This window comes from Andrena cerasifolii, chromosome 4 (assembly GCF_050908995.1).
Source record: "Andrena cerasifolii isolate SP2316 chromosome 4, iyAndCera1_principal, whole genome shotgun sequence".
NCBI lineage: Eukaryota > Metazoa > Arthropoda > Insecta > Hymenoptera > Andrenidae > Andrena > Andrena cerasifolii.
The window spans coordinates 7,016-67,963 of record NC_135121.1 but is presented as its reverse complement, the minus strand read 5'-3'; the positions used below and the strand labels follow the sequence as shown (position 1 = coordinate 67,963).

Here is a 60,948-nt window from a genome sequence, read left to right as displayed (position 1 = left end):
CTGTGCCGAAGTTTCCTGCGTATTATTTGGAACTTTAGACGTTCTAGATCTAGAGTCTATGATCTTTTCACGATTTCTGTTATTGTTATATATTCTCTTACGGCATTGTTCAATAGTATGACCTTTGATTTTACAATATCTACATTCTATTTGCGATGCTGGTCGCGGTACTGAATTACGTTGTTGATTTATTCGTCTACATTCCTGAATAGTATGTCCCACTCGTCAGCAATGATTACAGAATTTTGGCTGCCAGGATATTTGCGATATTTGTTTCTCGGGGAGTTGACTACTACAATTCATTGTCGTATGACCATAACCAAAGCAGTTAGTACATCGCACAGAGTATGAGAGACCTTCCGCGAATCTGTTTCTCATTAAATTTTCTTGATTTTCAGCCTCGGCTTTGATCGCGGCGCTAATAGTACTATCCAACTCGGCGAAATCAACCGTTCGCATTCTCGCGTAAACCTCCGGTCTCAATCCCGTCAAAAATGTCCGAATAGCATTTATTTCCGCAGTTTGATTATACTGCGCGACATTCTGGGGAACTTCCGTTTCATTACACGTTTTTATTTGTTGGAGGATTTCTGAGACACGACTACTGTAATCGACAGTTGCTTCGTTCGGCAGCTGAGCGACCCTGGACAAATCTCCGTATAATTGAATCGACGAATACAGTGGGGCAAAGCGAGAATTTAGTATTCTAATTAATTCATCTATGGTGTTGTAATCACCATTCAAAACAACTCGTGAGGCTTGGCCATATAATTTATTCTTAATAATCTGTACTAATCCATACTCGGCGTTTGGTGCGACCATATTTTTCGCGTTTTTGCAACATTTTGTGTATTGGTACATTGAAATATTTCGTCCATCGAATGCCGGAACCGTATCTGCGGCATCTCTAATTCTAATCTGCGGGTGACGCATATTTTCCTGGTCTAAATGCAGGTTTTGCAGTTCGGCTGCCACCTCGTTTATAAGATCACGTTCAGCCATGATTGATCTTACTTCGCAATTGTCAAAGAAGAAAAATTCTCGTTCTTCGCTATAGGAGGGTTACTCCCTTGCCACAAAATTCGCGATTTTGCAAATCTACTATCCCACAGCTGCCACCAAAAATTGTTACCTGTAACGGTTTCGAGCGTGATGTAACGCTTCTTACAGGATTTCAGGATTAGTTCGAGTGGCGTGCGACAAAGAATTAAAATTCAAGAACAAGAATTTAACTTAATAGTGTTTATTCAGGAAAACACTTCTGAATTATACAAACAAACATAAATTGACTCTTTATAATTTTAAAGGAATTATAATAATTAAATAGGTTGCGACTCTCGGTCGGTACAAAGAAATAAAGTTGATCGTCTTGGGTTGCGACTCTCGGTCGGTACAAAAGAACGCCCGCTTGATCGATCAATTTGATATATATATAACTTAAATGTCTAATAATAACGTCTTAGTCGATAGAATGAATTGGATTATGAATAGTGACTCTCGGTCAATATAGAAGGATAACAGGTTTATGTAATAGTTTAGGATTTAGGAATTGAATATGTTAAGTTGAGGTACGTTTTAAATTGTTCTCCGTTTCATCAGGGGCAGGTTTGCCACCTGGAGTGATCTCAGTCCCACGTTGCTCAGGAGTAATGTACAAACCTGAGAATAAGAATTAATAACTTTGCTTCAACTAACTAAGGGGCCTACAAGGCGGCTTCCACGGCCTGAACGTCTCGCCAAACTTAGCGACTATGGCTTTAGTTGGGACGCTCGACAGAACCGAGGGGCCTACAAAGCGGCTTCCAAAGTTGGAGCATTAATTTATGTTGGGATCAGCTATAAGCTTTAAATGATCCTTTTACATTGAATAATTGACTGTTTGAAATAGAATTCTTGACTGGCATTGAATGAGCCGAATAGAATAGAATGAATTCTCTCTGGGCTATCGGGCCCGTATTTATACATGTTCTGGATTTTGGGAGCGCACCAATAGGAATGGAGTTCGACTATAACGCGTCAATCATTCTCGACTCGCTCGATCTGTTCTCCAGCCGGTCTACAAATCGACTGGTTAGTGCGCAGGCGCGCGTGGAACGCCCGATTCTCCCACTCATTGCTATGCATATTTTTCTGCTTCGATCCTTACTCTCGCCGATCCGCCGATTGACTGAGGATCGCGCATGCGTTCGATTCTCCCACTCTTCATCACTCGATTCTCTCTTTCATCGCACTCGCGTCTCGCGATACTCTGAGCTAATTTTAATATTAATACTAAACACACCTTATAAAAGTAGGATTAATAAGAATATAATAAAAATATAAGTATTTAAGTACTTATTAATTGGTTTTATTAATGTGAAAAAGAAAGGCGCAGTTTTGTAGGTTTGTTACACAACTCCAAACATCCGAAGGGCAAGAAACGTTTCGCAGCCATATGGGTCCGCTGGGGCAAAAATACATGAGTGCAATCCTAAGTGGTGATATGGATACGACCATAGATTATGTGTACGGTGTACACTTTGGTGGTAGTGGAATGATACTGGGGGATAAGGATTTCGATATGGGCAAGGATGATAATATAATCATAGACGGTGTAAGATACGGAGGAACGCCCGGTCTGTACGAACTGATTTTCAAGAGAATTCCCGATGATGATATATACACAGATGCTGATAAACAAAAATACAAATGTATACTGCTGATGACGAATGCTCACAGACGTGGCCATAGCGCACAAAATCCCATATTGGGTAACAAGAGATACAAGTACAAACATGTAATTGCGCCACTACTACCCCGTGTATTGACCAGTAAAGCGGGGAAAGGTCTAACGGTACCGCGAGTCATGGTGGTAAACGATAACAAGATCGATTGTGTGCACTGGGATGATCCCAGCGAGCTGGTGGATCGATTCCGTTTGCTGGAAGCGTCGCGTCAGGCAGGTAACAACTCGCACGACAACGAAATTCTATCGATTACCGAGGAACTCCGTGACGCAGGCCTCATTATAAATTAAACTGCGCGCTGGTAATGTGCTCTGTATACATCGAGATGCCGACCAACAAATTTGGGGTATCGTTGGAGCAGAGTGGAACAGCTAGAATGAACTATTACAAATGGAACGGCATGCTTCGAAATTATATGCGTGATAACGCTCTTTGCGTGACCGATGCCGACTTTGATGCAAAATCACGCAAGATACGACGCGTAGCTCAGCCGGTGGTCGACACAGATGCCGTCAATAAACTATACGTGGAAAAGAGCATTAAACTTTTGAGATAGCAGCAGGAAGAATTAGAGATGAAGCTGGTCGCGTTTCAGAGAGATATGCTGACGTTGCAAAACAGCGTTCAAAAGATATCGCAAGCATTGAATCCTATCCCGCAGCAACAATGCGAAGGAGAATCATGCGAGACGGTTGAACTTGTCCAGAATTTCCTTGGGGCGGTGGAGAGCACATAATGCACGTACACGATAATTATCGCATCATTCGTGGCAAAGATACATCTGCGATCGGACATGCAGCCATTATCGAAATCCATGAGTGAAGAAAACCATGGCCACAAGAAGCGACAACTTGTGGAGGAATTGCACGCTCCAGCTCGAAGACATTTCCCGCGGAGACGCGTCATAGTGCATGGATACGACGATCTGTGGCAAGCTGACATTTTAGAAATGCGTCCGTACTCGCGACACCACTACATACTCACCGTCATCGATGTGCTCAGCAAGTATGCATGGGCGGTACCGCTCAAGACTAAAAGTGGCGCTGAGGTGACTAAAGCGTTTGCAAGGATATTTAGAGATCGATATCCGAAAAATTTGCAAACCGATCAAGGAAAAGCTGATTTCGGGAATTTTCGTGATTCTCGACCTTATTCTGCGATCTTTAAACGTTTGTACCTCGGAGCAACGTTAACCGATTTTGATGAAATTTTAGGCACGTATACAACTTACTGCAATCTACAAACGGTTTTTTTTTTAATTTTCATTATAAGCTCACAAAAAAAAGTTTAAAAATCGACCTTTACTATTCTTTTCGCTATTCCAACCAAATACATTTTTTTTTCAAAACGACGAAACGCGTCAGGTAGCAAATTAATCCTACTAGCTTCTCAAAAAAAACTCAAGTTGTTTGGACCAATTCTAAAAAAGTTATGCGATTTTAAAAAGAGTCCGAATATTAATGCGAGCCACTGTACATGCGTGAACAATTTTATTTTACATAATTCCACTATTTATAAGAACGAGTTAATAAATATAATAATTTCTATACATGTGCAAAGAATTTTATTTTTAAGCAATAATTCCGCTATTTATAAGAAGGAGTTAATAAATACAATAATTTTTATTTTACGATGGTATTCTATAATGTCCCCAGGGCACCGTGTCAGTTGAATCGAGTACGATATACCGCTTGTCGTCGTATGGACTCAGAGCGATTTTGCATTCCGAAATGGTGTACACTTTATGCAATTTAGACCGTATGCATGATTGTCTGCGAACCATTTCGATCTCCTTTCGCAAACACTGCGCGTAGTCGTCGAAAGTTATCGTTCTGGCTATGACGTTGGTCTTGACGCCTTTCGCCTTTTTCGTATCTTTTTTGCCATCTACGCGGAGTGCATACATTTTCGCTCTAAGACCTACGAATTCGGTCATTATCATCCCATTATTTTCGTCCTTCATCAGCCCCGGAACCTTCTTATTTAAGCGCGGCGTATCATGTGTATTGTCGATAGAATAATCGCTTGTATCAAATCTATCGATATTGTGTTTCATGGTCTCGTAGATATCATCGCATTGAATGTGATAGATGAGGCATCAGTGTCTGTATATAATATTTTACATTTTTGACCATGCAGTGGAGACATGTACTTGTGGTGAAATTTGTACAAACAAATTTTTTATATGTCCAGAATGCACATACCCACGTATATTGGTTTGCTGAATTTCACCTCGAGTTTTCGCATTTCAACGGCGACTAAATTTTCAGAAAAAACACTTCTGCTGTGGAAATTTGGTTTCGCGATCATTGCCTCCGCACCATATCGCCCATCCCAGTGTGTTAAAAGTTTTACATCTACGTGATTTCGCATATTTTCCATAGTTTTGCCAAATACCGCGTTGTTCATCAATTTGTACAAATTTTTTTTCAAAGTCGTTTGTCGTGGTTGTTCTAAACCGTGTATTGAGTTCGAAGTAATCGCGGAGCCAGGGAGATTGAGCGAATTGAAGCACGCGGTGTATCTTTGTAATACGAAGACCGTGATGCGTGCACTGCTGCAGGTCGCGGTAATGGATAACGTAACGCTGCTTATCATATAATGTTGCGAGTAGCTCGTCCTCTCTGCTGACAGGTGGTTTGGCACGCGTTGGGCAGAACGGTAGATCGGCGTGAGCGTCGTACAGACGTTGCGGGTATTCCAGATCTATCTCGAGAATATATCCCGTGGGCGAATCGACAGCGATCGAAGACACGTCAAAATTTTCGACATCTTCGACCCATTGAAATTTGGCGTATGGTAAGGGTTGGCACATTGCCCATCCGTACAAATTGTTCACGTCAAAGTACATCAAGTACGATGACCGTTCCGATGCGTCGTAAGATGGCGTGTACTTGTTATTGGCTTGTGCGTATCTTCCTGTAACGTCCCACGCGGAATCCAAACCGATAATTACCGACCGCCGGTAAAGTAAACCGATCTCCATTATCGCGAAATCGTCCTACGTTACCATACAAAATTATTCTATACATGAATTATAATTAATTAATGATTCAAACGAATACTAAAGAAACAAATGTTATAGAGATGTTAGGAATAATTTAATGTAAATACTGACAAAAACGCAAGATAAAATATAATGTATTAAGCGAGTAAAAAGCAAAATAATACATAAGCGACTCACTGCGCATGCGCCAGCCATCAAATTTCGGGTATAAAAGGAGGCGCACGATGCGCAGCGCGAGCATTCCAGGGCATTTAAGGTTACGATTCGAATACGCTCTCTCAACTGACGAATACTTAAACCTAGAGGCAGCTTAAGTTTCAACCAGTGAGATTCAGCTCGCCCCGGAGACGGTAGCGGCGGATCTCCAGTGTATAAAAGTTACTGGTGCTCCTTTTTGGTCTTTGTATGTTGAAGTTATAGAACCTCGCTTTCATAAAGGCAACGAGCTCGCCCCGGAGACGGTAGCGGCCGATGTTCTTGGTAAAAGCAAGGCCTCGAAGAGCATAAAATAAAAACTCTGTCAGAAGAAACGAGCTCGCCCCGGAGACGGTAGCGGCCGTTCTTACTACAGACATTGCCAAGAGTCATCGAGCTCGCTCCGGAAACGGTAGCGGCCGAACTCTGCAATATATACATATACTTTAATAAATATTCACGTAACATTAATTAGCATAAATATAAAAAACTATAGAAAACCCAAAAACAGAATATATAATCGTAGACTGTAAGCAATATTAGAATAAGTATTGTCAAATAAAGTCATTGTTAAGTTTTTAAGTCGTGGATTTTAATCCTTAGTTGTAATAACGAACTCCCACCTATCCTATACTCGAGGGGACGCCGCTCTCCTCTCGAGGACATACTAGCTTCAGTTGTTTTCGGACAGCCGAACGTTACATTCCGGAACATTGGCTTAAACCGCCACTTATACCGCGTTCGATAAACATGACCATATCAACGTCTGTGAGCAATTCGAACGTAATTTTGGTATGTTTTAGCATGGCATCCCATGTAAAGCCAGGTAAAGTATAATAATGCGCGGAATCTAATCCGTAACTCTTGATACAAGTTTCGCGAAAATTTTCAAAAATATCTGCCAATAACAAGACATCTGTTTTCAAATACAAGTCGCTGTATTCACCCAAGGTTCTAATCCCGAAACGCTGCCAGACAGTCTCGGCGTGCGCGTAATCGCTCTCGGATACAGTCTCACCCGTTAACGAACTCTAGAATGATTCGCGCGGTGGTAAGCATGGATCCTGCAGCTTGTTCGTGCAATCAAGATATTCATACGGAAATACACCCTTTCGCGTCAATAAATTGAAATCTTCGATGGATAATGTTTCAAATTGAGATCGTAAATTTTTTAATTTATCTGCGCTAAGAAAAGATGCTAATTTGTCGAGACTGGTATTTAGAAATTTGTACGAATCGATGAATCGCAATTTAATACAATTTCGCGAGTCTGATTCTTCAGCCGTATCTTCGACATTTTTCGTGAATGAAATATATTTTTCTTTATTTATGGGCAATACATCAACGCTGCCTTCGAAAGCGGTAGCTATTTCCTCGATAATAAAATGCAAATCATAGCCGGATAAATTATGGAAAACTATTGGGATGTAAAAGGAATTTTTATAATTTAAATTGCACTTCGAATGTGCGGGGCCTCTAAACCGTCCGGATAGATGGCAATGATTACGCACTCGTTTATCATCAGCCTCGAATGGCTTTTCACAAATGTGGCAATGCTTCGCGCTGTGAAATGCCCTCCACTGGTCCTTCGTCAACTTTTCCATGGGAACATTATTGGCCAGGGATGGGTTTAGCAAAATCCGCAAATTTTTTCAGCTCTTTCACGAACCAAGAAACGCAATCCATATCGCGATGATATCGATATGCTGATAACGATGCATCGTACGAGCAATGCATATAATAGCCAATACTATGCACCTTATGTTTCTGGTACGTGCACAATTTGTGCTCCCCAGCATCCTTCTGGACATCCTCCGTTTTCTCTAGGATGCACTCTAGATCGGCGTACACCACGAAGGGGAGTCGTTCCTTACTGCCGTGGCCATCGAAACTGAGCAAATTGTTGTCCTGGCTGGGCAGCAGAATGGTGCAGTCGTCCATCTCTCGGCAATCCACTGTGTGGGCCTCCAACTTCTCACCGGATCCAAAGTAGCGCAGGCACCTATAAAATCAAATTTTTATTTAATTTTTTTCATGGGGACATTTCAATATTTCATAATTTTATATATGCACCGATCACAGATGAATTTCTTTGCCTTCTTCTTGCTCAGCTGTGTGCTCACCAGCCGGGACAAGTTCTTGATCCATACTAAGTGCCCTACATCGCCGTGCTCTTGATTTGGCGTGTAGAGCAGGTTGACGTGTCGATCCCTCTTTTGGCTGGTGAGATGCAGTGGAAATATTGTCATCCCTTTTTCGGTCTTCTTCTTCTCCTCGAAGCTATAGACGTTGATGGAAATGCTGTTCAACCCTTCAAACTTTACAATTTGCTTCGTGGACATTGGAAACTCACTGCCCTGGAGATTTAGCACCAATGTATAATGTGGATATGAACTTGGCCGATGAGGGTTTCTTTCGGCGGGATGGAGAGCTGCGACCACTGCCCATGCGAAACAGGCGTTATCATCGGATCGCACGCTAATTGTCGCTTTCTTCATCAATATTTGGAATAGGATTGTACTTATTCACGTTGACGATCAAATTGAGGATTTGTGATAGTGCCCATCCGCTGTCGCGTTCCTGGAACTCTTCCAACGAAGCCAGGGTGGGTTCGATGACACATCGTTGGTACCACTCCTGTAGATTGGATGTACCGAAGAGTTCGCAGTTTCGAGTATTGATGCTTTTACAAGCATGCTTGTCCCCCGCCACAAATTCGCCGTTGAACACAGTATTCACTTTGAGGTTCTAATGTTTCCTCAAAGCGCCTCGTACATGTTCCAACACAATGGTCGCCGCATCCTGGAGGAAGTTGCGCGGCTCTATATAATTCGAATTTAGCACGGCACCGGTTAATACGCGGCTATCGAAAGCAGTGCCTATTTTGCGCCACAAAAGTCCTGTGCTTGAATGCCCGGCACCTTCATGCACAAAACGTCCGTGCAACGAATATTTTAGTCTTTCGAGCTGCGCGATTCGAGCAACCAGCGATTGCTCAACACCGATCGATAATCGAGGACGTTTCACTCGGCTGTGTTCTTCCAACGATTCGATACACACGTTGCACCGTTCTTCCCACGCGAGGTATTCTTCCTGTGAAATCAATCGCGCAGATTGATCCAACAATTGACATTCTACTTGCGCGAATTCTTCCATGGCTGTAATGTTTTTTCCACGCAACATGTTGCAGCGATTTGAGACTTTGTGCAGTTTAGTGCGCATATTTTATACCTACACCACGATTAGCTATCTCTGTTTATCTCTTTCTGCGTGTCTCCTTCCTTCAATAGATTGCACGTAAAAAGCCGATCCTTTCCGATATCATCCGAGACAGTTTCTGCTGACACTGCATAATTCTTTCCATGATTCTCACGTACGACGTTTCCAAAAGTATCATATTACATTCGCATCGCAAAAATGACGTCATCTCGCGCAGCTGCTTTATCCTTGAGGGTGGGTTCAAATTACACGTGATCGCGCGATACGCTGCGACGCACAGTGTGGTATATGCCCCGAAAATGCGGTCAAAATTCAATTTTAAAAATTCTACATAAATTGTAAAACTTTTGTTTCTTTAGTTAGTTGAATATCTGAGGAACAATCTATAAATATTCGTTTTCGCATTCATGTATCCATAAAGTACTGTGATTTGTCGGACGTTTAGGATTCTGATAACACGCTTTCCTTTCTCAACAAATTCACCTATTAGTAATTTGGAACTTATTTACATAAATTAAATAAATTTTTGTTTTATAGAAGTTTTTCTAGCTAAGTGTATGGTATACTTTTAAGTAAATTTTACTTATGTACCATATATATTTTTGTAGTTATTAGTATTTGAAGATAATGAACGATTCAGTAATTTTATTTATGATTCTAAGACTTTGTTAATGATTTCGAGTGAGTCCCGGTGTTCATTTTAGTGTCATTGTGTTCTATGAAGCTTTATGATTAAGATACAAGGAAAATTGATTCCTACTTCGTCCAACTCCGTGTTTTACAGTTGATCTACGAAAAAGTGGTCATTGAAAATAGCAGCATTTCTCACATACCTGCATGTTCGCATTCGCTATATCTCCGTAAAGTAAGTATATAGTATGCTGTAGATCAGCGATGCTCAGAAATTGACTAATGATTAAACAATAATATTATATAATTGGACGGAATAGACTTGAACAGTCCCACTTACACCTCTGATTAACAAACAATTTCTTATTAAACGATTTTTATTCAACTTCAATTCTCTGTTTGTTTGCATGTATATTTGTTTAGTTCAAATCTATAAACTCAATTTTAACCCACTTCCAACTATCCAATAGACTTGAAACTTTGCATGCATACGTAGTTTGGATGACAATACAAAATGAAGTTATTTAATTTTAGTGATCAAGAATACATATATATGAGAATGTACCTTTTAATAGGAAACCCTGTATTTTTATTAATTTTCATCGGAACATGCATCACAAAGTTCTTCGCCTGAGAATACTTCCTGTTCATCTGATGTCGTTCCTTCTTCTTCTTCTTCATATTCTTCTTCCTCTTCTTCCTCCTCCTCATCATCATCATCATCATCTTCTTCTTCTGATACTTGTTCTTCTACAATTGATGTAGGTTCAGAAGGTAGAATTAATTTGCAATGTCTCGCTTAAAAAGGGGTTTGATTTTTTCTTCGTAGTCGGTCTTATACTGGATATCAGAGGATCGGAAGTAATTAAAAGTCTATTCAGTACGTCTATATTACATGCTTTTCTAGAATACTTTCGTGCACGATCTTCTCTATAACGACGAAAGTGTTTGTTTCTTGCCTCGGCTGCTTCTTCTGACAGTCTTCCAATGGGTAAAATAGCATTTTCAATAATTAATGGTGCGTGGATTAGTAACTTGTGCATGGTAGGTGACATAGGGTACCATGAGTATAGTTTAACATATAGCTTTGCAGTATCCATAGTAAATGTTTCAAATTTATTTAAATCTATTTTGTAACCGCTTGACACAGTTTCTAATATGACTCTAAGTCTATATATTAGTTCTACATCAACCCCAGTAATGGTAGATGATAATTGATGGTTTAAGAAAAATCTGCGACTGGTATTTCCATCATTTGTATTGCCGAAACCAGCTTTTGGTACGTCAACAGTAATTCCTATTTGAGCTTTAAACTCCTCCTTGTATGACTTTCTTTCTTTCCGCGACTAAACGTTTTTCTTCTTTTGATCTTATTTGCCATTTCCGAATGTGTAATTTATAAGATAAATGTAGCAAATTTTCGAATATTTTTATTCTGGCATGTAGAATCGACAAACCAAACTTTAATGCAGCTACATTAATTTCACCTGTCTTCGACAAATCGTTGAATGCTGTAGAGGTCAATCCGCATAGGTAACATCTCATGGTAGATGATGTGTTTGTTACCGCGTTGCATATCTTCCCATCTATCATCGTGAACAAAAAAATGTGCTTAACAGTTATAGGTCTATTTCCATTAATTTTTGTTTCTCTTAGTTGGTCTATTTGGCCTTCTATATAACTTATTTCGTCATTTATTACATCGGTATCTTCTTTTATAAACCTTATTCTGATTGGTCTACACAATACCTTGGAGATGATGGTGTCGGATTATCCCAAATGATTTTTGAATTTTCTGAAGAAATTAATCGTAGGGGAAGGAATGAGCTTTGAAATATGTGACTGTCAGAATCAGAAATGTTTTTAAATTGTTGTTTATATTGTGCTTGTTTGGATCCATCACAACCCCATTTATTAATTAATTGTAATTTACTGATCTCATTTTCTTGTAAATTATGTAACCCTTCTTGCAAATATAACAGTAACCGAACAGCTGTGTGATATAGTAATTCTTGCAGCTTTATTTCTGCAGAAGTGTCAGTTATGACGAATGCTTCTTGAACAGGATAGCAAACTTTCTTAGCCTTCTGTAATACAGAATACGATGGAAAAAGTTTTTTATCCATTGTACGGACAATTTCATATTCTTGCCTGGATAAATTTGCTTGTGCAAATATAAATAGGGCTTTCAAAATCGAGAGTTGTCTTGTTTCTTCTTGTTGATTTGTGGAAAAAAGTTGCCTGCACTTTTTTGCATATGATTGGCATTTTGTGACTTCCTGCAGTACTATGGTAGCGTCCACTTGACCAGAAGACCTTAGCTTTGCCTGTGCGGCAAATGTTAATTCCTCGGTGCTAATCATTTCCCGTATATCTTCTGTTTTTCTTCTTTTGCTTCGCTCAGATAATTCGGTAAAAGACTTAGGTACACGTCCAGCCTAGGATGTTGTTGTGGGTATTTCAAATGTTCCTTGAAGCCAGTTTAAATTCTGTTTTTCGAAAAGATCCTTCCTATATTTTGCAGAAACCCATCTACGTTTGAATTCTGATTTAAGATGAGAAATACTGTGTTTAAACGCTACACGCCCTTCTTCTGAATATCTGTTGCGATTTATTAAATAATTTTCAAGATACTCCAGGTTTTCAGTAATTTTTTCGCCTTTACACCCCTGCATAATATTAAATAATTGTTTTCGCGTCTTAACTTTTATCCCAGAGGATTCTCCAGTATCCGATGACATTTTACTACCTATATGGACATATATAGTCCTCAACTTACATCTGAATACTGAAAAAGAATATACTGAATGCGAAAACTAGTTCTGCTAACAAATCATGTTTCTACTTACCAAATATAGGTGAAGTGAAGTAGAATATGAAACAAAATGGAACTTAAAAAATATACTGCACCAATTAACTTAAGTAAATACTAAATATACACTAAAAACACAGTATGAACTAAAATAAGGAAACAATACACACATAAAATTTAAATAATATATAGGAATTTTTTAAAGACACTTGGATAACTCTCACTGCACACGATACTCTTTGACCGAATGGTTCCAACTGAATTCAATCAGAAAGAAGAAACGTAGTCGAACGCTAATCTCCTGTGTAACATAAACATCTCGCGAGTCCGTAATCTAAACAGTCCCTTCGATGGGACTCGTATTACAGAGCCTCAGCATCCGCGAAAGAACGAGTGAGTGAAAAATGCATGCTTTTCACCGTGGCTATATATTTAAGACACAGCATTCTTTGTAATAAGATTATACTTTTCGATAGTATACATAAAAATTACAATAAATATTGTTTGCACTCCGTAGCACTTGACAAACATCAAGAAACTTTTACAGTTTGGCACATTCCTCTTTAAGGGCGGATTTTACCCCCTGAATACCGATTTCGATAAAATCGATTCAATGAGTCGAAAAGTAGAAAGTTTCAACTTTAAAATGGTTTTTATTTCATCAACTTTGGATGAATTTTAACAAAGTTATGGGAGTATGAAGACTTTAAAATAGCCATGTCCGGGTTTTGGGGCCAAATACCCCACTGTGCGACGTGAAGATTGAAAAACACTTTGAAAAAATTTTAGCTTTAGAATAAATGTACTTGTACCACTATATAGTGCTGTCTCTTTCCCTCCCCGAATTTAGCTTTAAAATAACTGTGATTGTACCACTAAGTAATGCTCTCTCTTTCCCCATACCCCCGTCCCCCGAATACGTGGTATGTAAAACGCCGACCTTTCCCGACATCATCCGACACCATCCGATACAATTTCTCATAAAAATAAATTATTATACGCTGACGTTTGGCAACGGCTCATGGTTTGTGTGTGTGTGTGTGTGTGTGTGTGTGTGTGTGTGTGTCACATATGTGACGCTCCGTTGGTTTCGGTATATGTACCATTCGGGAAAGACTAATGCCAGGGAGCTGGAGTTTGGGGTAGTTGGTTAGGCGGCTGACCAGTAACGCGGAGGTCTTGGCTTCGAGCCCCGTCGCCCCGAGTTTCTGTTTTTCGTTATACAGGGTGTCCCACTAAGGAGTGGACAGCGCGATATCTCTTAAAGTATTGTCGATAAAAATATAAAAAAATAGGGAATTGCATGGTTCGAGGGGGCCCATTTATTAGCGCGAACGAATTTTGTTTTCGATTATTATTTTAAAAGATACGATGGTCAAGTTCGGTTTTTCAAATGGAACTATTTTTTTTGAAGACCTGAGTTGATAGTGCGTTCCAAGACAAATTCAATAAGCTTTAATGTATACACTTTATTTCCACTGGTTTTTAAGATATTGCGCTTGCAAAATTACTGATTTTCACTGGAAGAAAACCCTCTTGAATGGCAAAAACCGGGGGCGGTCTTACTGGCGCCACGGGTGGCACTGCCTGTTGAAATGGATACTTACCTGCCAAAGGTCTACGCCAGAAATGGCAGGCCCAAAGGCTGGACAATTCTTTTCCGTCAGAAATGCTAGTTAGGTAGGTACATCTGCGGTGTCGAGAAGCGCATCGTTACTTTTATTTCGCACTTGCTTCTACGCTCGGATGGCCGGTTCTTTTGGGAGGGATGCAAGTTGGATTGGTTCTGATACAATCTGCTCCCTATGGTTGAAATTTAGTCTAGCAACTTTCACTCCTCCTAACCTAACCAATCCAACTTACATCCCTCCCAAAAGAACGGCCATCCGAGCGTAGAAGCAAGTGCGAAATAAAAGTAACGATGCGCTTCTCGATACCGCAGATGTACCTACCTAAGTAGCATTTCTGAGGGAAAAGAATTGTCCAGCTTTTGGGCCTGCGAACCCTGTCGTAGACCTTTGGCAGGTAGGTATCAGTTTCAACAGGCAATGCCACCCGTAGCGCCAGTAAGACCGACCCCGGTCCTTCCTATTCCAGAGGGTTTTTCTTCCAGTGAAAATCAGTAATTTTGCAAGCGCAATATCTTAAAAACCAGTGGAAATAAAGTGTATACATTAAAGCTTATTGAATTTGTCTTGGAACGCACTATCAACTCAGGTGTTCACAAAAAATAGTTCCATTTGAAAAACCGAACTTGACCATCGTATCTTTTAAAATAATAATCGGAAACAAAATTCGTTCGCGCTAATAAATGGGCCCCCTCGAACCATGCAATTCCCTATTTTTTTTATATTTTTATCGACAATACTTTAAGAGATATCGCGCTGTCCACTCCTTAGTGGGACACCCTGTATATTAATATCTTAAAATTGATATTTCCCTCCTTACCGACTTCACCCGCGGGTTTCCCCCTCCACGCACTTTGGTATCGGTTCGATATCGATTCGGTGTCGATTGATTTGATATCAGTTCTCACGCTATACCCCCCACCACTCCGCCATCTCTATGACGCCATCCGCCGCCGCCGCCGCCGCCGCCGCCGCCGCCGCCGCCGCCGCCGCCGCCGCCGCCGCCGCCGCCGCCGCCGCCGCCTGCCGCCGGCAAAAAACAAATTTTGAAAAATTTCAAACTCAAATTTGATTTCGAGGTCGGGGGGAAATGCTTATCATGAACTTGAAACTCAAATTTGAATTAAAATCCCCATTGTTGTACTACTGACAAATATTATTAATAAGGAAAAATTTTAAAATGATAAAACGATTTGAACAAAATTAGGAAAACTTTAATGAACACAATAAACGAAGTTCAACGCTACAAATTAGTATTTCATAAGATTTACTATAGCACGTCCGTGCACTTTCGCTCTCGGGGTTCAAGTGGCTTTCAAAGGCAAACGCTTGTACATCTTTTGTTCTTTACAAGATGTCCTTAAAATCTAAAAGCCAATAAAATATTTATTAATTAAATTCTCATTGGTCGATCTATTTCCTTCACAGTTATTGATTTATAGAATCAAGCGTTTTACAACATTGCGCTGGCATTACACACCTAGGAGAAGGGAGGAAGGTGAAGTTCATTTTTCAAACAACCGTTTCTAGGTGAGTATTGATTAATTTATAATCTTGAAGTCCTCTTATTACAAGGATATCTAACTATTTTCGGACCCCTCAGCCTCGTGCTAACTTCACTTTGTCTCCCTTTCCTATCACATTCGTGTGATTCATTCCGAACTTCGCGCTCCTAAAGCTTATACTACACGCCGCTAGACGGGAGTCGCAACACTTCTGTCCTTATACAAAAGGTGTTTTCGAATGGGAACACCTTTCCAATTATACATTTATGTTAAATCGAGCCTGCGCCCCTTATATAAGATGTTTGTATCGCTAAACTAGCATTAACTTTTAATATGACAAACTATGTACAATAATTACTTATATGTACATAACATCTCTCGGTGAAGCATTCCTGAGCCTCCCCTCCTCGCTCTCCCTACAGTAGCCAAGCTACTCGGTCCACCTGGTTTCCCGCGAAGATTGCGGTTCGTCGAAGGATGCTACAGGTTGCCTACTTGTCACAATTGATTACATTGAGTTACAAGTTTGTCTCCGTAACATAACATTTACATTTCGAAATTACAAGATTCTGATTCGTGAACAAATACAGCAACCTAACTTAGCACATACTGTACATGCAAATGACAGAGTGGTGTTAAAAATGATACGACAAGGTAGACTATGCAGAATCTAATCCTAGGCATGCTAATTTCAACTTGTTCATATGAACTATCTTTGTTTTGTCAACTCCTATGGCTATTTCCGCGTTTAAGTCGTCAAATATCCTAACAATTTTGTAAGGTCCCAACCAGCTAGAATCAAATTTAGAAGTTTTTGGTTCTTTATATATATACAGGGTGTCCCACTAAAGAGTGGACAGCGCGATATCTCTTAAAGTATTGTCGATAAAAATATAAAAAAAATAGGGAATTGCATGGTTCGAGGTGGCCCATTTATTAGCGCGAACGAATTTTGCTTTCGATTATTATTTTAAAAGATACGATGGTCAAGTTCGGTTTTTCAAATGGAACTATTTTTTTTTAACACCTGAGTTGATAGTGCGTTCCAAGACAAATTCAATAAGCTTTAATGTATACACTTTATTTCCACTGGTTTTTAAGATATTGCGCTTGCAAATTTACTGATTTTCACTGCAAGAAACCCCTCTGGAATGGCAAAAACCGGGGGCGGTCTTACTGGCACCACAGGTGGCACTGCCTGTTGAAATGGATACTTACCTGCCAAAGGTCTACGCCAGAAATGGCAGGCCCAAAGGCTGGACAATTCTTTTCCGTCAGAAATGCTACTTAGGTAGGTACATCTGCGGTATCGAGAAGCGCATCGTTACTTTTATTTCGCACTTGCTTCTACGCTCGGATGGCCGGTTCTTTTGGGAGGGATGCAAGTTGGATTGGTTAGCTTAGGAGGAGTGAAAGTTGCTAGACTAAATTTCAACCATAGGGAGCAGATTGTATCAGAACCAATCGGATTTGCATCCTTCACAAAAGAACCGGCCATCCGAGCGTAGAAGCAAGTGCGAAATAAAAGTAACGATGCGCTTCTCGATACCGCAGATGTACCTACCTAAGTAGCATTTCTGACGGAAAAGAATTGTCCAGCCTTTGGGCCTGCCATTTCTGGCGTAGACCTTTGGCAGGTAAGTATCCATTTCAACAGGCAGTGCCACCCGTGGCGCCAGTCAGACCGCCCCCGGTTTTTGCCATTCCAGAGGGGTTTCTTGCAGTGAAAATCAGTAAATTTGCAAGCGCAATATCTTAAAAACCACTGGAAATAAAGTGTATACATTAAAGCTTATTGAATTTGTCTTGGAACGCACTATCAACTCAGGTGTTCAAAAAAAAATAGTTCCATTTGAAAAACCGAACTTGACCATCGTATCTTTTAAAATAATAATCGAAAACAAAATTCGTTCGCGCTAATAAATGGGCCCCCTCGAACCATGCAATTCTCTATTTTTTTTATATTTTTATCGACAATACTTTAAGAGATATCGCGCTGTCCACTCCTTAGTGGGACACCCTGTATATATATATATATGGGTGTGCCAAAAATGTCGGAGTTCCTTGAAAGGGGTGACTCAGGGGGTGATTTGAAACAACTTTTTCCTTAGCGAAAATATTGTCCGAAAACTCGCGACCAATCAGAGCGCGCGCCTTCCGCCCGAGTTTCCGTTGTAGCGTTGGCTACGCGGTAGGCGGCTGCACTTGTACTACGAAGGTACGAACAAGCAAGTCGGCATGCATCGAAGGAAACCGCGTTACACAGTTTTTTTTTTAAAGCAGAATTTTAAATAATAATTATTTGAAGTGAGAGGACAAGAAATACGCAAATTTCGTTTTCAAATAAGGCATAAACGAAAAGGTAATGTAAGAAAAAATGTACGACAAGTGATCATAACTCATTATTGAGGTAAAAATCCGTAGTTTAATCACGGCCAACATAACTAAATTTAAACAATAATAATAGGTGTATGAATAAATTCTTTCAGACTGGATTTACATAATCGGTATAAAGCAACCGAATTTCTATCGCAGTGATATTCGTAAGCTACCAGAAAAATGGCAAAAGGTAATTAACAATAATGGAAATTATTTCGATGATTGAGTTGTTTTTATTTTATTTTTTTTAAATCAAACTGTTATTGAACCCTAAAATCGTACAGAATTTATTTCTACACCTAATAATCACTAATAAATTAAATAACACTCACCCCTATGGGCATTCCTTTCCTTCCTTTCCTTCCTTTACGGAAACCTGTGTCACTAAGTAGGTCACTGTGCCGATCCTGGTCATCGGTGGACGAAAAGATTTATGGTAGGGTTGCGCCCACTGCTCAGCTGATCGCAGGTATAACACCACCCGAAGGTAAGGATCGCAACGTCAAGTGCATCCGGGTTAATGTACCGAATATTCACTTCACTGCACGGCCACTAACACTGATCACTTATTTTACTTTTCATGGAACGTGTTGTTCCTACGTTATAAAATTGGTGGCCCTGAAAGGGGCCGATTACTGTTAGTTGTGCAGTTGCTCGATGTAACCACCCTCAGCGTCTATGCACGCCTTGCGGCATCATTGACTCCGTTGAGAATAATCTTGATGCCAAACGCCGAATCGTACCCTCGCTGGGGGTTTAGATGAGCGGGTATTCCCGTGCAAACGCTCGCACAGTAGGACTTGCTTCCCCGTTGTTCCGGGCGTACACCCAGAACATCGCGTAACATTCTTGAGCGGAGAACATTTCTGGGACGAAATTGCTAGCTGACTGACAGGATTTTTTCCAAACAACTTCCTCTACCCCCAAGTAGTTTCTCTCGTTCCATTATGGGTTAACTCCCACCAGAACAAGAGGCTGTAGGTAAAAAGAAGCCAGCACATTTTCGAAACACACGTGCTTTGCAGAAGGGCAACGAACGACCCATCCTACACTTTCACAAAAGTCCGCGCTCCGTCCTTTTACTGCCAATGTACCCGTTGCTTCGAGATAGTCAGCAGACACCACGTGTTTCGGTTCGAAAGGGCCCGAAGACAAGAGAAACAGAAAGTCTTCGAGTTGCTATAAAGAAGAAAAGGCATACCATTCCTGTTTCCGTTTTCCAATACCCTGAGTTCACGTCAGCTACGAGGCGGAACCAGCTAAGCCATAAATTACCCAAAACAAATCGTTCTCTACCGCCGACTCGCAGGACAATACGGCCATAAACCGCGACCCTGGCGAAATGGTTTGGCCGACCAGCCTGATTAATTTTAAATACGTCTCGCGGAGAGACACAGGAAGAAAGGGGGTAACTTACTGACTACGCGTAGTCCCACCTGCTTCGTCCTTCCTTCCAATTAAAGGCAGGACCCTTATCTCTCGAGTATAAGCACGCGCTCGCATTTCAAAACAAAAGCACGCGTCCGATTGGTCCTAATCTAACCAATCTGCCCTGCATCCCTCTGAAGCAGCCACTGTCTTGAAGAGGCCCTCTTCACAGCAATATCTCCTCCCCGAAGCCCACCTTCTCTGGCACGGAATACGTCGACGTGTGCTTTTGTTTTCAAATTCAAGCGCGTGTTTATACTGGTGGGCCTTGGGGAGGAGACATGGCTGAGAAGAAGGCCTCTTCAAAACAGTGGCCGTTTAGGTGAGATGCAGGGCAGATTGGTTAGGTTCCGACCAATCGGAATTCATGCCCACCTTTTCTCGCACGGAATACATCAACGCGTGCTTTTGTTTTGTAATTCTAGCGCGTGCTTGTACTCGAGAGATAAGGGATCTGTCTTTAATTTGAAGGAATCACGAAGCAGGCGGGACTACGCGCAGTAAACGAGTTACCCCCTTTCTTCCTGTATCTCTCCGCGAGGTGTATTGATGTTGGATATTACTTTTTAATTGCTAGTTCACAAAAATTAATCAGGCTGATGGGCCAAAGCATTTCGCCAGGGTCGCGGTTTATGATTGTATTGTCTTGCGAGTCGGCGGAAGAGAACGATTTGTTTTGGGTAATTTATGGCTTAGCTTCCGCCTCGTAGCTGACGTGAACTCAGGGTATTGGAAAACGGAAACTCCCTCATGGTAGGCCTTTTCTTCTTTATAGCAACTCGAAGACTTTCTGTTTCTTTTGTCTTCGGGCCCTTTCGAACCGAAACACGTGGTGTCTGCTGTCTATCTCGAAGCAACAGGTACATTGGCAGTAAGAGGACGGAGCGCGGACTTATGTGAAAGTGTAGGACGGGTCGTTCGTTGCACTTCTGCAAAGCACGTGTGTTTCGAAAATGTGCTGGCTTCTTTTTACCTACAGCCTCTTGTTCTGGTGGGAGTTAACCCATAATGGAACGAGAGAAACTACTTGGGGGTAGAGGAAGTTGTTTGGAAAAAATCCTGTCAGTCAGCTAGCAATCTCGTCCCAGAAATGTTCTCCGCTCAAGAATGTTACGCGATGTTCTGGGTGTACGCCCGGAACAACGGGGAAGCAAGTCCTGCTGTGCGAGCGTTTGCACGGGAATGCCCGCACATCTAAACCCCCAGCGAGGGTACGATTCGGCGTTTGGCATCAAGATTATTCTCAACGGAGTCAATGATGCCGCAAGGCGTGCATAGACGCTGAGGGTGGTTACATCGAGCAACTGCACAACTAACAGTAATCGGCCCCTTTCAGGGCCACCAATTTTATAACGTAGGAACAACACGTTCCATGAAAAGTAAAATAAGTGAATAGTGTTAGTGGCCGTGCAGTGAAGTGAATATTCGGTACATTAACCCGGACGCACTTGACGTTGCGATCCTTACCTTCGGGTGGTGTCGTATACCTGCGATCAGCTGAGCACTGAGCGCAACCCTACCATAAATATTTTCGTCCACCGATGACCAGGATCGACACAGTGACCTACATAGTGACACAGGTTTCCGAAAAGGAAGGAAAGGAATGCCCGAAGGGGTGAGTGTTATTTAATTTATTAGTGATTATTATGTGTAGAAATAAATTCTGTTCGATTTTAGGGTTTAATAACAGTTTGATTTAAAAAATATGAAAACAACTCAATCATCGAAATAATTTCCATTATTGTTAATTACCTTTTGCCATTTTTCTGGTAGCTTACGAATATCACTGCGATAGAAATTCGGTTGCTTTATACCGATTATGTAAATCCAGTCTGAAAGAATTTATTCATACACCTATTATTATTGTTTAAATTTAGTTATGTTGGCCGCGATTAAACTACGGATTTTTACCTCAATAATGAGTTATGATCACTTGTCGTACATTTTTTGTTACATTACCTTTTCGTTTATGCCTTATTTGAAAACGAAATTTGCGTATTTCTTGTCCTCTCAAGTAATTATTATTTAAAATTCTGCTTTAAAAAAAAAACTGTGTAACGCGGTTTCCTTCGATGCATGCCGACTTGCTTGTTCGTACCTTCGTAGTACAAGCGCAGCCGCCTACCGCGTAGCCAACCCTACAACGGGAGCTCGGGCGGAAGGCGCGCGCTCTGATTGGTCGGGGGTTTTTGTTAATATCTCGTTAACGAAGCTTCGGACAATATTTTCGCTAAGGAAAAAGTTGTTTCAAATCACCCCCTAAGTCACCCCTTTCAAGGAACTCCGACATTTTTGGGACACCCTGTATATATATACAGGGTGTCCCACTAAGGAGTGGACAGCGCGATATCTCTTAAAGTATTGTCGATAAAAATATAAAAAAAATAGGGAATTGCATGGTTCGAGGGGGCCCATTTATTAGCGCGAACGAATTTTGTTTTCGATTATTATTTTAAAAGATACGATGGTCAAGTTCGGTTTTTCAAATGGAACTATTTTTTTTGAAGACCTGAGTTGATAGTGCGTTCCAAGACAAATTCAATAAGCTTTAATGTATACACTTTATTTCCACTGGTTTTTAAGATATTGCGCTTGCAAATTTACTGATTTTCACTGCAAGAAACCCCTCTGGAATGGCAAAAACCGGTGGCGGTCTTACTGGCACCACGGGTGGCACTGCCTGTTGAAATGGATACTTACCTGCCAAAGGTCTACGCCAGAAATGGCAGGCCCAAAGGCTGGACAATTCTTTTCTTTTGACACAATCTGCTCCCTATGGTTGAAATTTAGTCTAGCAACTTTCACTCCTCCTAACCTAACCAATCCAACTTGCATCCCTCCCAAAAGAACCGGCCATCCGAGCGTAGAAGCAAGTGCGAAATAAAAGTAAAGATGCGCTTCTCGATACCGCAGATGTACCTACCTAAGTAGCATTTCTGACGGAAAAGAATTGTCCAGCCTTTGGGCCTGCCATTTCTGGCGTAGACCTTTGGCAGGTAAGTATCCATTTCAACAGGCAGTGCCACCCGTGGGGCCAGTAAGACCGCCCCCGGTTTTTCCCATTCCAGAGGGGTTTCTTGTAGTGAAAATCAGTAATTTTGCAAGCGCAATATCTTAAAAACCAGTGGAAATAAAGTGTATACATTAAAGCTTATTGAATTTGTCTTGGAACGCACTATCAACTCAGGTCTTCAAAAAAAATAGTTCCATTTGAAAAACCGAACTTGACCATCGTATCTTTTAAAATAATAATCGAAAACAAAATTCGTTCGCGCTAATAAATGGGCCCCCTCGAACCATGTAATTCCCTATTTTTTTTATATTTTTATCGACAATACTTTAAGAGATATCGCGCTGTCCACTCCTTAGTGGGACACCCTGTATATATATATATATATATATATATATATATATATATATATATATATATCGTCGCCTACAGAGAATTTACAGGAATTAATTCTTTTATCGTAATCTAATTTGCTTCTCTGTTTCGCCCTTTCTAGGTTTGCTGCTGCTATAGCTTGGGTAGTGCTTATTTTTGAAAATAATTCATCCAAATGGTCAACAAAGGTTCGCGGAATTATTTGGTTCATGAACTCTGTGGGAATAATCGCCTTTACCCCAAACACCAGCTCATGCGGGGTGAAACCAGTAGCTTCATGGGCAGACGTATTGTAAGAAAACATGTCAAAACGAATCCAATCATCCCAATCGGTCCTAGTACAGTGATGTTTCAGATAATCCGTAAATACGCGATGTGCCCGTTCAAGAGATCCCAGTGATTGTGGGTGAAGCGCAGTTGAGGTAATTCTTTGTATTTTAAATATTTTACAAAAGGTTTTCATAATGTTGCTAACGAAATTACTCCCCTGATCGGTTTGAATTGTTCTAGGGCACCCAAATCTACTGATAAATTGTTCAGCCAGAGCCATGGCCACAGATACAGAGTCAATATTAAGAAGCGGAATTGCATCGGAATATTTGATGAGATTGTCTTGAAGAGTTAACAGATACTGATTTCCTCTCTTTGTCATTAGTAAAGGCCCTACGATGTCCATCTGTACTTTTTCGAACGCTCTTTTAGGAGTGTCGGTTATTCTCATGGGTTGTCTGTTTTTTGCGGGAAGGATTTTATTCCTTTGACAACTTGGGCATGAACGGACGAAATTACTTATTTCCTTGTCTCATGTGTGGCCAGTAAAAATCATCCCTCATTCTATTAAAAAGCTTACGGACACCTTGATGACCCCCAATGACGGATTCATGAAATTCTTTAATAATAAGAGGCCTCCTAGATGGAAGGGGAATTATAACTTCAACCGTGCAAACGGTAATTGTATATTCAACACTGTTTAATTATTCTTTTAAAAGGTATTCAATCTAGTCCCAACCAATAGGCTCGATATTATTGTCGTATTTGGAAATGCTAATTGTCTTGACATTCAAGGTATCTGTTGCGTATATTATATTTATTAAGAACAGGATAAAGCAAATTGTAATCTTAATTATAATATCTTGTACAGAATATCAGACGCCATGTATATCACACAAAGGAAAAACTGAGACTGGTACATAACGAAAGTGACCATTGACTCTGGAAATAAAAGATGTGACATAACCTAACAGAACGGAAATAAAACGAAACTGGCGCCACCTGGTATACTCAATGTTACTGACCATAAACTAAAATTACTAGATGACGAACAAAGCTATTTACAACACTCCCACTCTTTGTTCATTTACATCGAATATTGATACTGACCTTCGATTTGAACAAAACATATCTCGTGGCAAAGCCTTTGTCAAGAAATCCGCCAACTGTCTTTCAGAAGATACATACTGCACAGATATACTTTGATTCTCGACACATTCTCGAATATAATGAAACTTAATGTCTATATGCTTAGTTAACTTGTGGTGATCAGAGTTTTTCACCAAACGAATTGCACTTTGGTTGTCCACAAAGAGCTTAGTGGGCTCATCAGAGATCACTTGAAGCTCAGTCAACATCATTCTCAGCCACATTGTTTCCTGGGCTGCTGATGAAGCTGCAATGTATTCTGCTTCTGTTGTGGATCTGCTTACGCATCCTTGACAGTGCGATGATCAGGTAACCGACGCTCCAGCCAGGACACTGATATATCCCGTTGTAGATTTCCGAGTTTCTTCATCTCCAGCAAAATCAGCATCCGAGTATACCAAAAGTTCATTATATTTGCCTTGATAGCAAATACCGTAGCTCCTAGTTCCTGCGATGTATCGCATAATTCTCTTCACTGCTGTCCAGTGCGCCTCAGATGGATCATTCAGAAACCTGCTCACTTGACCCACTGCAAAAGAGATGTCTGGCCGCGTTACAATGGCAAGAAATATCAAACTTCCCACAGCCTCTCTGTATGGTACACCCGAAGTCGTCTTAAGACTTTTATCTTGACTTGCATTCTGCAACTGTGTATTTGGATCTGCTGGCGTTGCCTGTGGATTGCAATCTTGCATGTTAAATTTGGCCAGAACTCGTTCAATATACCCCTGCTGAGCAAGAAACATTCTTTTATTTTGTCTATCTCGTTTAATTTCTATCCCAACAAAACAGTTTGAATGATCTATCTTGATCTCAAACTGCGAACCGAGTTCCTGTATTAGAAGTGCTAATGTATCAGAACATGTACTCATCAGCATACCATCATCCACACACAGCGCCAGCCAAATCTCCACTCCATTAAGTATTCCTCGATACACGCATTTGTCTGTATGTAATGGTTTTAAATTGAATAGATTCAGGAACTTACAGAATTTCTGACTCCAACATCGTGGAGACTGCTTGAGTCCATACAGACTTTTTCTCAGCCTGCAAACCATTTCTGGATCGTCGCTTTGGAAACCCTCTGGCTGCTTCATATAGATCTCCGTCAGATCACCGTAAAGAAATGCAGTCTTTATGTCAAACTGCAGAATTTCCATATCGTAGATTGTTGCAAGTGCCAGAAGAACTCTAATTGAATCGTACCGAATTACTGGAGAAAACGTTTCCGTATAGTCAATTCCTGCTTTTTGTGAATATCCCTTAGCGCATAATCGTGCCTTGAAACGTTCAATTTTCCCATCTGGTCTTCTTTTAATCTTGTAGACCCACTTGCAATCTACAGTTTTCCGATCCGGAGGTGCAGGTGTCAATGTCCAAGTTCCATGTTTGTTTAACGAGTTTATTTCCTCCTTCATAGCATCACTCCATTCCCTGGCATTCTGACCAGTAACTGCTTCCTGATACGTTTGAGGTTCATTATATATTGCTGCACATGCAATGTCAATAGCTACCTGACATGCATCAAATCGGTTTGGTGCCTTAAGAGTTTTCCTGTCACGAAGTGTAGGACCTTTCTTCGCTGACTGCTGCGATGTATTTTCTTCCCCGACTTGTTGTTCATTGCTCCCCTGTTGATCTTCATCTGGTGGATTGTTTTCCTGTACATCTTCCATTGATGGATAAATCACGCATTCTGGATCGCTGACTATCGCTCCTGAGGTATTCCCCTCGTTAAACACTACATCTCGGGCTACTTTGACTTTTCTTGTATTCGTATTATACAGTCTATAATTCGTGCTGTATCCGTCGTAGCCAATGAAGATGACTTTTTCAGCTTTCCCGTCGAATTTAGTACGAGCAATCTTGGGTATGTGGACATAAGCCTCCGCTCCAAATTTCCTCATGTGCATGAGAGTCACTTTCTTGCCAAGAAACTTTTCAAATGGAGTCATGTTATCGTTTTTCTTGCTTGGTCGTCTGTTCAGTATGTAGACACTTGTGTTTACTGCTTCTGCCCATAAAATCTCCGGAAGATTTGCATCGATGAGCATAGTCCGTGCACATTCCACAATTGATCGATTTTCACGTTCGATCCGACCATTCTGCTCTGCACAATATGGTGCCGTCCTTTCTGCAATTATTCCAGTCTTCTTAAAATGTTCAGCAAACTGCTCATTAATATATTCACGTCCATTGTCGCTTCTGAATGCTTTTATCCTGTTACCCGTTTGTCTCTCAATTACCCTCTGAAACTGTAGAAATGTTTCAAATGTATCGCTTTTAGACTTAATGAAATACACAAACCGATACGAAGTACATTCATCTTTGAATAACAAGAAATAGTTTGTACCACCGAGCGAAGTAACTGGCATCTTCCCACAGACATCTGAGTGTATAATTTCTCCAGATTTACAAACGCGTGCACTCAAAGTGGTATGGAATGGCAATCGATGCATCTTACCAGACTGACAAGATTCGCAAAACAGATTATCGATACTTGTTGATTTTATTCCTGGTATTAAACCTTGATTGGCCATTTCTTTAAAACTATTTATACCTGGATGACCCAATCTATCATGCCATAGCTTCACTGTTGCTTCTGTCACTGTATTTGCCTGCTCGACATTTTTTCCTTAAACAGCATCTTATAGCACTGGTTAGCCATTTTTATGCCCGTAGCAATAACCTTTTGGTTCCGTACCTCAATTCTACTGTCATCGAATGTAACCTTGAATTGTCTACTCGTAACAGCTCCCACTGAAAAAAGGTTTTTCTTTAATTTTGGTACATATAGAGTATTTTCCAATGTCCGAGGCTCCCACTGTCCATTAACGAGTGCCAGAACTTTTACTGTGCCAATGCCTTCTGCTTTTACAAACGAGTTATCTCCTATCTGAACAACATTAGACGAGCCATCTATTGACCGAAGTTCTGTAAACATCTCCTTACGAAAAGTCATATGTTTTGACGCTGCACTGTCCGCAAGCCACGCATTCTCACATCCAGTGACTTAAATGTTTTTAAATTCGGCACTCAAAGCAACATCCTTTAAAATGTCCTTCGAGATGTCGTCCTGATCATCCTTTTTTGTTTTGTTCGCTTTCAATTTGTAGCAGTTACGCTTCATGTGGCCAGCCTTTTTGCAATAAAAACACACGACACTCGACTTGCTAGTCGACTTTTCTTGATCAGCGCTTTTTTCCACCTTTAGGAGTTCGAGGGCTTGTATTTTTCTTCTTCACGTTTAACGTTGCAAATGCCGCTTCGATATCTTCATCCTGGGTAAGCCGCTTCTCTTCCTTGAGGAGACGAGAGGTTAGGTTTTCAAAAGTCTGTTTCGTTTCGTCGTACGAATCCCATGCGTTTATGAACGCACCATAACTGTTCGGTAAGCTTTCGAGTGTTTTTGCAATTTTATCCATGTCGGTAACACGCTCACCTACATCTGCTAGTGCCAAGGCCATCGACTCAATTTTACTAATATGCTGAGCGATACTCTCGTTTGATTGCATTTTATAACTAAAAAACTGCTGCTTGAGCGTTACCTTATTTACCGAACTGCGCTGTTCATGCACACACTTGAGACGATTCCACATCTGCGCTGCTGTATCGCATGCGACGACAGTTTGTAATTGACTGTATTCCAAGCCCGTAGAGATGAACAACATGCCCTTTGAATTACTTTCATCCCATGCCTTCCTTTTTTCTACTTCAGTCACTGCCGGCCGAACCATGCTACCGTCGACAACGTCCAGAATTTTCTCTGCACGTAGTATAATTTCCATTTGGAATTTCCATACCTGGAAATTACTTCCGTCGAACTTTTGTATGTGAAAATTCTTCACTCTTTCCATCCTCCCTGAGAGTATCCTTTATGCTCTTCTCACTTAAGAATCCGAGCTCTCACAAAGAGAATAATCGAGTCTCTGAAAAATGGCGTCTTCCGTGCGACAGACCCTTTTTATTTCCGTACTGACCGCACGAGCGTTTCACTGTTCTTTTTCAACTTACGCACTGACCCGCACTACTGGGCCCATAACCTGTTGCGTATATTATATTTATTAAGAACAGGATAAAGCAAATTGTAGAATCTTAATTATAATATCTTGTACAGAATATCAGACGCCATGTATATCACACAAAGGAAAAACTGAGACTGGTACATAACGAAAAAGACCATTGACTCTGGAAATAAAAGATGTGACATAACCTAACAGAACGGAAATAAAACGAAACTGGCGCCACCTGGTATACTCAATGTTACTGACCATAAACTAAAATTACTAGATGATGAACAAAGCTATTTACAACAGTATCCATAAGGTGTTTGAGGGAGAGTACTGAGGATTTAAGATGGACATGGTTTACCGGTTCTACTGCGTGTGATTTTACGAAAAGATGAAAGGTAAGGGGTTTTGTATCAGTGAAATCCATTGTTTCTCCGACATTGGGGTTATATGGTCTAAACTGTTCGAGGGAGAATTTATTATTATCTAATAAATCTTTAGTGGTTTGAGATTCAACTTTGTGATCGAGATAGAAAAAATGAACGAAGTTATCTTTACGCATATAAAGATAATCTTTAGAGTAAATAAAATTAGGAGGAAAGGAATTATGAGTGATTGGTGTTACTGAGGCAGTCCTTGTCGTTAAGACTCTAAGGTTATTCTGTTTGCTCAGGTCACAGTTTCCTGAGGCCATATCAGTGAACGATCGTGCCCCATTAACTGCGCGCTTGGTCACAAATGAAGTCCGGCCTATTTCAGCCTCAAAATTTGGCTCGTCAGCCCCTAACCAGACACAAGCCGCGGACCGCAGGTCAAGGCCCTGGACGGGGTGCTTGAAGCCTATCCGAAGTTCCAGGTCGGGTGAGCCTGGGTCCAGAGGTACATGGGCAGCCCCTAGCGACTTCTGTGACGGAGTGCCTTCAAGGTCGGCCTTTCTAATGTCCAACAGACAGCCGGGTCGGAGTACCTCCTCACGATCCCTCGAGAGCGATCCTCCAAACATTACATTTTTAATGGGTGATCTACTCGTCTCAACGGTTCGTATCGTAAGGTGAGTGTCACTGTTATTACAACAATCATCAAAGCGATCAATCTTGACTAAGACCTCAGGACGACCGTTGATTTCTTTCTCGGGAGCAAGGAAAATGGAAGCTATTATCTTTTCATTATTCTCCCATATTCTATTACAATCTGTATCCTCTATCCTTCCAGAGTCCGCAAATGGCGTGTCGTCGGCGCCAACGACTACCCCTTGCGAACGCCCAAGGGACGAGCTATCAGTATATTCCATCATGGTACAGTTAGTTGAAGGATTCGGGGTTGATGAAGAAGGAATTTGCTTAACATTATTGAAGTCTGGAGGGTTACGGGACAATGCATCCGCATTTGAATTTACTCCCTGGTTTGTATACTATGTTATAATCGTATTCATTTAATTTAATCCGCCACCTCATGATGCGAGAAATAGGGTCCTTTACGCTATGAAGTCAGACCAATGGTCGATGGTCTGTTACTAGCGTAAATTGTTGACCATATAAACAGGGTCGAAAATGATCAACTGCGTAGATAACGGCGAGTAATTCTTTCTCAATTGTGGAATAATTGATTTCCGCACTGTTACGTGTTCTGGAAGCGTACGCGATAGGAAGGTCTTTATCAATTTGGCTCTGGCTCAACACAGCTCCCACAGCATAATTTGAAGCATCAGTAGTCACAAGGAAAGGTCGTTTAAAATCCGGAAATTGTAATAAGGGTTCGGAACAAATTCTATCGCGTAACTATTCAAAGGCAGAGTGAACATCATTGTCCCAAATAAAGGGGATATCCGTTTTCAATAATCGCGTTAAAGGTTTTGCAGTTTTCGCCATATCAGGGATAAATCGCCTGTAATAACCGACCAGGCCCAAAAATTGCTTGATATTCTTTTTTGTTTTAGGAATGGGAAAGGATTTCACGGCGTTGATCTTCCCGGGATCTGGTTTCACTCCCTCACTGGAAATATTATGACCTAAGTAAGTAATTTCACGTCGTAAGAATCGGCATTTCTCTGGCTGTAAAGTCAACCCTGCATTTTGTAACCGGGCTAAGAATTTCCTCAATTTTTCTGAATGTTCCTCTATAGAATCGGCATGTAGGACAATATCATCCATGTATACGAACAACTCAACTCCTTGTAAAGGTGGAGTCTCCATGGCGCGGTCGGCGGCGGCGGCCGGCGGCCAAATCCTAAGCACTGCTCTTATGGAGAAGCATGTAACCGTTCTCCTAGCCGCGTTTTCGAGCGGCCGCGGCCGCGCGTCTGCTACAGCAGCAACCTAGGCTACTCGAGACACAACACAATGCGATGAGTGTCTGTTTTCCGCCATAATGGCGGAATCTACTAGCCGCGCGGCTAGCCACGGTGACAAACCGCTCGACTCCTCCAAACTGAGTCATAGCCGCAGCCGCGCTGCGATCCAGCGGCACAGTGGGACAGAATCCCAAAGATAAGGAAACAAGACAGAATTCAAAAGTTATGGGATTATGCTTTTTTTATATATTTCTTGTAACTCCTAAAAAAGGGAAAAATATCGTGGCGTCTACATATGATCTGTGTGTAAACACGTGTCAAAGTTTGTATGCTTTTTCTTATGTAAAATTTTGAATTGGGTCTTTTAAGTTTTGATGATATAAAAGACACAAATTTTTTGGGAACCAAAATGAGTAGTATCGTTTTTGGTATGCAATAACAAAGAATTAGTTACATACTCTTCTTTTCAATAAGAAACCCATTGAAGAAATATTAGCAATTATCGTCTTTTTGTTACCCTCCGGGAATTTCCTAGCAAATTTCATTTTTGTTTTATAATAAACATATATTTGGCTTTGCAACTGCGAAAACAAGATTTGGCAATATTTACCAATAATGGAGTAATTCCCTGTATTCTATGTCGTAGAGTGAGGCTGAATCCCAATAAATAGGGAAAAATTAAACAGCATCACATTTTTCGCACTGAAACTGCCGAATATAATTAAGGAAGTTCGTAAAAAAAAGTATTAATATACAACTCATACGGAAGATTGCCGTTATTTAGAAAAATTAAGTCAACAATTCCCAAAAAACTAGAACAATTTGATAAATATATCAATATACTATGGAAAGTGCAGAAATATTTGCAAACCTGTATCCATGTTATCCTATATACCAAATACTGTTCATAAAGTGTTAATACATTCATACGTAATTATACAATATTTGGGCAACCTTCCAATCGCCTAATTTTGTGACGGGACCCAAGATGCCAGAAACAAAGGTTTTACAAGTGAAGGAAAGATTGTACGCTCAACATTTTGTCATTGCAATAAAAATGAAGATGTTTTAAACTTTTCATCGATTTCTTCAGATCCAGGAATAGTGTTTTATAAAGTAGCTTCATAAGATTCGACATTTTGATTAGAAAAAGTGGCATGTTGAATTTTTTCTCTATTCTTGAGATTGACGCCCACTGTGCGTTGGGGCAAAAGGGAAATCGGAGCCAAGCGGGAATTCATTCGTTGTTTTCGACCGATAATCCCAAGAACGTTTGCCAGCATTTCTAAAGGGCAGTCAAGAACGTAATGCCGTCTGTAATAATTTTAGGCATTCTTCAGTCTCAGAATGAGTTAATCCGTATATTGGTCTCTCGGTGGGTAGTACGTACGATGGCTTCGGACCTGGACGTAGGTACTGCTATTAACCGCCGCGCGGGAAAATATGGTCATAAATCGCGACTCTGGCGAGGCACTCTGGCCGATCAGCCACAATAATTTTTGGCAACCAGATGCGAGGTTTTCCCCATCGATTACTTCAAGAGGAAGAAGGTTCCTCCTCCGTCGCCGAATTCGCAGCGGGCAAGTCCCCTTTCTTTAAGGAGGGGTGTTCCCAATGTGTGTATCATAATTAAAATAATTTTTAAACTTTCTCTTCTTTAAATATTAAAATAAAAAATATAAAATAGTTTAAAGAAGGAACATTGTACTGTATGAACTCCGGGTGGTATGGGTACATATTGGTACATTATTCGAAATTATTCGAATTATTCGAATATTCGAATAGTCGAATAGCTCTACTTCAAACCTCTCAAGTAGTATGAAGTGTGAAGATGTTGTTTCGGCTACTGACCCAACCGCCAGCGTTAGCTTTATGTAGATAAAGAACGCAAGAAAAGCAGGCTAGAATTTCCACTATCTTCGACGTGCGCGCCAAGCATCCGCGTGCGTGCCTGGCAGAACATCGGCCCATTTCTTGCGTGGGGACTCATAAATTAGACCCTTTCAAGTGGACGCAAACGTCGTGCGCGGCGCGCCGTTGCACTAGTGGAACCCTACCTTTAGTTGCAAGAAAAGATAGGCCACTGAAAATTAATCCTAAAGACTGTCCTGCAGTACTACAAGTTATTTGGTACATGATTTTTAACTACTTTATAGCGTGTTAGAGCCCAAACGGCTAGTGTCGGTAAATGGTGGTAAACTGGAACTTCGTCGACAATTCAGATACGCGTCACTAAAGGGTGATTTTCCAGATTCAATTTATATCATTTCAAGTTGTCTTCGTTCATAATAGTCCGATTTTCATGAAATTTCATATGATTTACATTGGAAAAACACAAGGAATCCATTGGTGTCACTTCCATATCGAAACGATAAAGAATAAAAAATTATTTTATTCCTGAAGCAGGTATGAATCCTTGGCCGTAGACCCTTTCAAGTGCGCTTGAACAAAAGTGGGACCCCGAACGCCAAGCGGCCGGAGTCTGGCCGCCGCAATGGGCCGCTGAGGCGCGGCCGCTGGGCCGCCGCCGACCGCGCCATGGAGACTCCACCTTAAGCCGGATAAAACTAAGTCCATGCATCGTTGGAAAGTGGCCGGAGCATTTTTCAGGCCAAAAGGCATTTTATTAAATTCATAATGGCCGTTGAGAGTCGAGAAAGCAGTTTTTGCCTTGGATTTGGGGTCCATGGGGATCTGATGAAAACCCGAAACCAAATCAAGTGTACTAAAATATTTCGCTGCTCCAAATTGATCTAATATTTCCGTTATATTAGGAAGTGGGTAGGCGTCAGTAACGGTTTTTTCATTCAGCAGGCGATAATCTATGACCATGCGCCAACGTGATTTGCCCGTGGAGTCTGATTGCTTTGGGACCACCCAAACAGGTGAGTTATACGGGGAAGTTGACTGTTGGATAATAATATTTTCCAACAATGCATCGACTTGTTTCTTTGTTTCCCCCTTGTGAATAGGAGGAAACCTATACTTTTTTGTGTTAATTGGGGTTTCGTTCACAGTTTCAATCGAATGCTGGATAGTATCTGTGGAATTCAATTTATCGGATGGAAGATAAAATTGGTAAGGGAATTCTTTAATAATTTCTAGAATACTACTTTGCTCCCTCTCATTCAAACCATTTAATTCTAATACTTTAGCTATCTGAACTAATCTACTCGAGTCGGCTTTTGATGGATCTATATTAGGATTTCCTGTGCGAGACGAACGTGACGAAGGTGGACGCTCCGTGAATATTTCTAACTCAACAGGTGGTATAGTTACAGAGACAGGATTTGAAGTGGTATTGATTGCGTATAATTTAACAGACCCGTTTTGTTGTCTAACTAATGCTTCTCCTATATAAACACCTGAGTCAGTGATCAATCTCTTAACATAACCCTCTTTAATTCCAGGATCCTTGACAGGTAGAGCTATAAGGGTTCTAGTACGAGGGGGTAAATTAAAGGAGGAAGATGAAAGAAGGAAAAATTCCCCGTCACCGAGCTGAAAGCTATTAGGTTCGTCATTTCCAAACTTCATTATCGCATTTTGATTTTCCAAGAACGGCATTCCTAATATCCCTGTCCCAGGAATGGGAAGGTCATCATCGACAATTTGGAATCTCACATTGACATGAAGGACTTTAGCAATAACTTCGCCGCTGGTAAATATATCCCCTGAACCAACACCCGTGATTTTATAAACGATATTGTTATTTATTATCATATTAGAGATTATACCTTTTCGTTTTATTAGATTAAGTTGAGAACCCGTATCAATAAGAAAACTGGCGGAGCCTTCATGGAAGCAACGATGACTTAAGTTAATCAGAGGCAAAGAACCTGATCGCTTTATTTGGATCTGGAAACAACCCCGTTGGTAGCGCTGGCAATTAAAGGTTGAGGTCCCATCGCCCCCCCCCCCCGAGGGACCCCTTTTGAGTTTAAATTACGCCGACCGGAAGCTTCATCACGTGGACGGACACCACCCCGGTTTTGTTTTGTGAAACAACGAGCTTCGATGTGACCCGTTCTCCTCCAATACTCACATCTAATCTCCTCGCGGTTGGGAAAATGTGTTCTAGTTGCCTGAGGACAATCACGGCGTAAGTGCCCTGTTTGATTGCATTCATAACACGTATACTTCTTTAAATCCGCCTTAAATATTTTTACATCAGTAACAAAAGGTTTCGAAGATGAGGAAGGTCTCGAGTAATCGGCCGATTCTGACTGTATCTTACTCGCGACGTTAATTGCGGTTTCGAGGTCTGGTAGATTATTACCGTCTTTTAATCTGTTCAAGTAAAATCGCGCGGTTTCGTTCCAAAGGCCCTTAATGAAAGTGATGACTGCCGTATTCTTTAATAAGTCATATACACCAACTAGTTGCTCTGAGTTATAAGCGTCCCTGGAAGTTTCTAAACCGCCATTTAAAGTTTCGTTGACTCGGGCTCCGAAAACTTCAACCGTTTCGTTTCTGTCCTGATGTAAGTTCATTAACTCTGCATTCAAACTATGTACATTAAATGATTGCGCGAAGATTTTCTTTAGAAGATTAATTAATTCCTCCAATGTTTCGGGCTCTTTTCGATTGGACAAAAGTAAGTCAGCGTGTCCCTCAATCCTACCCCGAATGAGAAAAAGGAGATTCTCCCGATCCTCAGGCTTTACCTTGGCATTAATTAAATTGCATTGTTTAACAAACCCGATTAATGAGTCAGACTTCCCATTAAATCTCGGAATTGAGTCCTTCACTAATTTTAGAGAGAGATAAGACTTAGGTGAATCTGTGGGCTTTAATAAATTCGATGGAGCAATTATAGTAGTAAGGCTGACCAGGTCCTCTGAGGGGAGCGCGGGGGCGGGAGGAAGTGAGGGCGTGCGGGGGAGCGCGGCGGAGAGAAACATGGGCGTGGGGCCTGCGGGGAGTGGAAGAGCGGGTGCGCGGGCACGAGCCGCGGAGTGGGGGAAGCCGTAATCGTGGAGGGGATCAGTCCGAGCCGAGTCGCCGCGGAGGCCTCTCCAGACCTGGCAAACCGTCGGAAATTTTTCAGAGGGAGGCATTGATCCCCGAAAAAAATCTCTTTCAGAACTTGGCCCACCCGAAAATTTTTTCAGACCTAACCCAGGGTGGGGACTGTCATAGAAAATTTTTTTTCCAAACCAATATGCATCAGAAATTGTTTCGGACGATGTCGGGAAAGAACGGCGTTTTTCGACACCGCGTCTTCGAGGGAAAGAGACGGAGCATTACTTTAAAGTCAAAATTCTAGGAGGGAAAGAGTCACCATTACATAGGGGATAGAATCGCATGCATTCTAAAGCTAACAGTATTTCAAAGCGTTCCGATTTAATGTCGCAGCGTTTCGCGCGATCTCGCGTAATTCGACTCCTCTGGAGCGGCCGTGCAGGGTGATGTCACTTGGCGTCGCGAAGAAGCAGTGTCAGCAGAAATTTTTTTCCCAACGCAGAGAAATAATAATTATTGAAACGGCGAATCTTAAAAATTAGGCGGTAAGAGGAGGAACACGGATAAATAAAATTGAGGAATAATATATGTTTAAGAAATATATATTGTTACAAATTATAATATGAAAGAATAATATGAAGGAATAATATAGAATATAAAAAAAAGCATAATTAAAATTTATTTGGCTTAATTATCCCACTCGATAACATCATCAGCAAATAGATTAGTTAATGGTAAATCCATAGGAACTTGCACAGGGTCAGTTTGAACTGCAACAACACTAGCCCGAAGCCCCGATGCTTTATTCCTATAGGTATCAAAATCAATATTTTCCGTTTTGACGTTTCGCCAAGCCACACTCTTTGGATGATACGCATGATTATTCCGAGATATAGTTATTTGTACATTATCATCATCATCCAAATCGCCTTAAAACGTTTGTTTTGCATGTCGATGCATCCAATATTCCTCATTATCCTCGAAGTAGTCGTGTATTGGATTATCGCATTTTTGAAAAACTTTAGAATAAATGTCGCCATCCTGATTAGCTTCGGCCTCATAAAGTTCTGCACATCGAATTGCTTCGGTTTGAAACGCAACATTTCGACAGGCTACATACACTTTCGGGCTGGATGAATGGATAACTGCCGCAGCAGCGGTGATCGTAGCGGTAGGCGGACGTTTCAAATTCATGGGCAATGACATAATCTGAAACCGATTTTTCTTATAATTCTCAACGTTACTAACACAACGATTCACTAAAATATGATAATGGAAATTTACGGTATTAATCGATTGTATTTCCATGCGTTGAACGATTGTTTATCAAACGCCAGTCACTTGACGTATACCTTATCTCCCTTTCTACGCAGCACTTTTTCCACTAGATATACATCAGGATCGGTGACGCATTGCAGCTCGTATTCATAGAATCCCCCAGCAACAGGTTTTCCACTGGAATCAACGAGCAGATACGTTGCAGGGTTAGTTGCCTGTACTTTGGCTACCCTGAACACCTCCGCTGTCCAATTCGGTGTATAGCCTTTGTCGAAGATGGTTTTAAATTTGCTCACACGCACAAACTCGCCCAACTGGAATCTCGCTGGAGCAGCGACCTCTATGTTGCTGTATACGGTGGCTAGCAGCTTATCGGCGATCGCAGGGCTAACACCACAAGGACGCATTCCGATGGTTCTATGTTTTCGTGCATTATACTCTGCATGTAGACGCGGTAGCGCATCGATCCATCTATAGGTTTCATTGAGCGTAAACAGTTTCCACATATTGTTTTTCAAAGTTCGATTGAAACGTTCTACGACGGAGGCCTTCATTACCGAATACGTCGAATAATGATTAATGTCATGCTTTGTCAAGAGTTTCTGCACATCGTTGTTGTAATGTTCTTTTCGTTGATCGGTTTGCAAATTTTTCGGATATCGATCTCTAAATATCTTTGCAAACGCTTTAGTCACCTCAGCGCCACTTTTAGTCTTGAGCGGCAACGCCCATGCATACTTGCTCAACGCATCGATGACGGTGAGTATGTAGTAGTGGTGACCCTGGTTGAATCGCGAGTACGAACGCGTTTCTACAATGTCAGCTTCGTCGTATCCATGCACTATGACGCGTCTCCGCGGGAAATGTCTTCGAGCTGGAGCATGCAATTCCTCAACGAGTTGTAGCTTCTTGCGACCGTGGATTCCTTCTTTACTCTTGGATTTCGATAATGGCTGCATGTTTAATCACAGGGGTGTCTTGGACACGAATGATGCGATAATTATCGAGTACGTGCATTATGTGCCCCCGTCGGTCCGAAGAAATTCTGGACAAGTTCGATAGTAGACTTTCAAGATCATGAGAGTTGTTACCAGCCTGACGCGACGCTTCCAGCAAACGCAATCGATCCACCAGCTCGTTGGGATCGTCCCAGTGCACGTAATCGATCTTGTTATCGTTTACCACCATGGCTCGCGGTGTCCTTAAACCTTTCCCTGCCCTACCAGCTGATGCGCGGGGGAGTAGCAGTGCAATTACGTATTTGTACTTGTATCCCTTGTTGCTCAATACGGGATTTTTAGCGTCATGATCGCGTCTGTGGGCATTCGTCGCCAGCAGTATACTTTTGTATTTTTATTTATCGGCATCGGTGTACAAGGCATCGTCGGGAATTTTCTTGAAAATCAGTTCGTAAAGACCGGACGTTCCTCCGTACCTTACACCATCTATGATTATATTATCATCCTTGTCTATATCGAAAGCCTTATCCCCAAGCATCGTTCCACTATCGCCAAAGTATACGCCATACACATAGTCCATTCTTGTATCCCTATCACTACTTAGGATTACGCTCATGTATTTTCGCCCCAGCGGACCGAAATGGCTGCGAAACGTTTCTTGTCCCCCGGATGTTTGGAGTTGATGTCTAATAGATGTTAAAAACAACTCGTCGGGAGTAGTTTCGAAAACGTCGTCATCATCAACGGTTGCGAGCTATTGCACACCGGGAAATGTATTTATCGGCTTGGGAGGAACGGTGGAATCATTTGACGCGACATTCTGTCGTTTCCGCTTCGATTGAACTGGTGTGGAGGTTATGGGTGAATATTCCTATGACAAGCGTCGTTTCCTCTTTGTCTTGCGCAATGTGTTTCCTTTAGGCTGTATTTTTGTTTTAGGCGTTAATGTTTCATTCCCCTCTACGTCTGTACTCATCAGCGGTGATGTGTCAGCTTCTGTTGCTGCGGTATTTTCCACAATATGTTTTAAGGGTTCTACGCTAGGTTTAAAGTATCTCTGCAACGCGATATCTTCCTCCATCTTGCCGGTCTTCAAAGCCTGATGTTTCTTGCGAATGGATTCGCTGGTTTTTACAATTTCCTTCGCTATTCTCTCGCGATCTTTAATCTCCAGACTATCGATATCGATCATCGTTGCACCGCGGGGCGTTGCTTTCCTACCGACGTGTTGACGACGATTGAGCATCTCACGGTACCGCAAACTCGTTAAATCCCTTTCTATAACGTTCATTGGACATCGCGCTATCCTTATCTATTACCACGAAACCATACTCCCGTTGCCAGCAATTACGACATAAAGCGCAGAAATCCTCGTAAGACATATCAGTGTTTACGTGATCGTTGTACACATGTTTCAAGTTGGTACCATCCTGCTTAAACAGAATCAGCAGATTCGCATTGTCGCGTATAAGATGTTTGGGAATCTTTGCATACGTCTGACAGAGATAGAAGCAGTCAACGTTCGAGTGGCGCTCCATTGCAAAGTATTCCCTTATCGTATCTGGCTTGTCGCATGCCACGTCATCAAAGATAAAAATGGAATTCGGAAGCGATTCGCTCGGCGGGATGACGTCACTGTTATTCGAAAATGTAAAGTAGCCAATTTCATCTATCGGAGTCAATAAATTCTCCAAATACTTATATTTAGGCTGTTGCAACGACTTGGAATACACGTATACGTTCTCGAAGCGGACGCCGTGAGGACTCCAACAAGCTGACCAGGACGTTGGTCTTTCCACAATTTGATGGACCACAAATAACACAGCGGATAGTGTTTGGCAGCATGCTACCGTGTCTGCGTCTCGTTTTCGAGGACATCATTTGCGATCTATCGTCAAAATTATCCACGCGTATCGCCACAGATTGTCGCACGAATCGCATCCTCTCTGTGAACTGTGAAAAATGATTTTGATACGTCGAAGCGGCGATGCACCCTATTTATAGGTCTGCGCCGAAGCAAAATAGCTCATTATTCAAAATGCTTCTGATCCTGTCGGATAATTGTGATATTTGAGACCTAACCGCTGAGCAGTTGAAATATACACCAAAGATTATACTACTGCGAGAGTTTGGCAGACACATCGATCAGTTGTGGAACAGACTCCCCCAGCATATAAAAGCCGATTGTGAGGTTCAGCAGTATCTTCGGTGTCTGGAACATTATAATCGCCCTTGGCAGCGAGCGCATATCGACGGTCCAGCACCATTGATTAAAAACTGCAGCGAATGTCGCTGAAGAGAGTGAAGAAAGGTTGTGGTCTGTTAAATCGGGCGATAAACACGCTACCTATCGAATTACATATTCCGGGATATCAGTTTTGCGGTCCAGGAACTCATCTGGCAAAACGATTGGCTAGAGATGATCAAGGCATCAATCCGTTGGACGCAGCGTGTCGCGAACACGATATTGCATATTCGCGTAGCAACGACCACGGTGCAAGGCACGCGGCAGATAAGGTTCTCGCTGACAAAGCGCGAAAACGCATCGTTGCGCGAGACTCGACTCTGGGTGAAAGAGGTGCTGCTACAGCTGTTTGGGCAGCTATGAATGCTAAGACGAAAATCGGAATGGGGATGAAAACAAACACCCGCAAAAGGACTCCAAAGAAAGCATCGCAAAAGCGGATTCTTCTGGTGGCAAAACGAGGTGGCATATTACCATTTCTCCCGCTGCTAGGGGTTCTAGAATCGTTGGCCGGCAGAGCGGTGGGGATCGCCAAGGCGGTAAACGATAATAAGGCGGCGCAACATCAGCTGCAGGAACTGCAACGTCATAATCGCTCAATGGAAGGTCGCGGACTTTATCTCGCACCATACAAGCGCGGACAGGGAATATCGAATCGAAAAAAAAAACGCCGAAAAGACAATAAAAATGCCCGAGGGCGTAACTACAGATGCGCAATTGGGGGAGTTGGCAAAACGTATGCGTATTCCATTCTTTAGAGGTGTTTTTATGCGCAACGCGCTACGAGCCGTAGGAGTACGTCGAAACGAGAGCGGTATCGTAAATGTGGACAATGTCGAGGGACCGGGGACTCATTGGGTGGTGTATGCGAAGAGGGGGCGTCGAGCTGTATACTTCGACAGCTTTGGCAATCTTCGACCGCCTAAGGAATTGGTACAATATCTGGATAAAGATGTCGTGAAAATCGAATACAATCACGCGCCTTATCAGGAGTACAATCAGAGCAATTGTGGTCAACTATGTCTACGCTTTCTACAAACGATTGGCCGCAAATTTAAGGATTGACTTCTCACCACTTTGATTTAGTACGAGTCCAGTCGTACAGCTTGGAATATGTCGTTAACATTCACTCTAACCGGCAAGAGTAGCACCCTCGCGGTGAGCTACTTTCCACCCATAGATTTGAGCGACGATGATTACGAGGTTGGTCTAACAACCTTTGAAACTTATCACACTATACCGAACATCGACTCGAATAATTCTACTTCGCCGTAAACTATGATGTCAACAGCAGCGTTGATACCAGCCATGAATACATTACGATTCCCTACGGTTCCTACGAACTAGACGCCATTGCCAAGTATTTGAAGCAGCGATTACTCGAACGGTATCCTCAAAATCTCGGTGGCACCGATGACAACAATGACGATGGTGACAACCATGTATCCTATAGTATTGCGCGCCAACAACAACACCATGAAAAGCGAGCTGCAGTGTCGGTTCGCCGTAGACTTTACAAAGCTCAATAACATTGGATCGGTACTGGGATTCTCGACCAATGGCGTATTAGAACCGGAACAGTGGCATGAATCGGACGGTCCGATTAATATCATGAACGTGAACATTATTCGCGTAGAATGTAGCGTGACCGCTGGTGCGTACAACAATGGGACACGTGGACACACGATACATGAATTTTCTTCGGGAGTCCCACCAGGATATAATATATCGGTATCGCCCGCGCAGATCATTTACCTTCCAATCACCGCACAGGCCATTTCGGATCTAACGATACGCGTTGTGGATCAAGGCGGACGGTTGCTTGATTTTCGAGGTGAAGAGATTACCATCAGACTGCACGTACGACGACAACGACAATAATACGCGCGGTGCGAACGAAAGAGATGCTTGTATTGAACGACCCCAGAAACCCGTTTCTTCCAAGTGAAATTGTTTACAACAACAACTGCAACAGCTTTGATCACGCTAAAAAGAAGAGGCTCACTGCTGCGAACATTGCATTTTTTAAATCATTGGGATCCATTGTACGCATTTAAGTTGAAAAAAATGGTTGACATTCTAAACATTGGAGGGAAGCCGACGTTTGATGATCGCATCGTCAATCTCGAGACTCACACATACAACCCTTACGTCAACACGACGTTTGGGTACAGCGATGAGATAAGAATACCTATACAGCAGCAGGATTTATACACATTGCCGTGTGAAAGTTTCCTCTCCCTGGAGGAGAAATTGAAGATAAATAAGCCAAACGATGCATTACCGGTAACGTTGGGAAATAATTGCATGGCGTTCTTATTCGATGAGATTCGATACGAGCTGAATGGCGTGGAGATTGATCGTAACAGAAACGTTGGAATAACTAGCACGCTTAAAAACTATGTATCCCTAACACCTGGCGAAGCCAAAAATATGGAGAATGCTGGATGGGGCTTGAAACGACGCGATGGACCCTTATTGAAAAATCATTTCAATTTTTGCCTCCCATTCAAATATTTGCTGGGATTTTTCGAGGACTACAAACGCATGGTTATTAATGCGCGTCACGAATTGATTTTAATACGATCGCGCAACGATAACAATTATCTAATAGGATCGCCGACGTTGGAACCAGAAATTGAATTACTTAAAGTGCAATGGCGGATGCCTCACGTGACGCTAAATGATGTTACTAAACTATCGCTGTTACATGCTCTGGAAAGTGGACAAAACCTGATCATTAGTTTTCAATCGTGGGATCTGTACGAGTATCCTTTCTTACAGAGCACGATCAAGCATTCGTGGGCCGTGAAGGCATCTGCGCAGCTGGAGAAGCCGCGATACATTATCTTTGCTCTACAGACTGCTCGAAAGAATGTGACGACTGAAGATGTTACTCCATTCGACCACTGCAAATTGACCAATGTGAAACTTTTTCTCAACTCGGAATTTTACCCGTACGATGACATGAACTTGGACTTTGACAAGAATAGGCACGCCATCTTATTTAACATGTATACGCATTTTCGTAAATCGTATTACGGACATAGTTGCAATGAGGCATTATTCACCGTGGCCCAGTTTTTGCAATTTGGCCCCCTCGTGGTGATTGATTGCTCGCGACAAAATGAGTCGATCATGAATGGTACCGTGGACGTGCGCATAGAATTCGAGTGTAAAGAGAATGTGCCTGCAAATACTACGGCCTACTGTCTGATTCTGCACGATCGGGTGGTTGAATACAATCCACTGACAAACGTGGTACGCAAAATCAATTAAATTGCCACGCTACTTGCCTGTCCTCTCCTGTGCCAAAATCATACCAAAATTTCATCGTGAAAATCGAGATGCTTTACGAGAAAGACCGCATTCTCCAGTCTGTTTTGGAAGCGAACGGACCTCTGTATTGTATCGATAATGGTCGTACCAACATTCGTTGACCTGCAAGGATTCATCGTCGATGGAAGATTTGTCGCGAAGGAAGTGGCTGTCCTACGAAAGGGAACAATTCTCTCGCACTATATTTTTGGGAGTTCGATGCCGCAATATCTTCCTACAAAATCTGACAAATCGAGCATCCGGTGGTTGGTGGCAAAACATCATGGACTACGTTGGGAAGATGGAGACGTTCCGTACAGTATGGCTAAACAGCTAATTATGAAAGCTGTAGCCGATGCGATCGACGAGGAAGATGACACATCCCATGTCGTATACGTTAAAGGGCTGCAGAATCGCGATTGGCTCGTGGATTTCCTCGATGAAAATACGAGAGCGGACGTGATCATCGAGACGCTGGACATTGACTACGAGGACAACAAATCTCTAAATAAGCTAAATTTAGTTAATACTCTGCGATGTGGTAGACACGCAAAGCAGTGTGCCATGCAAAATGTATTTAAGAGGGTAGACACGGGTAATGCAGCGCGCTGTATACCGACACAATCTGACCCGAAACATGGGTTCGGGATTTTTCGTTTTTCGTCCTTATATGAGCAGATATTGGGCTGGGCGAGGTTTCATTCGAAAGAGGAAGGTTCAATGCGGAGCGCTCTGCTCATGGTTCAACGAGATTGTGTTGATATGTAATAATATCAGTGTCCAAACTAAAGCAAAAGTCTACAAAATATACCCACAGAATCCAAGCATTTTTAGGTCACTAAAAAAGTTTTGTGACTCAAACGATGAGCAGAGCGCTCCGCATTGAATCTTCTTCTTTCTAATGAGACCTCTCCCAGGCCAAAATCTGCTCACATAAGAACGAAAAACGAAAAATCATGACTGCATTCCCAAATCAGAGTTCCGCCATATTGGCGATAATACAGAGCAAGTCACGTGACAAATTTAGTTGAGGTAGTAGATACAAGATGGCGTCTACTCGGGAGGACTGTAGGGATCGAGGTACGGTGATACCATGGACCCCCGTTATTGCCTTCAGCGCCGATTATATATTTGGATATTCAAACTTGGTTAGGATAGATAAAGATGCTAATCGTGAGGTTAATATATACTTTAATTGTAGACATAGACTGCCGAGGCTATCAAGCCGCAACCTCAACGAGGTTTGAACCAACATGTACAGTACAAAACGTACACGAAACGTTAATCGCCAACGGCGGTCGCCAATGGTGAAATCTGAGGACGTAAACTCCTCTTGCAAAGACATTCTGGTAGGCAGTGATCATCGCATGGCAACGCAACGCGTGCCAGCGCGCAGTCCGTCCCCCACTCCAAGGACAGTCCCCTGTGGAGAGGGTACGGCTCCCTACACACTCCCCCCCCCCCGAGTGCAGATGCAATCCTGCACAAACTTAATCTAATTAAAATTATGTAAGATATTGTTACGTTTCGAACCCGGCATAATAAGGGTTTAATAGAATAATACAACAGTATGTAACGGTTTCGAGCGTGACGTAACGCTTCTTACAGGATTTCGGGATTGGTTCGAGTGGCGTGCGATAAAGAATTAAAATTCAAGAACAAGAATTTAACTTAATAGTGTTTATTCAGGAAAACACTTCTAAATCATACAAACAAACATAAATTAACGTTTTATAATTTTAAAGGAATTAGAATAATTAAATAGGTTGCGACTCTCGGTCGGTACAAAGAAATAAAGTTAATCGTCTTGGGTTGCGACTCTCGGTCGGTACAAAAGAACGCTCGTTTGATCGATCAATTTAATATGACTAATAATGACGTCTTAGTCGATAGAATGAATTGGTTTATGGATAGTGACTCTCGGTCAATGTAGAAGGATAATAGATTTATGTATTAGTTTAGGATTTAGGAAATGAATATGTTAAGTTGAGATCCGTTTTAAATTGTTCTCCGTTTCATCAGGGGCAGGTTTTGCCACCTGGAATGATCTCAGTCCCACGTTGCTCAGGAGTAATGTACTAATCTGAGAATAAGAATTAATAACTTTGCTTCAACAAACTAAGGGGCCTACAAGGCGGCTTCCACGGCCTGAACGTCTCGTCAAACTTAACGACTATGGCTTTGGTTGGGACGCTCGACAGAACCGAGGGGCCTACAAAGCGGCTTCCAAAGTTGGAGCATTAATTTATGTTGGGATCAGCTATAAGCTTTAAATAATCCTTTTGCGTTGAATAATTGAATGCTTGAAATAGAATTCTCGACTGGCATCGAATGAATCGAATAGAATGGAATGAATTTCTCTGGGCTATCGTGCCCGTATTTATACGTATTCTGTATCTTGGGAGCGCACCAATAGGAATGGAGTTCGACTATAACGCGTCAATCATTCTCGACTCGTTCGATCTGTTCTCCAGCCAGTCTACAAATCGACTGGTTAGTGCGCAGGCGCGCGTGGAACGGTCGGTTCTCCCCCTCATCGCTATGCATATTTCTCTGCTCTCGATCCTTACTCTCGCCGATCCGCCGATCGACTGAGGATCGCGCATGCGTTCGATTCTCCCACTCTTCATCACTCGATTCTCTCTTTCATCGCACTCGCGTCTCGCGATACTCTGAGCTAATATTAATATTAATACTAAACACACCTTATAAAAGTAGGAATAATAAGAATATAATAAGAATATAAGTATTTAAGTGCTTATTAATTGGATTTATTGACACGAAAAAGAAAGGGGCAGTTTTGGGGGTTTGTTACAAGTAACACAACACGAACGGTAACAACAAGAAATATCTTGTACAATGTTAATGTGGCAATCTCGATGTCTGTTCGCTATCACGTCCGACTCTCGAATCCCAGCTTGACAGGCGATCGATCGGATCGCCTTCTTCTCGCTCGTCTTCTTGTTTCTGTCGCGAGCACCCGTAGGCCCTGGATTCTATCCATAGAGTGTTCGCAACACTGCTCCCCCCTCTGGAGAAGCGGTCGTCCCGACCGCTGCAGCCTCGTTGTCTCCTGCAGCCGTACCCTGGTCTGGAAGAGTGGGATGGATGCTGTGTGGCCTCTTCCGACCGTCGCCTTCACGCCGAGGGGAAAACCACTCCAAAAACCCTGGGCAAGGCGTGGGTACGTGGACCTCCGGAAGTCCGTCGCGTCCCTAACCTCCACTTGCGTCTTCGTACTTGTGTCCTTCTTTCTTGAACGAGTTTCGTCTTCTTCGATGGCGCATCTTCTAGTAGAGACGGGCGGGGAAATTCTTGTCGTCCAGCTGTCGGGACCTCTGATCTTCTTCAAGTCTTGTCGTCTCTTTCTCCGTTGAACTCCTCATCCAGCCTTTCTTCGGTGCTTCTTCCCTGTGCCGGTTCCCTCGGCGACTCTTCGGTCCAGCTGGGGGTGTCGGGGCAGCTACAGTCCCCCGTTTATCGGTGTCGGCAGTGTTTATACTCTCGTCGGCTCGATGTCGCTCCTCTGGATCCTCGGCAGGACCATTCGAAACTCCTGGTGCGATTGACCCGGTTTCCCTTCTAAAGAAACGTCAAATACGTTAGATATCCGTATTTCTGTAGCGTCTCTGTAGGCAGTCCGTTGGGGCGTACGAGCTGGTAGCCAGAAAGGATGGCCGAGCACGCAAGCAGGGAATTGCAGCTAATCACAAGTTTGCAAGCGACCCAGCAACCAGTTCAGCCGCCGGGCTCGTCAACCCTGGTGATTTTCTTTCTTCTGGTCTTCTCCTATCCTCCAATCCTTGACTTCCTGATGGCCCCATTCCTCTTCGTGGCCTCTGGTGCTGTCCCAGGGGACCGTCCTGTGCGTCCGGTTAGCGCTCCCGTCTTCGCGACATCCCCTCCAGCCGGTCCAAGCACCGCTTGTCCGCCTGTTGATTGGGGATGCCATTTCCCGTCTGCTGTCCACCCTTTTCCTTCTTTGTCCTGGGTACCTTACGAGATCCTCCATCCCGGCCGTCCCGGGGGCTCGTGGGGTCTCCTCGAGGGGGCTAACGGGGCGCTTTCACGTACGTCCGCACCCCCGCTGCGGACCGCCACGCTATTGTGGCACATTCGGGGAATTCGGGAGTGCGTATCCCGGCCGCGGTGGCAGTCCCCCGACACCTTGTCCCTCGTTGTGGGGTATCAAGAACATGTAACAAAATAAGAGAGCGGGGGGCTGGACTGCGTACGCAGCCTAGTCCACCAGATTAACTACAAACTAATCTTCTCTCTTGATTCTTCTCCAATCTTGAGTCCTTTTGTTCGGCGGATTCCTCATCAAGCTGCGAAACGTCCTTCGTACTTCGATCCATTCGGAGTATCCCTGTTCAATGTCCTCGTCTTCCTCTATTTCTGGAGGTAATCCTCTCCATAACTGCAGGGGTAAACGAAGTTCCTGGCCATACATGATCATCGCTGGGGTCAGTTGCGTAGCCTCGTGACGTGCTGACCTGTAAGCGAAGAGGAACATGGGGATCCACTCGTCTCAATCCCGCTGGTATTCTGAAACAAACATTGCGAGATATTGAAGCAATGTCCTGTTCAAACGTTCTACCAGCCCATCGGATTGAGGATGCAGGGGAGTTGTTCGTGTCTTCCTGATTCCAAGCAGCTTCAGCAGTTCCTTGAAGACGGAGGATTCGAAGTTCCTTCCTTGGTCCGTGTGTATCTCTAACGGTACACCATGACGACGAACTACGTTATGCAAAAGAGCTCTTGCCACTGTGACAGCTCGCTGGTCTGGCATCGCGATGACCTCCGGCCATCTGGTGAAATAGTCTGCCACAACCAGCATAAACCTGTTCCCGGCTTGGGACCTCGGGAGCGGACCCACAACGTCCAGGGCAAGCCTCTCGAACGGAGCTCCCACGTTGTACACTTTCAGGTTCCCTGCTCCCCTCTGGCGTGGTCCCTTCTTCGCCGCACAGGTGTCACACCGCCGGCACCACTCTTCAACGTCCTGTCGACACGTGGGCCAGAAGAACTGTTGGCGAATCCTCGCCAAGGTCTTGTTTACTCCGAAGTGTCCAGCTGCTGGAGCATCATGAAACTCCTGCAGTACCTCTGCAACCCTTTCGCGTGGCACCACCAAAAGCCACGAGGTCGTTGCACCATCGTGGGACTCCCATTTCCTGCAAAGTAAACCTTCCCGAACTTCCAGCGAGTCCCAGATTGACCAGTAATACTTCAGCTGCGGGAAGAAACGAGCGACGTCTTGCTAGACGGGCTTCTCCCCTTTCCCCTTCTTTTTAAGGATGAACCCTATTTCTTCATCCTTTTCTTGACTTCGTTTCCACTCAGATCTCTCATCATCGTAGAATATCCCGTGAATCTTCGTCGTAAAACCTCTTTCCGCTTCTGCTTCCTTCTTCTCTAGTCGATCGCAGTTCTTACAGTCTTCTTCGGAGCAAGGTATTCTGGATAGTCCATTGGCGTTCCTATGGGCTTTCCCTCCCCGGTGACGAATCTCGAAGTCGTACTCCTGTAGTTGTTCAATCTAACGTGCGACTTGTCCTTCGGGGGTCTTGAAGGTCAGTAGCCAACGTAGCGCTGCATGGTCCGTCCTTACGATAAACCTTCGTCCGTAAAGGTAGTGATGGAAGTGTTCGATGCATTTCACGACTGCCAGTAGCTCTCTCCGGGTGACGCAGTAGTTCCTCTCAGCTTTCCCCAAAGTCTTGGAGAAATAGGCGACGACCTTTTCTTGTCCTTCGTGTTCCTGTGAGAGGACGCCGCCTATGGCGAAGCCGGAGGCGTCCGTGTCCAAAATGAAGTCCTTTCCTGCCACTGGGTACGCTAGTACCGGGGCTCCGGTGAGTCTCTTCTTCAGCTCCTGGAAAACTTCTTGGCATTCTTCGGTCCAACGGTAATCCTGCTTGGTCTCAGTGAGGCGATGCAGGGGTTTGGCGATCCTGGAGAAATCCTTCACAAATTTTCGGTAATACGTGTGAAATATCGCGTGATCCGGCAACAGCGGGATTTCTATGCCGATAAGCGGGCACGTGGGTGGATAAGAATATCGCGAGACGAAGAATTTAACGCGCGAGAACAGAACCACTAATTACTCTTTGATTACCAAAAATTGAAATCATTGCCATTTCGCTTACCACATACTGCAAGTAGGTTCTTGTCGTTTCGCCGAGAAAAAAAGCTGCGACGAGACAGTGGAAGATTCTCTAATGAGACCTCGTCTCCTTTGCCCTTGAAAAGAATCTCGGAAGCTGGCTCGTTGCAAACGTTGTCCCGGCAACTTCCAAAATAGAACGTTGTCTCTGGAACCTCCGGATAAGACGTTGTCTCTGCAACCTCAGGACAAGACGTTGTCTCAGCATCCAGGTCGTCAAACGAATTGTTTCGTCAGATCTTTCAAACGCCGTTAAAAAAAAATGACAATTTCGACTATCACGTCGGGATCACCAATGTAGGGATCGAGATACGGTGATACCATGGACCCCCGTTATTGCCTTCAGCGCCGATTATATATTTGGATATTCAAACTTGGTTAGGATAGATAAAGATGCTAATCGTGAGGTTAATATATACTTTAATTGTAGACATAGACTGCCGAGGCTATCAAGCCGCAACCTCAACGAGGTTTGAACCAACATGTACAGTACAAAACGTACACGAAACGTTAATCGCCAACGGCGGTCGCCAATGGCGGAATCTGAGGACGTAAACTCCTCTTGCAAAGACATTCTGGTAGGCAGTGATCATCGCATGGCAACGCAACGCGTGCCAGCGCGCAGTCCGTCCCCCACTCCAAGGACAGTCCCCTGTGGAAAAGGTACGGCTCCCTACAGGACTGCCAACGTGGATTCATAGCAAAACTGAAGCGATAGCTGGATATACGAGCCACAATAAAAGCACGATGGAGTCAATGTATGCATTTTCGGACCATTGTAGGTTAGGTTATATTCATTTTAGGCATACATTGACATAGGAACTGCTGGGAATTGTACACAGTTACTAAATTAACGCTTTTACCGTTACATATACATCACTTGAAATCGCTATCGTATTTATGTCATAGTAATTCCGGCAGTTAGAACAACAACGGACTAACCTACATTAAAAAAAAATTCCTATTGTACATCGATGGCTTACAATTAGTGTACACATATTAGGTCATGATAACCGATCTTGAAATCCAAATTTGAGTTTGAAAATTTGTTTTTTGCCGGCGGGCGGGCGGCGGATGACGTCATAGAGATGGCGGAGTGGTGAGGGGTTAGCGCGAGGAGCAGATATCGATACCGAACCGATCTCGAACTGATACACCGAAATGCATCGAGGAGGAACCGCGAGTGAAGGTGCGCTACTCTGGAGCGTGGTACAGACTGTCGATAAGGAAGGAAATATTAATTTCATGATATTAATATAAATGAAAAAACTTCTCGGGGCGACGGGGCTCGAACCCAAGACCTCCGCGGTACGAGTCAGCCGCCTAACCAAATCCCCCAAACGCCGTCTCTGACATTAGTCTTTTCCGAATGGTACATATAGCGAAACCAACGGAGCGTCACACACACACACACACACACACACACACACACACACGCACACACACACACACACACGCGCGCGCACGCACGCACTCACGCACACACACACATCAGTGTATAATAATTTATTTTTATGAGAAATTGTATTGGATGGTGTCGGGATATAAAATATAAATATAAAAAATATAAATATAAATATAAATATAAATATAAATATAAATATAAATATAAATATAAATATAAATATAAATATAAATATAAATATAAATATAAATATAAATATAAATATAAATATAAATATAAATATAAATATAAATATAAATGTAAATGTAAATGTAAATGTAAATGTAAATGTAAATGTAAATGTAAATACAAATACAAATACAAATACAAATGTAAATGTAAATGTAAATGTAAATGCGAATGCGAATGCGAATGCGAATGCGAATGCGAATGCGAATGCGAATGCGAATGCGAATGCGAATGTAAATGCGAATGCGAATGCGAATGCGAATGCGAATGCGAATGCGAATGCGAATGCGAATGCGAATGCGAATGCGAATGCGAATGCGAATGCGAATGCGAATGCGAATGCGAATGCGAATGCGAATGCGAATGCGAATGCGAATGCGAATGCGAATGCGAATGCGAATGCGAATGCGAATGCGAATGCGAATGCGAATGCGAATGCGAATGCGAATGCGAATGCGAATGCGAATGCGAATGCGAATGCGAATGCGAATGCGAATGCGAATGCGAATGCGAATGCGAATGCGAATGCGAATGCGAATGCGAATGCGAATGCGAATGCGAATGCGAATGTAAAAGGTAAAAGGTAAACAAATGTAAAAGGTAAAAGGTAAACAAATGTAAAAGGTAAAAGGTAAACAAATGTAAAAGGTAAAAGGTAAACAAATGTAAAAGGTAAAAGGTAAACAAATGTAAAAGGTAAAAGGTAAACAAATGTAAAAGGTAAAAGGTAAACAAATGTAAAAGGTAAAAGGTAAACAAATGTAAAAGGTAAAAGGTAAACAAATGTAAAAGGTAAAAGGTAAACAAATGTAAAAGGTAAAAGGTAAACAAATGTAAAAGGTAAAAGGTAAACAAATGTAAAAGGTAAAAGGTAAACAAATGTAAAAGGTAAAAGGTAAACAAATGTAAAAGGTAAAAGGTAAACAAATGTAAAAGGTAAAAGGTAAACAAATGTAAAAGGTAAAAGGTAAACAAATGTAAAAGGTAAAAGGTAAACAAATGTAAAAGGTAAAAGGTAAACAAATGTGAAATGTAAGAAGGTAAAAGGTAAACAAATGTGAAATGTAAGAAGGTAAAAGGTAAACAAATGTGAAATGTAAGAAGGTAAAAGGTAAACAAATGTGAAATGTAAGAAGGTAAAAGGTAAACAAATGTGAAATGTAAGAAGGTAAAAGGTAAACAAATGTGAAATGTAAGAAGGTAAAAGGTAAACAAATGTGAAATGTAAGAAGGTAAAAGGTAAACAAATGTGAAATGTAAGAAGGTAAAAGGTAAACAAATGTGAAATGTAAGAAGGTAAAAGGTAAACAAATGTGAAATGTAAGAAGGTAAAAGGTAAACAAATGTGAAATGTAAGAAGGTAAAAGGTAAACAAATGTGAAATGTAAGAAGGTAAAAGGTAAACAAATGTGAAATGTAAGAAGGTAAAAGGTAAACAAATGTGAAATGTAAGAAGGTAAAAGGTAAACAAATGTGAAATGTAAGAAGGTAAAAGGTAAACAAATGTGAAATGTAAGAAGGTAAAAGGTAAACAAATGTGAAATGTAAGAAGGTAAAAGGTAAACAAATGTGAAATGTAAGAAGGTAAAAGGTAAACAAATGTAAAATGTAAAATGTAAAAGGTAAAAGGTAAACAAATGTAAAATGTAAAATGTAAAAGGTAAAAGGTAAACAAATGTAAAATGTAAAATGTAAAAGGTAAAAATAAGTAAGAAATTTCCTATTACCGTGGGACTTTGGTATTAAAAAATAAACCTACCCGACCTCTACGTTTTTCAAATTATCAGGACATACCTCAAACTAACAAACTACCGACGTCTACCAAACATCGTATTGAACCTAGGACGTCGCAACAGATTGCTATAACAATAACAAACCCAAGGATTAGGGAAGGATATTTACCACGTATCAAGACCCTCGAACATCTGTACATAGGGGAAGCAGTTGTAAAGAACAGTAAAGGAAAGTGCTACGTTATGGCAACAAACACCAGCGATGAACCCCTAGACGTGGAGATAGAACCGCAAACATTGGAGCCGTTTGATATCTTCAGTTCATCAGATGAAGATTTTTACTCAGCTGCAGAACACCCGTTAAATTTTAAAACTAACGAAGATAAGAAACAGAAAATCTTGGAAACTCTAAACACCAAACATTTGAACAAGGAGGAACTAAATTTTGTTACAAATTTAGTTAAAGAATTTCCTGACCGATTTTATCTTCCTGGAGATAAACTAGGTAAGGCTTCCGACTTTAAACATTCAATTCATACATCTAACGATATTCCAATCAATACGAGACAATATCGCTATCCTCTCATTCATCAAAAGGAAATTCAAAAACAAATCAGCGCTTTATTATCAAATGGTATAATTACACCTTCTAAATCTCCATATAATTCACCTTTATGGATCGTACCAAAGAAAGAAGATGAAAATGGAGTAAAACGTTGGCGATTGGTGATAGATTTCCGCGGTCTCAACGAAATAACAATTTCTGATAAATATCCATTACCTCAAATCACCGAGATTTTAGATCGACTAGGAGGAGCTAAATATTTTTCAGTCTTTGATCTCGCTAGTGGATTTCATCAAATAGAGATGGATCCGAAAGATAAAGCAAAAACAGCATTCACTACTCCAAATGGACATTACGAATTCTCTCGAATGCCTTTCGGATTAAAGAATGCACCACCCACCTTTCAACGCCTCATGGATCAAGCACTCACTGGACTTCAAGGAACAGACCTCTTTGTCTACTTGGATGACATAGTGATCTATGCATCATCCTTACAGGAACATAATATTAAAGTCAAAAAGTTGCTAAATCGCCTTCGAGAACATGGATTAACCCTGCAGACCAACAAATGTCAATTCTTGCGAAAGGAAGTTGCATACCTTGAACACATTATTTCAAAGGAAGGAGTAAGACCCGATCCTAGGAAACTAAAAGCTGTTCAAGATTTTCCTACACCTACAACGCAGAAGAACATTCAACAATTCTTAGGACTTGTAGGATATTACCGAAGATTCGTACCTAATTTCACCACAAAGGCAAAACCTTTAATTAACCTATTAGGAAAAGGCATCAAATTCAAATGGACTGAAGAACAAGACCAAAGTTTTAAGCAATTACGTAATGAACTTTGTCAACAACCCATATTGCAATATCCAGATTTCAGTAAACCATTTATTGTAACAACAGATGCCTCCGATTACGCTATTGGAGCTGTACTTAGCCAAGGCGACATAGGAAGCGACCTGCCGATTGCCTACGCATCCCGCAGCCTAAATAAACCTGAGAAGAACTACTCAGCTACTGAAAAGGAATGTTTGGCCATGGTTTACGCCGTAAGATACTTCAGGCCTTATATCTATGGAACCCCATTCACCCTCGTTACAGATCACAGACCACTGTTATGGCTACACTCTGTCAAAGACCCCACTTCTAGACTAATGAAATGGAAACTCCGACTTTTGGAGTACGAGTACCAGGTTGTCCACAAATCCGGAAAGACGAATAAGAACGCAGACGCATTATCGCGCAACCCCTCTTCTGCCTGCCTACCACTTATTCCACGAGAACTCCAGGATCCTGACTTCAAAGTCCAGATACCGAAAACAGACGCTAACACCGAGACAATTGGGCACCGTATACGACAGCTACGTCGCGACAGGGAAAACCGACCTAAGTACCGGGAGACAAGTAGCAGTTCAGACGAGATAGAAGACACCGCACGTGGGAACGTTCGACATTCTCCAATTATACACAAGAACAGATCTTTTCCCAGCTTATCTCAAGAGGTAACCATGCCAGATGAACGCCAGGGAACCATAAACACTTTTTCGCCCGCAGCAAACTCCACTCAAATCGTTCCTTTAGATAAGGACCAAACCTTATTTGACGATCTGATATCCTTTGAGGAACCGGCCGAAAATACTGTAATAGAAAATGCAAGAAACATTCAACAAGATTTATTTGGTACACCACAAGTATCAACAGAAGTCATGGATGAACCTTTACAACCCTCAATAAACCAGCTACCTGCAGGAGCCACGACCGAAGTCAGTGTGGAACAACCACCTGACAGCAGGTCAACTCAATCAAGGGTTTTCGACCGCACGCTTGACCCTTACCCATTCTTCACTACCGACACCGAGAATTCAAATGACCTTGACAATCTGGAAGAGATCCCGCTAGACCAACCACATAAGATTATCATTTCTTCAAACACCTTTACCGCTGAAGAAGGACATTACGTACACTTCATTTCTGCCGATTGCAATTTAGTAAACCCAGTTGGAAAATTATTGCTGGACACCGAAATGATTAATAAACCGAATCTTTTAGCAGCTCAACCGAAAAAGGGACGGGTGATAACAACCGACAATGGATCATTTAAAACCTTTAGTATAATAGTCTCGGATAACTTCTTTGATAATATTAAAAGAGTAGACGTGCTTAACGGATTGAAAACTCTTCAACACACCCTGGATCAAAATCAGATTAAATCATTTCGAATTTCTGCCACGGGAGACCTTCACAAAATACCGTCCAATGAATTCGTCAAGATATTAGAAGAGGTTTTCATAGGAACCTGCCTACAGATTACTTTATGCAACTGTATCATCACTACACCATCCGAAGAGGACAGACAGCACATCATTTGCGAAGCTCACGACAGTTTAATTGGAGGACACAAAGGAGTAACGAAGACCTACAAACGCATCCGATCAAAATTCTATTGGCCACAAATGCGCAACGACATTCAAGACTACATCCGAAGATGCCAAAGTTGTCAAGAGCAGAAATTAGTTCGAGCGAAAACTCGTCAGCCGATGTTGATCACCGACACACCTATAGGAGCCTTCGACAAAATTTCCTTGGATACAGTGGGACCTTTACCAATTACACCCAGCGGGAACAGACATATTCTCACTATTCAAGATAATCTAACGAAATATTGTGTAGCTGTAGCAATACCTAATATTCGAGCTGCTACAATTGCAGATGCGTTCGCTAGACATTTCATCGCAATCTACGGTACACCCCGCGCAATATTAACAGACAAAGGAACTAGCTTCATCGGAACACTTATGACAAATTTATCCGAAATATTTAAAATCAAACAAATCACAACCTCGGGATATAGACCACAAACCAACAGATCTTTAGAACGAAGTCACATCGTACTCACCGAATATCTCAAGCATTACATGGATAATTACGAAGACTGGGATTTACTAATACCGTTTGCAATGTTCTCTTATAACACATCCGTTCACGAAGCAACGAATTTCACCCCATACGAATTAATCTTTGGAAAACCAGCTCGAGAACCAAGTTCTTTCCCAACTGGCGAAAAATTAAAGTCGTTTGGAGACTACTTAATAGAATTAATAGCACACATGACTAATATTCGTAATATAGCTTCCGATAACCTAAACAAAGCAAAAATTCGTTCGAAAAATTATTACGATGCTCACGCAAGACCAGCAACATTTAACAAAGGCGACTCTGTCTACGTACTCAAAGAACCGCGCACCAGTAAATTTGATCCACATTACATTGGACCATACCAGATAATAGACGTGACAGACCTGAATAACGTAGTATTACGAACGCACAATAAGTTAATCACAAAGCACCAGGACAAATTAAAACATGCCTACTCTCCATTCACAGCTGAAAACCAACCATGATCTTCGCATATTTGCTCCTGTTGCCACTCGCTGTCATTAGCGACGATCAAATCATAACACCACTCGAAGGAGACACCGGACTCTTCTATGAAAAATTACCTGATATAAGGACCTTCCAATCACAATGGCGCCTAGTCACCTCTCTAGATGTTACTCGGTACCTCAGCTATGCTCCGCATGTGAAGCATTACATTTCATCGATGAATCAACTCTGTAATCGCCACGATTCCATCAACTGCCTCAGCAAGGAATTGGGACCTCGGTTAATCAAGAAAGAAGAAAACACCGTGCATTACAGCAATCTGATACGCACTGCAATAGGTGATACCCCACATTTTAAAAAACCATCCCCACGGCGCAGCGTACCTTTTGGATTCATCGGCACTCTCAGCAAAACATTATTTGGAACTTTATCACAAGAAGATGCAGAATACTACAACCGCGAATTAAACAAAGTTTATAAGGATCAACGCGAAATTACCGAAATAATAGCTAAACAAACGCATATTATAAAAGGAGAATTTTCACTCGCACATGCAAGGTTAGTTAATTTAACTCAAATTGTATCGCAACTGACGAAAACGATGGTCATACACTCCGAAGCATTACAAGAGACACAGTCAGACATTAGCAGATTACGTTTCGAAGCATCCATCAGGGACTCTGTAATCGAAATAGAAAGAGGGTTAGACGATTATAGCACCAACCTACTGTTGCTAATAGATGCAATATTGTTAGCGAAACAAGGCATTTTACACCCTGCTATTCTGTCGCCAGAACAATTATTGAGATCAGCTCAAAAAATTAAGGAAACACTTGTTTATGAATTTCCCTTAACACCCGAAGAATTACTTATGGAACAAATTGAAAAAATAACAAATTTAAATGTAATTTTCACCAGAGGAAGGATACTTTTCGAACTCACCATACCTCTTTTAGAGCAAAAAACGTACAGCTTATATAAAATATACCCATGTCCATCGACACATAACCTTGGAACAAAAAGGGTAGTTTCGTATATCCAGCCGCAAACCCAGTACATTGCAGTCTCATCAGACGAGCAACAATATTTTTCCCCAACGGAAGAATACTTGAAGATTTGCCGGTTTCACCACAATCAATTTTTGGGCCCAACTACCCTACCAGTATACCAAGCAGATCGACAACCAACTTGTGAATCTACTCTGTTATTAAACCCCACTTCGATAAATTGGAACACCTGTACCATTAAATTGACCGCACAAGTAAAACCGTACTGGCAGACTTTAAATGTACCAGCTACATGGCTTTACTTCATGCCTGAAAATAAAAAGGCACAAATTTATTGCAAAGGAAAGAAACCTATAACGCAAAATATCGCTACCATTGGAATCCTTAAACTACAACCCGGTTGCCAAGCAACAATAGACTCGGTACAATTAAAATCATTGGAAACCATCAATACCTCACAAAACATTGAATATTATCCCTCTAAATCTTACAATTTATCAGTAATTATACCAGAAGTCACCGAACATCATTTCGAAGTATTGAAAATGAACGAGCAGAAACCCACAAAATGGGAGGATCTTCCAACAGCATTATCACTTACGGAAATAGAACAACGAGCCAGGAATTTTGCCACCTACCAAACATCCATTCGGCAGGTACAGGTCTCAACCTTTTCTTCCATTGGGGGCATAATAGTAATTCTGATCATAGTAAACACGATATTGGTCATGAAATGCAAACTTCGTCAACTCAACAATAAAACAGAGTCTCCCAAAGAAAACCAAGAAGTAACAATAAATAAACCAAGCACATCCGAAACTCACAGTCCGTGCGCCACAGTTTTCTAAAGGGATGAAACCACTCCCACGAGAATCCCTCCTCTGGGACACGTATAGTTTCAGGGTGGGGGCGCGATAAGGGTTTCTTCCCTATAAAAGCAGGGCATCAGGCCCCTTAACTCAGCACAACTCCTGCTTCTACATGTCTAAGAGCATCGCTACACAGACCACGCTAGACGAGGGAACAAGGACCATAGCAGTACAAACAGGACATCACGGATCTTGGGAAACTTCATCCCGAGTGGGTACTACACTCACACCAAGGCCGTATAACCGCAGCACGGGAGGAATTGTCAAGAGGGGCCGAAGCTCTTTGACTCGGAAGACCAGTGTCAAGTCGGTGGGCGTCCAAAAAACCGACATTAAACCCCATCGCTGCATCCCGGACTGTTTGGTGCTCCGGGAAATAACCGACGACAACATTCGTAATTGGACACCAGGCGAACAGATCGTCACGAAAAAACGCAAACATGAGGACCATCTCAGCGCGTGACCTCGGCAACACTTCCCGCTGCCTGGTCATGTGCGTGGAGGACCCCACCCTGTTCTGGGTCGCCCTGGATACGTACAGCGAGGCAGCGAAGGTCATGATACGCGAATTAAACGTACACATGATGTCGAAACAACATCTATGCCTGCCAACAATGTCCAGCATCAGGCCAGGACGACTCGTAACTGTAAAGTCTCCCAGGAAGGGGTGGCTTCGCGGCGAGGTCACCGCAGTAAATGGGACCATCTGCAGCATCTTCTTTGGCGATTATGGGATCACGATGGACTGCCCTGTCGCGGAATTGCGATCCTTGCCACCGCGGTTCCATGCCCTCCCCTGGCAGACAGTGAGGATCCGTCTGAGGGGCGTTAAGTTACGCTCCCGCCGACCGCTCCAGAGGACGACGCGGATCGCAGAGATGGTAATGGCGAGAAGGAAGGGCCTCCTCGCCAACATACAGTCAACACTGGACGGCTTCACGGCCACGCTGACGCTCGACCGGCTACCCGGACAACCTCCACTAGACGTCATTGACCACTGGCTGGAGCTGGGCTACGTGATACCCAGCGACGACTAAACTTTTACACCCCGCAACACCTAGCGATAAGTACACATTACATTACACTACACCCGACAATTCTTTCTCACACTCTTGTTTACAAAAGGATTTGTGGGGCGTTTTTCCTTCTTTTGAAAAGCATCGCGAGAATCGCGATGTTTTGTCTACGGGGGGAGATGTTACGTATGTGGATTTTTCCCCATACGCCGCTCTCAACCACTTTTCGAGCTCGCGTCTACGAAGGGAAAACGCCCTAAAAATCCTTTTGCTTATCACATACCACTAAGGGGGGTCATGATCTCGACCATCTGGATCACGACCATGGGAACGGGAGTGACACGACGACGACCCCGAAGAATTTCCTTATATGGAAATTTCAAATGCATCCCCACTCATTTTTGGGACTATATAAACCCTTTGGTTTCTACCCTCTGCGGTTAAAAGCAGTACAGTTACGCGTAGAGTAACGTTGTGTCACGCTCGTACCGAGTCGGTTGAATTCAGTAAGATCGAGCTAAAGTCTCTGTCGGAATCACAGTTGATCCCATAGAATCCGCGAGTTCGGTTTACATTCTATTGGACACTTTGTAATAGCCGCTCGTACGCCCCGCATCGCCAGTGCGTCAACACCGAGCAAATTAGTGGTAATTTTCACACATTTATTACACTATTTAATCGCGACATTCACATTTGTACCAACTAATCTTGAATACACGAATGGTGTTCACTTCTAAATCGAGTTGATTCGTTAAACCCATCTTTTACCCAGCGATCCTTATTAAACTTAGTAGCGCTCACCCACTGATACAACTTTACCGCTCGAGTTGTATCAAATAAAAATTAAGAGTTACGAGGCATTAATAACATTTCCCGCGACTCCCTGATCTAGCATCAGGTTAGTTAGCAACCTTTCATCCAAATAAAGGAATTTTACCAACCTAGTGGCTCCCCGATTTCGCATCGGGTTCGTCCACGTGTAACCCTCCTACGGCTCCCTGATTTCGCATCAGGTTCGTCCGTATCCTACAGCTCCCTGGTTTCGCACCAGGTTCGTCTGTAAGTCTACCAACCTCCGAACAGCTCCCTGGTTTCGCACCAGGTTCGTCTGTGAATAATCCAACCTCCTAACAGCTCCTCGACTTCGCGTCGAGTTCGTCTGTGAACATCA

General features: G+C 42.3%; 3 protein-coding genes and 1 long non-coding RNA gene across 6 annotated transcripts; 1 reads left to right on the top strand and 3 right to left on the bottom strand.

The window, feature by feature from the left end:
- Positions 1-1,010: 1,010 nt before the first annotated feature.
- On the bottom strand, positions 1,011-6,686 carry LOC143367959 (uncharacterized). The gene is made up of 3 exons (XM_076810239.1): positions 6,631-6,686; positions 5,262-5,641; positions 1,011-1,132 (listed from the first exon to the last, which is right to left on the bottom strand). Exons 1-3 carry the CDS (start codon positions 6,684-6,686, stop codon positions 1,011-1,013), a joined length of 558 nt encoding a protein of 185 aa, XP_076666354.1.
- An 853-nt stretch (positions 6,687-7,539) lies between these two features.
- Positions 7,540-9,084, bottom strand: LOC143367958 (uncharacterized). The gene is given in 3 exon segments (XM_076810238.1): positions 7,540-7,930; positions 8,002-8,436; positions 8,438-9,084. Coding segments are annotated over 3 exon segments (1,473 nt in total).
- A 14,644-nt stretch (positions 9,085-23,728) lies between these two features.
- Positions 23,729-34,525, top strand: LOC143368080 (uncharacterized). Of its 3 annotated transcripts, XR_013085132.1 has the most exons (9): positions 23,729-23,862; positions 29,017-29,394; positions 29,556-30,192; positions 30,280-30,359; positions 33,448-33,518; positions 33,651-33,711; positions 33,789-33,899; positions 34,044-34,294; positions 34,387-34,525. It is a non-coding gene; the product is annotated as an uncharacterized LOC143368080 (long non-coding RNA). The 3 variants fall into 3 exon arrangements; XR_013085130.1 differs by having other exon boundaries at positions 29,556-30,355; XR_013085131.1 differs by having other exon boundaries at positions 29,556-30,359.
- Positions 23,859-29,637, bottom strand: LOC143368059 (uncharacterized). The gene is made up of 2 exons (XM_076810429.1): positions 28,660-29,637; positions 23,859-23,990 (listed from the first exon to the last, which is right to left on the bottom strand). Exons 1-2 carry the CDS (start codon positions 29,635-29,637, stop codon positions 23,913-23,915), a joined length of 1,056 nt encoding a protein of 351 aa, XP_076666544.1. The 3' UTR covers positions 23,859-23,912.
- Positions 34,526-60,948: the final 26,423 nt, after the last annotated feature.

What these genes read in the sequence shown, in the direction of transcription:
- LOC143367959 (XM_076810239.1), bottom strand. Translation starts at nt 6,686, where the DNA reads ATGGTCATGTTTATCGAACGCGGTATAAGTGGCGGTTTAAGCCAATGT. An exon ending in TTAAGCCAATGTTCCGGAAT is followed by an intron (nt 5,642 to 6,630) that starts GTAACGTTCGGC and finishes CGTTACAGGAAG; the next exon opens with ATACGCACAAGCCAATAACA. An exon ending in GTGCACGCATCACGGTCTTC is followed by an intron (nt 1,133 to 5,261) that starts GTATTACAAAGA and finishes AAACCGTTACAG; the next exon opens with GTAACAATTTTTGGTGGCAG.
- LOC143368059 (XM_076810429.1), bottom strand. Translation starts at nt 29,637, where the DNA reads ATGATGGAATATACTGATAGCTCGTCCCTTGGGCGTTCGCAAGGGGTA. An exon ending in CAGTACTCTCCCTCAAACAC is followed by an intron (nt 23,991 to 28,659) that starts CTTATGGATACT and finishes AATATAATATAC; the next exon opens with GCAACAGATACCTTGAATGT.